At 38.4% G+C, this 64,188-nt stretch overlaps 1 protein-coding gene across 1 annotated transcript; it reads left to right on the top strand.

Moving 5' to 3' along the window:
- The first annotated feature begins 20,229 nt into the window (after positions 1–20,229).
- On the top strand, positions 20,230–48,756 carry LOC132151888 (tumor protein p63-regulated gene 1-like protein). The gene is made up of 6 exons (XM_059560396.1): positions 20,230–20,426; positions 21,144–21,401; positions 22,888–22,979; positions 26,691–26,867; positions 45,504–45,657; positions 47,999–48,756. The coding sequence occupies exons 2-6, from the start codon at positions 21,150–21,152 to the stop codon at positions 48,191–48,193; spliced, it is 870 nt and encodes a 289-aa protein (XP_059416379.1). The 5' UTR covers positions 20,230–20,426; positions 21,144–21,149; the 3' UTR covers positions 48,194–48,756.
- Positions 48,757–64,188: the final 15,432 nt, after the last annotated feature.

The following is a 64,188-nucleotide window of genomic DNA, read 5'->3' as shown; positions in this document are numbered from 1 at the left end:
TTCTTATGAAGAGCTAAGCTTTTAAACACCCAGGACACAGTTATATATTTGTAATTTTAAAATGAGGAAGGGATGAGGGGCTAAAAGATAGCATGCCCGTGTGGCTTGCATGAGCTCTGACAGCTGAGAGCACTAAAACAAGAAGTCTTCTTTGAAAATCTCGGGAATGAGAATTATTTGATCACGCATAATAACTTCAGCCATATATGGTATTAAAGCTTAAAATGCATATCCTTTGGATAGAGAACAAAGCGTGTTGAAACACAGGCGTGATAAATTATTCAGATCAAACCCCATGTTTGAAAGTGCATTGTGCAGAGATGCTTCAAACTTTCATTCTCCTCCCATCTCTTTCTCTCATAAATAAACTGTCCACCCAATTGCACATCATGTAGGGTGATACATATTGTTAACCCTAAATAGAGCATTGTGGTTAATTATGGTAATATGCTGAGGATCACGGTCATTATATTTTTAAGTAAATGGAAAGAGATTTAGCATTTTGCCAGTTTGGTTAATTTTTCTTTTGTCATGCTAAATAATCCTTATAGTTTTTACATTTAAATTTATGCAGAAAGAATCACACTTTCATACAATCACTCCAACATATTTCATAAGATTAATAAAATTAATTGCGATAACATTCAGAGAATCACAATTAATATTTTTTAAGTAAATGGAAAGGGATTGGTTTGTTTTATTTTATCATGCTAAATGATATTTATAGAATTTTTTATTCATAACGAATAACTTTCATACAATCACTCCAACTGTGAGCGTTGATGATTGGTTGAGACCGGCGCTTGCCAGATCCCTGACAACTATATTTTCACTACTGGGTGCAATAACACTATTTCATTTATGTGAGTATAGCAAAATAAGATAAACTGTGACATATTATACCCCAAAATTCTTCATATGTGGACTACCAGTAAAACATTGGGGACCAAAAATTAATCAGACACTTTGACCGGAGCATGTTTTGCTTAAGTGTTTTTTTTTTCTTTAATTGCTAATGCAAGCTTTTAAAACCATAGACTGAACAAAATTAAGCATTGCTTGCCAATTGGTTGAGCTAAATTGGTATTATCTAATTATGAACTTTAAATTTAACAGTTGACAGCTATTCAACCGAATTCATTACATACATTTCAAAGTTTTTGACATTATCAAGATGAATTTGTTCTGACAGTTTAACTCTGAGTTCTTGTCATATTTTATTACAATTTTCTAAACTATATCAAATAATCTGTGATGATGTGAGAAATGTTGAAGGTGTCTTAATAACTATTGGTGTGACTGTATATTGAATTTCTACAGTGAAGACTATGCAGTGCTATTTTACAATTGATTATTCTGTTTCTGTACCTATATATATATATATATATATATATATATATATATATATATATATATATATATACTGTACACACATACACACATATGTAACTTATATGAAAATTTGTACACAACATAAATTGGATCAATAACAGATCCTCCCTGTGTCAGAAGCCTCTAGTTCCCTCCTACACTGAACAGCTAACAATTTTGTCAAGGATTAAGTGGTCCTGCTTAAGGGGATTATGGGATTTGCCAGATTACTATTCTGACATTTGTAAATAAACAGTGGAATTTCAGTTCTTCTGATCCTGACTAGTAATCAGCTGGATGGATTAACTAAAATGCACTAATCAATTAATTAATTAAAACATGCTGACTGGTGGTACTTTCGTTGTCTTTTTTTTTAACGCATCCTGTTTTTAAGGCTTTCGGAATAAAGACTGGGAAAAGTGCTGTGTACAGTATATTGCCTTATCGTTGCATCATGAAAGCACAAGGTGCAGTTTCTGTATGGGTGGTCGTCCCAGATTTTAAGAGTTTTAGGCAAAGGATATATACAATCTTGGGAGATACAATGCCGGCCAGCTTGACACCAAATCCTGGGCTGATTTATAAGATAATACAAGTACATTTGTGCTTCCCTGCACCCAAATGTCTTATTGAACTTTTAGTACGAGCAAAAAAATAAAATAAAACTGTAAATACTTTGTAGATCAAACAGAACTCACGATGGACTGCATTAACCATATTTGGGCAATATCACGTGGGAGCGTTTTCTAATTTGCCTATGCTAAGAGGTTATATGAGATTTTCTAAAAAAAAAAAAAAGAAGAAATATCCTTTTGTGTTTCAGTGTATCAGCTCTTGCAGTGTTTTTCACTTGCTTTTTAGAGAAGATGTGAAACATGGTGGGTGTTCAGAATATGAACATCTGGTTATGCCAACCCACCAGCAATTTGTTAAAAGGTATTTCAGCTGCAATTTTCATCAGAATTTTTTGCACCATGCTATCCCCCAACCTTTTATAAGACTACTGTAATATACATATGCAAGATAGGATTGTAGGATTGTCTGTTTTATGACCCTTTTCTGCTTGTGTGAGGCAGTTGCCTTAGGCTTTGTTACAAAGGAATGTTTTCCAGAGGTTATATAAATCAGCTGTGTTTTACAAAGGCTTCGTTCTTCAAAGTCTAGAGAGCATTGGGTTGTTTTTCCTCCTCCTTTCTATAATATTCAGCTGCATGCATCAAAGTCTGTCTGTTTATGATTGCGCTTGAGTAATTTTGCGATATAATCCATACAAAGGCTTCCTAGCACTAGCACCCCTGTATACAGACAGGTCACTAAATACCAAACCATAGTGGTGATGCTTTTAATATTCTCACATTAATGTTTAACTCTCAAACCTTATGAAATGCTCAAGCTTGGCTCTTGTTTGCTTCAGGAAGTCTCTTCTGAAATCCAAATTTGAACTCCATCCTGTCACTATGCTGGATTTTGTCTGATAAAACCTTCATGCTCCCATCTGTTTTTCAGTCTTCCCAGTAACAGAGGATCTACCCTCTCTAAAATCATTAGCTGTGTTCCAATTCACAGGGGACCCTACTCTTTGTACACTGCTCCCTACACAATCAGCATGGAATATCAGTACCACTTGACAAAATCTTTCTTTCCAGGCAATGCCCTACATCTACAGCAGCCCAGAAAAAAAGTCGGATAGATTTAAGAGGAGGTGGGGTGTAATATTTGTAGTAATAAATATAAATTGAATTTCCTATATATGAAAGTATGGTCACAAACCCCCAGAAGCTATTACTCCAGTCTTTAGTGTCTTCACCTTTTTCTGAGTGTATGCCATTTGCAGAGCCTACACGGCTAAGTGTAAATGCTCCCTGCGGTTTAAATGTTCACTTAAGACAAAGTCCTTTCAGGCAAGTCGTGCCACTCGGCCACCATCTTGGCAACGCCTCCGGGCAGCTATTTCAGAATAACATGACCAGCTCCTATCTAAATGAAGGGGCAGAGAGTCAGAACTGCAGTTTCACTGGTCACCGGGACATAAAAACAGCATTTATAGAAACAGCAGTGAAATATGACAAAAATCGCTGAAAAATCTTGATGACTTTGCCCCAAAATAAGGTTTAAAACGCCTTTCCCCCCACAGGTTATACCTTTACTACGCATGCGCAAGGGTTCCTCAACTGTGTGCATACGTCAGTGGAACCAGACGATAGGCTAAAATGTTTCCCGGCTTGACTGTTAAAAAGCAGATGATTGGCTTTCCAGCGGGAGGGGCGGGACATGTGCACACAACCGCCATCTTTGCCGTTACGGGTTTTCCTTATATAGTTGTATTGAGGATTGAGGAAGTGGCATGTCTCTTATAAACTGTCTCTGCTTAAGATGGCCAACTTGTCTGTGAATGGAGCATATCTGTTGTCTTCCTGGTCCTCCATATTCAGGTTCAAGACACAAGCTGACGGCCAAGGGAAGTTGTGGCAACAAAGCACTACTGGCAGTGTATGATGAAATGCACCTGATGCTTATTCTGCTTCGTCACCACTGCCATAAATCCAGCATTGTGTCTTTTGCAAAGATTTGTTTTCCCATGTAAGTCCCAGGTGTTGTCGAGATCCACATATAGTATGCTGTAGCATCAGGGGCACAAACAATATATATAAATATTTAAAAGCAGTCACAAGAACAGCAGAAAATACAGGTGCATCTCAATAAATTAGAATGTCATGGAAAAGTTAATTTATTTCAGTAAATCAACTCAAATTGTGAAACTCGTGTATTTAATATATTCAATGCACAAAGACTGAAGTAATTTAAGTCTTTGGTTCTTTTAATTGTGATGATATTGGCTCACATTTAACAAAAACAAGCTGAAATGGTGACATGCCAATTAGCAAATCAACTCAAAACACTTACAAAGGTTTCCTGAGCCTTCTGCGCGTTGCAGAAGACGCTGAGACAGTCACAATTCTTGGAACTGCAACAGCGGCGCGCTTGGGCGAGAGCTCGGCCGCAGCGGAACTCGTACACCGGCGCTTTCCTAGCAGTGCTAGGATGACTTCGGGGCTTCCGGCTTCACCACAATCCTCTGCCGGCGCGGGGCGACGGCTGGAAGAGCGAGAACGGGGTCCCGAGCTGCGCTGCTGACGCTGTCGCGATGATGCAGCTGGAGGCGGTGGGCGTGACTGAGAGCTTTGTGGGGCCGGTCTAGCGCGGCTTGCTGCAGAACCGGAGCGCTTTGGCAGGAAGTGCTTAAACGCTTGTGACGCTTTCTGATCCTCGACAAATCTCTCGACAAACTCGTTGACAGACGATCCGAAAGAGGCCAGCAGGAGTCAGCGGCGCGTCGAGGAACGCAGCGCGCTCAGACTCTGCGATGTCCAAAAGCGTTAGCCACAAATGCCTCTCAGCCACCGTAGCGGAAGCCATAACCCGTCCCATGGCCTGTGCAGCGGACTTAGTAGCGCGGAGGGAGAGATCCGAAGCACTCCTCAGATCCGCGAGGCAGATCGCTTCAGGTCCCATCTCATCCAGCTTGCGGAGGAGATCGCCCTGGAAGATTTGCAGCATGGCCATGGTGTGTAGCGCAGACGCAGCCTGCCCAGCAGCAGAGAAGATCCGTGCGAGCAGCGATGACGTCACGCGGCAGGCTTTCGATGGCAACGCCGCTTTCGTCCGCCGTCTAGCAGAGGGCGGGCAAAGGTGCGCTGCTATAGCCTGTTCCACCGGTGTAAGTGACTGGTAGCCTCTGTTTTTAGCATCGTCCAGTGTGGAGAATGCTGGCGAAACAGACAAATGAACTCTCGCCGAGAACGGAGCATTCCAAGCTTTCGCCATTTCTTCGTGAAGCTCAGGAAGAAAGGGGGCGTGCTTCGAGCTGGGAGAAAGATGCTCGTCCGGGAGAAAGCTACCATCCAGCCGGGAACGAGAGGGAGGCGCTGGTTCAGACCACTCGAGGCCGAGGCTCGCCTCTTCCTCCGATGCGGCCCTGAAATCCACTTCCTCGGAAGACGCGGCAGCAGACAGCGGGCGTTGACCATCGGGAAGCGATGCAGGGGAGGCCGGCGAAGCGGGGAGAACCAGCGAGCTCGGTAGAGCTGGATGCGGTTCCGGTAAACGCTGGGAGCGACGCTTTTTACGGAGCTGCGGCGAAGCGGAGGATGCAGGCTTGGAGAAAAATGCCAGGCGAGTCCTCAGAGTCACCATCGGCAGTAGCTCGCAGTGAGGGCAGTCGCCGTCAGCGAGCGCGAGCGCTGCATGATCCTCCCCCAGGCAGGAGACACAGATGACGTGACGCTCTCCTTCGCTGAGCGGGGCTCTGCACGAGCTGCACGAAGGCATCTTTAAAAAGACGCAGCTCTTTTTGTGAGTGTGCGTCGTAGGGCGAACACACACCAGGATATAAAGGATATAAAGGATATAGGCGCCGGAGAGCGCAGCAGGAACGGCAGTGGAAGGCAGTGAAGGCCAGCAGCTTCAGAAGTGGCTCGTCCCGCTGAGATGCCTATCAGACGGCGCTTGCTTCCTTCGTGATCCAGCGATGCGTGAGCTTCGCTGAAGAGATGAAAAATCAGGTGAGTCAGCCTTTTCGAGCTCCTTTTATAGGTTGGGCCACACCCGTTTCGGCGGGAAGTGGCATGAAGGGCGCGAAGCGCCCTTATTGGTCTTATGTTGCATCAGCCTGCGCTCGATAGGCTGTGCAGTTGCCGCAGAACAGCCAATGAGCGAGCGAGCCGTCTCACCTATGGCTGTGTACTGCTGCAAATGCGCTTTACAAAAATACAAAATTAAGGATAATTTTTTGCTTCAGTATTTCGTGAAAAGAGACTTTTCCCTTAGCGTCTTAGCTAAGATGCAGTACGAGAGAGCTCTCGTAAGAGAACCAAAGTTTTGGAGCACTTCATGCTTCCTTCTGCTGACCAGCTTTTTGAAGATGCTGATTTCATTTTCCAGCAGGATTTAGCACCTGCCCAAACTGCCAAAAGCACCAAAAGTTGGTTAAATTACCATGATGTAGGTGTGCTTGACTGGCCAGCAAACTCACCAGACCTGACCATTGTCAAGAGGAAAATGAGAAACAAGAGACCAAAAATGCAGATGAACTGAACTAAGAAACCTGGGCTTCCATACACCTATAAAAAATTAAATCTGGTAAATGGGCTCATAACATTCAGAGACTAATTGCTTGTAAAAAGTGCTATTTTTACCATGAGATCAGTTGGTGAGGACAGACAGATGCAAAGGCCACATTATGCTCATTATTGCACTTCTAATATCATAAATCCTTTTATGGCTGCACTTAATGGTCAGCAACCGTGAAAATAAACTGTGGGAGTTAAAGCAGTCAGGTGTGCTGGGGGAATGTGGATATAAGCGAGAAAACATGTTCCTACAAGAAATCTCATCTGGACATGAATTGCCTTGACCTTTCAGTTGCTAGGGTGCACTGTTAAATCTAATATGTAACTATAACAACCCCCGCCTCTGTGAGCTGCTATGACGCACTGGCCAAATCGATAGCACGTTGTTCGTAAATATGCCCTGGCTTAACCTCTGGGTTCTTCAATTTATTTTCATTAACAGTGCCTCACAAACACACACAGAGCCAGCAAAGTCATCATTTAGCAGTGGCTTGCTTTTCTGCTCATCACAGCCATTATCTCAAGGATGTTTTCTGCAGTAATCAGAGGCTCAGCATGCGATTCGTTCAGTCCTATTATTCGGATTGTTGTAACTCACAGACACAAGTGGCTTCCTTTTACTGTTGAGAAATACTCTTACAGCCAATCTATACACTGTAGAGGGAGATTCATTTGGGAGCATGAAGTCAAGCCACAAATCTCAAATCTCAGTCTCATCTGATGCTTGGAAATAGAAGGCAAACCATTGATAGTGAGTAAAACAGATGCCAGTCCCGGTGTCTACTGGAATCTTGACTGATCCCCTTCAGTGACACAGCTTTAAAAGATCCAAATCGCTTCATGCCTTGTGGGTCACACTGTCAACATTTTAGAAAAGACATGCTTAAATATTCCTGACACTTTTTATCCTTCAGACTAAAATGTACCTCTATGTTCTTGAGGGCTAGCTTCAGATGCGTTACATTGGCTTTGTGGGAACACATCGGATCTTGTCAAGTCTTGTTAATTATTCAGCTGACGAATGAAACAGAATCATCTCAGTCCTCATATCCTTCTGTCCTTCATTGTTCTTTTTCTGTCACGTGAGCAGAGGTTTGTCACTTCTGTCATTTATGTAATTAGATTACACAATTTGTTTCTTGAGTGTAGGTGAATCAGTTGATGGGTTTAATTGGACATGCAGTGCTCAGAATCGACTTGGCAGCCATAAGTCCCCTGAACCCTTTGTCCTGTTAAAGTTTAATGGTGTACCTGGGGGCTATTCTGATTTCTGTGTTGTGCTGGTTATTCATATCCCATGTTGGCCATGCGTGTTTGGCATGCTCCTCATCTTCATGGTAAATCATTCAGAAGCCACATGATCAAATACATCTGAAGATGTAGAGAGCAGTTTAGGGTTGCACAGTAAAGTGTTTCGTTCATCCTTCTCCCACCATGTGGCAGACTCTGTACTTAAAAACAATGGTGTGGATCAATCTCTACATTACATCATTATCTCTACATTAGGTTCTGTACATCTTTTCACTTCTCAGTATTGACATGTAACAGTCATTTTTCCAGATCCAATTAAATTCCCAGAGATAAAGTATAACTTTTTTCCCCCCTGATTGAATATTGTTTCAATATCTCTCCCTCTCTCTTGGAAATGCATAATATGGGTTGCCCAAGACCACAGTTAGTAATTATGTTAGTTCGTTAGTCAGTAATTATTTTTTTCTCATTGGATATTGTGTTTCTTTCTCTTTCGCTTTTCAGTAAATGTACTTAGGAAATAAATAATTTTGAAAGGAACGTATAATGAGTTTCCAAAGACTACAGTTAGTAATGACTTCTCACTGCATTCATAGCCATTACAGAAATAGATGTTTCACAAAAAGACAGACAAAGAAGTATTAATAATTCTCAGCTCATGCACATAGATGTATGGAATAAATCACATTTGTTCTGAAGGCTGCCTTCTGTGTGGTTGCACAAGTTGAAATATTTTACCATATCCAAAGTTCCTGCACTTGCAGATGGTCGGAACTCCATGCTGACACCCTTTTTTTCTCTTTACTGAATATTTTTTACTGAATATTTTCCTCTGAAATCCCTCAAATTATAGAAGTAAAATTGGTCACGTGGCAATTTGCATGTCATCATTTACCCTAATGTAATTTCAAAACTTTTTCAAAAATGTATTCTGTGAAAAATAAAATATAATATATTTTGAGGAAAGTCTTGATTTTATTTTATTCTTCCATTTAATGAGCACCTGTACTGTTACACAGTCATACAGGTTTGGGATGATGTGAATTTAGATTTTTGGATGAATTCAAGGCACCAACTAGACTAGTTTTCTTGTCTAATGTGTTTCTCTGAGAGCATTGATTTGCTGTTTAATCCCTCACAAAACCTAATTTTGATCATGAGCACTTTAATGTTAAACAGCCTTTTCCCTTTACTAGCTTCTCATGGAAGGGTATTGCAGAATGCCTCTCATATGGACTTATAGTGCCTGTTCAATGATTGGTTGTTTTCTGATTGAAGTTACATTTTGTCCAACAGAATGAGAAAAGTGCTTCAGGCTCAAAGCCCAGAGGAGGATTTAAGTAAGGGGTGAATTCCAACACACAAGATCGCACACGTGTATGTGTACGTGCCCTGGCACTGGGCTCATGTCTTCAGTTTTGGCCTTGCTTTTGGAGCTTGCTGCATAAACATCTTCACCTTTGTTGGAGAGTTAAAGAAAGAGAGAAAAAAAACAGTTGCTGTTGTGGACAAGGAATGAGCTGTTGAGTAAAATTCTAAAAGTTAGTAATAAAGAAAGTAATAAAGAAAGAAGAAATACTACTTTCTTAATTACTCATTTGTGTGTGTGTGTGTGTGTGTGTGTGTGTGTGTGTGTGTGTGTGTGTGTGTGTGTGTGTGTGTGTGTGTGTGTGTGTGTCGCCAATGCATTGTTGTTTATATTTATGTATGTTTTGTAGGTTACTATATAGCTGTTATTGTCAGAGTGCTAAATCCACCCAGTTGTCCCTTTTCATGTTCCTGTGCTCAGTTCTGGCCTTGTTCCAGGGTACAACTTGTACTTGGCTTGAAACGATGGCCAAACTGTCATCTATAAAACACACACAAACCATGCAGCCAAAATAAAATGAGAACAGTAAGTTAAAAGAATAGTTCACCCGAAAATGAGATTTCTGTCATAATTTAATCACTCTGATTCATCCCTTCCTCCTTCTCTTCTTTGTAACTGGCCAGCATTGGAATTTGGGGGACAGTTTTTTTTTTTTTTTTTTTTAAGTTATGCATCACATGGTTTGTTATTCAACACTTTAATCGGCAAAACTTCACACTGGAATAAGAATTGCATTCAAGGCTATAACCGGGGCCAGCTAAGTGTCAAAATATGTCTTAAATTTTTTTTTTTTAATTCTTAATAGTTCATCAAGTTTTTACATTGTGAAGCTTTTCATTAATTCTATCAATAGTTATTTTCTTAAACAATCCTTATGATATGTTTTTGTACATGTAAATGTCAAATACAGAAAGCTGTCTTTCCTGTTGAATTCTTGGTCTATTTGCGGCAGACTTAATACAATTATTCCCCTGCCGTGACCTATTTAAGCCAAGACTGCTGCCAGCCATTAGTGTTATGAGAATTCACTAAGTTGCCACGTTGATGGGTTCTGAGAGGTTGTATTTTTCAAGTACACACGTAGGTGGAGGTTCAGAGACCTACTGTTTGTCATCATTTAAACTGTATTTTTTATGTTGCTATGGAAACATGCTTCCTTTTTTACCCCTTTATGAAATGGATTTGCTGCACCTCAAAGCATCCTTGTTGCTGGATGAGAATACAGGTATGAATTAAATCTGTACTTTTTAATTAAATTAAATACTTTTCCTCTGCTTTTATGCAATATTAAATGGTTAATAGACAGTGGGAATGAATATTAATTACCTGTTAAAGGTTGAAATTATAAACTATTGAACTTGATTGGTGTATTATATGATTACCTCCCCTTTAACGTACTAACATACAAGGCCTTGATAAGATATGTTACCTACCTGCTTTTGATACCTCACAAAATCAAACTAAGCTTGAATAATATAGAGCTGGTTATCTATGGAACCCTAGACTACCTAATAAACATTGATTGCTGTTGCTGTAATTAATCAAAAATCAGGGTCTCCATTTGACTTTGTATGTTTACAACCTAGTAAGATTGCTCTAATTTCACAGGGCATCATTCCTGGGACTCTCTGGAATCTTGGATTTAATAATGACTTATGCTTCAGGAAATTCACTGTCCTTTATCTCCACCCAAAGGGCAGAAACTGGACAGCAAATGGTTTTAAATATAGCAACATGGGCAGATCCTTGGTTTATTACGATTATACTTTGATTTAGGCTTTGCCTCGATATCATATAACTCATATTGACTAAAAGTCATGACAAGAAAAGTAGAAAAGGGGGGAGTTGGGACAATTCTAAGAGGCCGCACAATTTGTGGGGCCCCCAGAGATCTGTTTTATTTTCGTTAACAGTACTAGTAGTAATGCAATATGTAGAACCCATTCACTGATGGTTCCGTCCCATCTTACGCAGCCTAAAATCAGTGAGATCAGATGGTAAACTGTCAAATTAGAGTTCAACAAAGATGTAAGTCCGGTCATCAAAAGATGTAAATATTTGTGGATTGGAAACAAATAGAAAATTGACAAGCTTTTGCTGCAATTCTATGGATGTTTTGCCCGACATGCCACACATAATGTTTTCACACATTGAAAAATGCATTGCCGAGCAAAGAGGAAACTGACATGCACCAACAGACAAGACAGAGCAGAGCAGTTTTTAATAAATATCAGTTTGTGGCTTTTTAATGTATTGTGACAGATCACTAGCGCCTTGACACGTGAACCGATCATCTTGTCTTCTTTACTAGTTATAGCACAAAACAAACATGAATGAACATCAAAAGGTATCTTGTTTCCACACATCATTTTTCATAACTGAGCTAGCTTATCATAAACCAGGAAGCAACCATGCATATAGTCAATAAGAATATGGTATAGTCAATTAGTATTCCCTCAATGAACTCCTAGATTGCTGTTTATTGATAGCAAGTTCTAATAAACCAACAATATGCTAGTAACCCCAAGTGGACAAAAACATTCACAGATCAGAACTACTTTGTATTTTATTTATGCAATTTGGTATTTTATGCTTCATGTATGTTAAAACCTCACATTTCATATTCCTGAAACACAAGTAGACAAGCATGTGAAACGTGTCTTTATGTTCATTTTTGTCTTTAAATGGGACAATTTATGTATGATAATATATTTATTATGATAATAATACATTTATAATACATTTCTTAATTTCCACAGAAATGTATTCTATTTGTGTTCCATGAATAAGATAATACTGTTTTGTTTTGTTACCGAGAGTCATCCCAATAGGAATGAACCTTTGGGGCTGTTTGTAAACATGTACAAGTTTGAGTTTCTAAGCCCAGAGGCAATGATCCTCCAACTTTCCTGACCTGCCTGTTGTATTTACTCTTTTCACTATCAAATCATATGAACCAGCGAGGGAATGAAAACTACAACAGGAAGCAGTCCATCTTCTTGGAGATTCCCCAAATAAGAATCTCATTTCATGCTTGAATCATTTCAAATCTGGTGTTACGTTTATTGCTAAATTCTTGGTGTTCTTTCTCATCTCCAAATCCTGGACGTGTCCAAGTCACTCAGGTTGACAGGTTGCATTTATTAACAACTGGACTAAGAAAGATTGAGGAGTACGGAGGAAACTGCAAGAAATGTCATTTTTCATCACCCGTGGTAACCTCATCGGTCAGAACAGAATCCGACAAGCATGTCCGAGCAATCTCCTCAGTGCCTATATCTCCGACTTCCCTTTTACTGCTGCCCTGCTCCGTGTCTCACCGTGCATCAGGTCCCAGAGGGCAAAAAGATGTGGAAACACAACATCAGTCAACAAACACCACCCTAGTTTGCTGAGACCCTCCTTACACCTGTCACAAAACCATCCTGCCTTCTGTGATTCTACGAGCAAAACAAGTTTAAGCTACACAATCTGATTTCCCAAATAAATGCTCTGAACAATTTTGAAGATTTTCTCGCCTTTCTGTTCAATTCAAGCAAACAATGCACCCAAATCCTAAAGGAAAAGTAGGTCACTGGAAGGATATTTTTAGAGCCTAACGCACACTCCTCATAAATGGGCAACCGCAGATGCAAAGTTTCTGTATGAGACATCAGCCAAATGTATCAGGCGAACATACAGAGTCGAGATTTTCAATTTACCAGCCAGTCGAGTTAGCTTTTAATCCAGTTTCAAACTTTAATGCCCTACTGCGGGGATGAGAGGCCATGTCAGAGCACAGCTCGTGTGCATGTGCGTGTGAGGGGAGAGCCGCTTGGATTGTCTTTGATGATCGAGGGACGTGTAAGGATTTGTTAAACCCTCAGTTCTAAGTGGACCCCTGTTTCATCACCCTCTCTGCACTTTTACTGCTGAGGTGTTGTACTTTCACTTTGCTTTAGAAGGAGATGCTCTCAAAATATTTGCTGTCTCGTCCAGGTTTTTAGCTGACTGATTAAGGATGAAGCAGGAGAAAATCTGGCCCAAAATGCAGTTGCACCACACTGTCAGAAACATATAGTCTATCATAGGTGAGAGGATCACTTTGTTATACAGTGAAGCCCATCCAGTCATCCAGCACACTGCAACCCCTCAGTTACATACTCCAGCTCTCCAAACACATTATGAAGCCCAGGCCCAGTGGAGCGGAATGCAAGTGGGCAACCAGGCTGAAAATTTACTGTAATCCATAGGCACTACTTAAAAAATAAACAAGCATCTGCCATTAACTCCAGAATGCCACAGAGTTAGCCTTATTCCAACTATTTGGAGAAATTCTTGGACTGCTGAGCAATTACATTTCCCATTTGGAACTATTCTAAACGTATTGTGTCTGTTACGGATTCCTCATGTTTTGGGGAAATGAATGTTTGACTTTAATAAAAGGAGAACATTGTTCTTTTCACCATTATTTACGCACAGATCACCTCAGATGAAGCGTGCATGGAGAAACCTGGTTATTTGCATGTCGTTCATGTGCACCGCGAAGAGCAGGTGCAGGTATGTTTGTAGTTTGCCATCGCCGCCGGCTGTGTGCACACATCAACAGAGTTTAACAGCAAGACAAGTGCAGAGGTGTATGAGACTATCTGGACCTAGAAAGAGGGTCAGTACTCAGATAACCATACTACATAATAAATAAACATCTCACAGCAGATCACCCTTGAATAAACGAGAAGTGGTTTATAAAAGAAACTTCCCTGTAAACTCGGCCATTAATTACTCTGCACCTCAAAACCCATCGGTTTGCAGCACATGACTAGCAAGAGGGATTTTTTTATTGTTTGTTTGTTTGTTTACATCAGGCCAAAAAAGGTCATGTGCAGAGATAGTATGTGGGTCAGTGCAATAAGGAGGCAGCCGAATTGAAATGAGGCAGACATGCAAAACCTTTAGATTAATTAGAGGAGATCCGATCAAAGTTTTTGGACTTCTTGAAAAGGGTCAAAATGTCACTCCATCACCCAGCGCTGACCTCGAAACAGGCCAGGGTTACAGCAATGATATTGTTCGAACAAATCAGATGCGCCATGCAACACAGCTTTATTTTCTTGTTGACATCCGGGACAGAAGCTGTTTCCTCTAAACCAGGCTTTTATATTATATTAAATCAGTTTTGAGTTCATATCAGATCAGCGTTTGGAGGATGATTTTTTTCTGCCTCACCAATGCTTATTTTCATCATCAGATAATTTTAAGGGCAGAGATTAATCATCATGAGAGATTTTCATTAGGAATGTAAAGACATGTGCTTCATGGATAGACTTTTTTTGACCCATGTCCCCGACAGCAGAGTCCATTCCAAACTTCTATTAGTAATCAGAAAAGATCAGCTCAGCGGAGAACTGATCCATTCAGGTCAATGAGAGTCAACAGTGTATTAGCAGCAGCTCTGTATGTCTCAGAGTCAGCTCGAGCGCTCTCTCTTCAGTGTTCGTGATATGCCATACGAATCAAAATTGTGAGAACACTGCCACCCTGTGCTCAATGCAGGAACGGCGCTCAGATCTGCTTCCTGTTTAATTATTTTAATGCGTTTTAGAATTGAGACCAGTTGCAGTTTTCTTTAAGTATTTGTCTTTGATGAATGCTGGAATAACAGGGGTTTTGACTAGAGGTCAGCTCCACCCTAGAAGATAATAAAAATAATAATAAATAACATGAAGTTTGAGTGCTATTCACCATTCATGTTTTCAGTCTCTATGCAATGATGAGAGAGAAAAGGTATGTAAGGGTTTTCTGTTCTTTAGTGGCATAAATAGTAACAGATGGTTCTTTTTTATGCCTTAAAAGGAGGTTTAGTTCAGATGTGTAATATTTGAATGAATTCCTATTTATCCTAAACAAATGAGTCCACTTAAGTTATAATGCAATGATTCTTTGCAATCATTTTAAATAATTAATTAATCTTGATTAATGTTAATTTATAGCCTACACTGTTAAAAATTATTTGGGCTTTTAGTCAGAGGGACTATTGTTGTTAAGCTGAGACTGAGAGAACTCATTGCCCATTACAACAAAGCAAGAAGAGTTACAACAACTTCAACGTGAAAAACGCGCGGAAACTCATTAAAAAAAATAATAATCCGTTCACTTCACTTCACTTCAGAAACGTAAATTCATTTAATAACAAATACATCGCAATGGATTATGTATATTAATCGGATCATGGTTTCTGCGCTGATGACACCTAATTTATTTACTTCATATCTTCAAGACTTAAATCCTCGTATTCACATTATTGCTGTTACTGTATTTGGGTGCGTTGTTGCAAAACTTAATTGTAAACTTTTCATGATTATGAGGTTTTTAACTGACTAAAGTTATGATTACTGACTTTATATATTTGAATGTTTGATAGACTTGACGTCATTACGTCATCGTCAATGACGTCATTACGTCGAGCGTAAAAGAACCGGTGAACCGGTTTTTTTCAACCGGTTAAATGAATCGAACCGTCCGAAAGAACCGGTTCGCGGAAACGCATAGTGATAGGTGATTGTGTAGTGATATCTGTGCCATTACACTCTGTATCCATGGAGATGGAGAGAAGGCCAGAGTTCAAGTTACCTCTTTGAACTGAAAGTTTCCGTCATTTGAGGGTTGACAGAGTTCTGATATCAACTGAATTCACATATTGTGTTTTTGCAGGCATCAAACCAAAGGAAGAGAGCAGCAGCTTTGCAGGGACTGCCATGGTACATGAAGGAAAATCCTTCTACATTGATGAAGAGATGTGAGGTAAGCAGCAAAATATTGTTTAATGATACAAAAACTAGTTCACAATTGGCATGGTTACACATCATTTTAGACATCCTCTGTGTGTATACACTATATAGCAAAACATGTCTAAAGCACAGGCAACTTTTTGTATTTTGTTTGTTTTTGCATGAAGCCAGCAGATCCTGGGGAGGACTTCATCAAAGGAATGGTGATTGGAATCCTTTGGCCGTTGAAGATGTGAAAGAACCCCTTCCAGTTTCCTACAACGATGTTGCCATTGTCATTGAGGAAAAGATTGCCATGCGTCATCTTGGTGATGTACCCAATGCTTTTGTGAACCTGATGGGCCTGCTGTACATGCTGAACCTTAACTATCCAAAAGAGATGAAATATACTTTTGAGGTGATTCAGCGCCTGTTCATGGGAATCAGGTCTGAGATGTGCACACCCAGGGTCCACTCTCTAAAGAATAAACTGCTCAGTTAGAGGGATGGCTCAGGAGGATGTTTCTGCATTTGGCCATGAGGAAGTATTTTAATTTTCTTGCCATTTGTCCACTATATAGTAAGAGGAAATAAATGTAAAGCCCTTCTGTGGGTCACAACAGTTTATGTTTTTATGTTCTAACAGATGTCTTTTGCTCTCCGTGGAGGAAATGTCTCTTGCAGACACTAATTTGTATTTTATGTTGTAGAGCAAACATGAACAAAGTGGAGATTTCTGTAATGTTTGACCGTGTTCATTTTCTGGCTGACATTTGAGCAAGTTTCTCAGTGACACATTATTTGTTTTGTTTTCACAAATCTTTCTGCAATTTACTGCAGCAAATATGAACATCCACAACAATGGACTTTTTTTTCCCCCAAAGGAAGGCTGCACTTATTTTTATGTATTATCTTATTATTTGTGGAACAGTGTAATTTCAGTACTGTAAAACTGCTCTATAAAAGTTAAGTAATTTTTCAGCTCATGATGTCACTGTTGGTAAAAGTTCAATAACTGTGTCAGTGTTGCAGAGTTAATCAATTATTAAATAAGTTCAATTCAGAAAGTAATATTATTGAGTTCAAGTCAGTTGCTGTAAAGTGCCATTATCCAGCTCAGGTTTTTATTTTATTTTAAAGGTGCTATATAAATAAAACTAAGCACCCTGTCCTGTGGAAGCAGTTGATGCTGAATCATGTTGAAATGTACTTTCAGTTGTAAACCCATGAAGACGTCTGAAACAAAACAGCACCTCCTAAATCCTAAGAACAGGCAGAGCAGGGTTTACAGGTAGAGCTGGATCAGAGAGAAAAAAATGTGACATGTACGGTCAAAGAGGAACTGATTACTGCATTGTGCGTGATGTTACAGATGGATGTCATCCAGCTAAGTGATCAACTGCAAAGATAATGAGGCCTTGTGACTATGTCGTTACACTCCTGCACAACATAACCGGTGGCAATGGTCACTCTGCCTCAGAAACCTGGAACACACGCACACAAGCTTATAATCATCATTTTAATCAATATATACAGTTACACAAATGCAAACACTGTGCATTATCATCATACTCATGCATGGCCATGAATACACAGTGAGCTCAGCTCATTCTTGCTCCGTAAACACAGCTGTGGACACCATGGGGCATTTAAGGTTGTACTACAGGCACACAGTCTTGAACTTCATTTAAGCTTCACTGGCATTTGGCCCAACAAAGATTAATGCAGTTGTATAATTGAATTACAGCCTCACCAGGAAGACAGAAGATTGCTACATGCCCTCACTGTGCAACAAGGCATTTGAGCAAACATTTGAACACATGGCACTTCCTGAGGTTTGTTATTGTCAAAACAGCACTTATGCACAGTGAACACAACATAAAACACACATGGGCACACATATAGGCGACATGTGATCATGCAAATGTATTTTTTGGACAGGTACAAGAGCTGAACGAGCAAGGGCTTGTTTTCTGCTCTGAAAATCCACAACCTCATTTGTCTATGCTGTGAACTGGTCATATTGGCCTGAAGGGGATCTTCTTTTCCCCAAAAGTGCTAGTAAATGTTATTGTAGGAATGCTCTGTCAGTTTTCTTCCTAGAAAGCCGGATTCAGGTTCTACAAGCCTATATTAGAGTTCTGCTGACACAATATTTAGAATGCAATTTAATAAGAGTTTTTGACAAAGCAATTTGGACTTGAGCTGCATGCAAAAGCTGCTCTGTGAGAGTATATAGACTATGCATCTGAAAATAGAATTTTATTGTATCAAGCAGGGGTGCGAAACCACATTACAAAGTGTCTCTCTCACATGCAAGCAGTTAATATTTTTTGAAAGGGAATTGTTACTGTGCAGATTTCTCTTTCTTTAAAAAAAATTACATTCTCATTCAGCAGGCTGAATATATTTCTCTAACAGGCCAGTTAAAGAGTGGCATGTGGCCTCAAAGCATGTCGTGTGAAAAGAGATTAGCAGAAAAGGAAAATTACACCTGGATGGTGAAGCCTTTTGATGCACTGTAGAAGTCTCTAATGCTCGAGAAAGCAAACCCCAAACATCCCAATCAAATAACTGTCTGTCTGAATATTTGAGAGCTTCGATTGTCTGCTTGAATTGGTGTTTTTGGCAGGAAAAAAACAGGAGTAAACTGTTGTATCTGTGGCCAGTATGTATAAAAAGCATGACACACGAGGCATAGATATGTAAATGTAGATGCCTCATTAGCGACTGTTACGGGCCGCTACAGAGAATGGGAATCTACGTCGCCACGTTGGATTCCGCCATGTTTTAGGTCATGCTCAGGAGCACACAGTGTGAACACACACAAGTCACCACAGAAAAAGCTGACCATTTACTATTAATATTTTTTGAAAACCATCTTACATACACTTAGAATAAAATGAACTAATGTGTAAATCTCTTTAAATAAAAAAATTGCTCTGTCTGAGAGGCTGCAAATAGTCATTATTCAGTCTCCTTCACTACACAGTGGTACTGATATAGGCTAACTGCTAAAACACTTTGATTAGAGTAGCAAAACCATGGCTATTTTTAAAGGGGGGAATACATAGCTAGATCTCAAAAAGTGGATCATTTATCTTTGTTATATACAGTATCATCATATTGCCCAGTAAAACTGCTCAGTGTAAAAGAATTAAGCCATAGAAGTAACAGAACTTCCTAGAAGCTGCTTTTAAACTGTGTGTTGTGGATGCTATGCAAATAAATATCTTGACTTGAACCAAGTTGAAGATTTCTTACTATTAGAGATGCGAACAACGATGCAAGCGATCAAAATAAAATTTTGAATAAAATTGTATGTGTACAAACAAGTGGCTGGGTATCAATGAGCTGCCACAAGATAACTTTCCATTTATGATTTTCTTCTATTTGCAGTGTGAGGGCTTACAGTTTAATGCAAACCACTGTATATAATAAATCTACAGAGATCAATTATTAAGACACCAAGTTTCAGTTTAACTTTCATACAAGTTCTGTGGTGAATATAGACATTTTATATGATTTAGTGTTTATATGATTCAACTTAAGATTGCGTTGGAATGATAAATGCTTACTGTATCAACATAGGGTTAATCAAAAGCAGAGGTATTTGCTGCAGACATGGATACTCCTTATCAATGTCAGCAGAAAATACCATTTATTTATTTTATTTATTCAGCTTTCTAACGCTGTGGCAAATGATGTAAAGTGAGCCTTGACCACTCCGACGCGATCTTAAGTAGAATAATATAAACATTAAATAATATCAAACGTCTACATTCATTATATCATCCAGTCTCCTCTGTAGCTCCTGTGACCTAAATTCCCAGAATGCATTGCCGCCATTCTCTAAAACTGTCCGGTCCGCCATATTCGAAGGGTCTACGTGACGTGAGTTAATACCATAGACTGTATAGAAAACAGGTTAATACATTTAAAAACACAAACCAACACATTCTCACCTGTGAAAAGTGATAAAATTTCCTCGGAAATGTAAATACCGAAAGTTTTCACAACCAATGGCTTCGAATCTTCATTGATTCTTATATAGTGATTGACGTCAAAATGACCGTTAAAAATTGCGGACTCTTCTACGTGCTTGATGCAGTCGAATGGGGAATCAACCCAGTGTTACCAAATTGGACACTGTTGTGGCGGGATGTTTTTCATGACCGCTGGTTTAAGCGACCCCAATAACGTTATATCGAGCCCCTAAAATGCTAATTTTACCAGGTGAACCCCTTTAAAAACGTTTATTTTACCTCACCGATTGTGTGATTAAAATAAACAAATAAAATAAAATGTGATTTTTACCTGGGGATTTTACCTAAATGTGATTGAGCTAGTTTTGAGTAGCAATTGAGCGGGTTTTGTTATGAACACCTGGCAACCCAGAATCTACCTATACTTGGTTGCTGTGTGGTCACGTCCCTGTGTTCGAATCACGGAATAACACGGAAGCAGGAAATAGGAAAGTTACTGGTGCACCTGACGCCGAGAAAAAAGCGTCTAGTAAAATCATAGCAGGTTGATTTAACGTAATTCTTGCAGCCAGCGGTAAGATATGCATTTACTGGCCACATTTTGTATTAACTATTATAGCATCTAAATCAGTTTTATATATATATATATATATATATATATATATATATATATATATATATATATATATATATATATATATATATATATATATATGATATTTTATTGTTGCAGGATATGAATAAGAATTGTAACTTAGGCTACTGGTTAGAATTACGTTACTGGGTTTGATTCCAAAACCTTTATGACATCTAATAACGATTCTTTTAGTACTATTGTGGACGAAAAATGTAACTTTTAATGCCATTTATTGTCATCAGCAGCCTGTTTCCAAACGATAAGATCACTGCAACCGACCATAGCTGACAAATCCGAAATAAATGTAAAACAGTTTTGTGTTAACTTGACCTTAACATTTTAACGACTTTCCCCAGCCAGCACGACAGCATCGCACAGTTCTTGGTTAATTTGGGTTCAGATTCAAAGCTCACCAAATAATTTTATGATTCATTATAAAGAATTGGTTCATATGAATCAATTGTTGGTATGTTGGACTACGTTTTTCGCACGTTTATTCATTTAAAATAAGCTGTTTAAAAGATTCACTGCAGTTTCATGTTGCTGATTAGTGCAGACAGGTTTTTTTTTCCTCTATTTATTTATTGTTTATGCATTATGGGTGTTTTCAATGACAGCATAATTTCACTGATAACTTTAAATATAATCTTTTAGGTCACTATGTCAGAGAAAGATGAAGAGACATTCAAGTCTGTGGACTTGGAGCAGCAAACTGAAAAGTCTCCAGAACCAGAAATCAATCCTCAAGAATCTCCTAGTGAAACAAAAACAGAAATAGACAAACCTAGCACACCACCTGCTGAAGCCAAAGTGGAAACCACACCCTCGATCTCTACACATACTTCAGCAGTCAAAGCTAGATGGACATCATCTGTGGAACAGTTTAAATTGAAGAGATTTTTTGTCCTCAGGGTAATGTCTTTCTTTTTCAAGTCTTGTTGTTTTCTGGGTTGACCCCAAATTGGTGTTCCACTGTGTTAGTAATCATTTCTGACACATTATCTACATTTCTTTTGTGTGTTGGTGCAAACAAACCATGGTTGCTCTGTGGTATAATATAGTGCTGCTTACAACACCTTTTGTAAATATTAATATCCTTAATCACCTATTAAGCAAACAATGACAGTCATAATACTCTTTAATTGTCCACTACTGTCTGTTGTCTGCCAATACTAAGTCAAACATATGTCTTCCTGTTTTCCTGTGTTTTGTTTCCTCAGTCTACCTGAGGTCATTTGATTAGCAAATAGTGTTTGTTGGCCAGCTCAAAGGCCAAATTTTGCTTTGTGAAAGTGGTGAAATGGGATCACCCATGCCATAAAACTGTTGTATACATTTGCATTTGCAACCAACACTTGCAACTATTGTTTGCACTTGCAATACAATTGCATTTGTATGACTGAGCAATACAATGCGTTATTACTTGTATTGTAATCAAAAGCATCTCTGGCTTTGTGTTTCTTGTGTTGCACAACACTGTAGCTAATTAATAGTTAGAATTAGGTGTGGCACAAAACTATAGTCAATTAATAGTTAGAATCAGATCAGTTAAACTAACCGATGAAGGAAAAAATTAAATATGCATGACAATCTGTAATACTGTATGTACATTTAAATTGAAAGTACATAGGTTTACTATTATGGTTTTAATCTTTTTCAAAGCTTCTCTCATATGGACCACTACAACCATGTTTACACGAGCAAGAACATTATGACATTCTAATATTTGGTCAGTGTCAAACATACCTTTTTGAAAGGAATTTTTACTATACAGACACTGAAAGAAAGAAGTGTGACATTCTCCACTTCTCCAGTGAGGTACTGAAAAAACTGTGAACAGTTATATGGCTTCAGCATAAAAGATGTTTAACAAATATAATTTTACAAATCATTTTGACTTTAGCTACACTATCATTTTTGTTGTTGTTGTTCATATAGATACTGAGCAAGTAAATCATAAAAACCATCTGTGACCATGTGTGATAATAAAACATGAACATTTTCCCCATAATAAAACATGAATCAACATAGTTTGCGAAGTATAACTTTGCTGTGCATTGCCTAGGTTCACAAAACAATATTTATGTTGGTAATAGTACCAGTCTCTAAACCAGTAACTACTTTGGTCTGTTTGAAGGTGTAGCACAACTCACATAATTATGGAAAAAAAAAAATCTCCACAAGTAACTTGTAGTTTTATGGTTTAACTGGTAAAGGGCCAAATGTTACCAAGAGTAGGTTTATGAAACACAGACCAAGTTTAGTTTGTGGAATATTTTTATTATTAAATAAATATATGATCTAGCATTTTGCTGTACAGCACCCTCTAGAGGGGTCTATCCCCACCAATACCAAATGTACAGATGCTTAATGAAGATTGTTGTGTTTGACATTTTAGCCTGGAACATTGAGCCATGGTATTGACGATGTTAAATCTCTGGTAAATCCCACAGAAGATGGTGCTGTCCAGAGTGTCTGGCTCATGGCCGAGTAAGTGTTTTTTGTTGTTGATGTTGTTGTTGTTGTTTTCTTAGTTAAGAGTACTTTTAAAATAACTGTCTGTAGAATGTTCTGCAAATGTGCAACATTTACATGGAGTAAGCAAATCTCTCTCAGGTCTTTTGTCAAATAAGCACTCACTACAGGACACAATCCATTATCTCATTCATTGTTCTGTAAATAAGTGAAATGTGCAGGAAATAATTAAAATTAAATAAACAGGCAGCAGAATGGAGCTGCTAGAAGACATTTTGCTAAATGTGCTGGCAGATGTCAACTTCTATTTGTCTTCGAGCAGGCTTACAGGAAACAGTTTTAAGGCCTTGCTATATGATAATAAATAATATATATTATAGTTCCCATGTTCCGGACTGGTACTCACGTGTGCACACACACACAGACACACACGTTTTTCCAGCAATGCCTGAGCAGTTCTGTGGCTTGAGATTAGGCTTGAAACAAAAAAGGAAGTTAATGGAATTCGTGCATTTTACTGCTATAAATTTCTTATGGAAGACGTAGGAAATGTTTTTTTGCTGTCAAAACAAAGACACCTGAAAGGCATGATATATAGGTTAGTTACTTATTCTCATATGCCACATTTGTTCATTATCAAACATTCATATAACATTAAATGCATTGTGTTGCCCTGTGTGTGTCCTCACATTATGTGCATAATTTAAAATCAATGTAGAATTTTCTTAGAAAAATCTTACTGCTAGTATGTTACTGCTTAAAAAAACAGATCTCTGGGGGGCCCAAAAGTTTGTGGGTTCTCAGAATAGTCTTAACCACCAATCGCAGAAGAACTCACAAAAACTCAACATAGAATTCACAGCCAATGCAGGTAGCTATTGATTGATTGGTTGGTTTGCAATAGAATAGTCTTTGAAATGTATAAAATGCACTATGCATAGAATGGGGTTGGTGAAAATATTGAGAGAAAATATAAATTTGTGTATATTTTTGTAAAAATAAAGAAAGAAATAGGTTTATCTCTTCTTACTTTGCCTATAAATTAAACAGTGATTGCTTTTGTTGTATCCATGAGTTTTTAAAGACAATTTTCTAATTGGATTAATATTTACACATAATATTAAAGGCAGGGTAGGTAAAAAAAATGTATAAAAAACTTTTTTTCCAAATTTGTTTAAACTTTATTTATATATCAATACATAATTAAAATGTAAGTACTCTGAAAAAGAAAGTATAAAAATCGAGTGACTGTAGACCTCTCACGACTGTTTTAAAGACAGCTCATTATTTCCATTCACTCCACCCCCTCCCTTCTGGGCTCCTTCCAAAGCCTCTACTACGGCTCGCTAAGTAATGTTATGTTAGCTATATTACGCAGCTACGTGTGCTAATGACACATGCTTCATGAAAAAAATATGTATGATCAAAATACAAAAAGAAAGATTTACCTGTCCAGCAGAAATAAAGCCATCAAGGAGTCACTTTTCAGCCCCTTGAGTTCCCTCAGTTCTCGCCATCGCTGGAAAGCCACGCCGATATTAACTCGCGTTTTATTTCTTTGTTTATCCAAAGACTTTTTGTTCATTGCCTTTTCTTGTACTGTTACTGTCTTCCTTTTTTGCCTGGTTTGCCTTCACTAACTGCATAGGCTGGTACTGTGAATTTTGCTTGCTGTTTCTCTGCCATTGTTTTGGTATTCCTAGGATCCGTGCCTGTTGAATTCCTCAAATCAAACGTGCACGCGCAAGTGGGCAGGTCATGTGTGGCAAAAGGGTGGTTGCCATGGTTGCGAGAGAGTGACAGTCGCCTAAGCCAATCCTATGTTTCGTCCCGAAATGGAAATAATGAGCTGTGTTTAATACAGATTAAACGGTCTAGAGTCACTCGATTTTTATACTCTTTTTATCAGAGTACTTACATTTTAATTATGCATTGATATATATAGAAAGTTTAAACAAATTTGGAAGAAAGTTGTTTATACATTTATTACCTACCCTGCCTTTAAATAGTCCATCATTAAATTATTTTAATAAAAAAATTACTTTTGTACTAAAGATAAACTGATACACTATTTAGTACAAAGTAAATATTTTCCACATAACATTTAAATAATTGCTTTCAATGTGACAATTTAACTACAAATCATTAATTTAAGCATTTTAGACAGGGGGTCCCTTGCAAGAGAATCAACATGCTTTGCAAGAAAAGGCCTGAAATCAGCCTGCTCTAAGTTGCCATTTAGAATAAATGGAATAGAAACAATACTGAGGCAAGATTCATTTGTCTGCATGTTCCAAACTAATCCGTCAAACTGTGAATTAACGTATGTCCAACAACTTGTTTTAGAATCCTACTGTGCTTGATCATAGTTGTGGAAGAACTGTGAGTGATAGATTTGTGGGAATATAGGCCAGTGTAGTTACATTGATGTATTGTATGCATCACAGCAGAGGTCTGCAGTCAGGCCCAGTAGGCTAACATGTTCCGAATAATTAAACTGTATTTTAATGAAAGATGCTGTAAACAATATTAGCCACTCTGGAACTCCTGCCAGACCACAAACATACCATTGTACTATTGAGACATAATTTATTGTGCAGGAGAGCAGCAGCACGTCATCTGAGTGATGTCAAAGTAGTCAAAAGCAGCAGTAAAATAATTTTTGTATGACAAATTGACAACTGCTTATGAAGTTTAATATGGTTCTTAATTGATCCGCTTCAACTACCAGGTGATATTTCAGAACATATGGTTCAGACAGAAATCATGAGTCATTCCATAAAAAATTTGATACAGCACCGTTAAATAATTACTTTACAAAATTAAGTCATGGCCTAATGGTTAGAGAGTCGGACTCCCAATCGAAAGGTTGTGAGTTCGAGTCCCGGGCTGGCAGGAATTGTGGGTGGGGGGAGTGCATGTACAGTTCTCTCTCCACCTTCAATACCACGACTTAGGTGCCCTTGAGCAAGGCATCGAACCCCCAACTGCTCCCCGGGCGCCGCAGCATAAATGGCTGCCCACTGCTCCGGGTGTGTGCTCACAGTGTGTGTGTGTGTGTGTTCACTGCTCTGTGTGTGTGCATTTCGGATGGGTTAAATGCAGAGCACAAATTCTGAGTATGGGTCACCATACTTGGCTGAATGTCACGTCACTTCACTTTCACTTAAGATAGCATTCATAAATAATCCAACACCAGAGTAATTAACGATGCACAATATCTTTATTATACTGTATCAGTTGAGATTTTTGTTTTGTTTTGTTTATAGTTGTCGTCAATATGGGATATATAAATGTAGATTACATTTAGATTACCTTTACTGTTATGTGATTATGTTAATCTTTAAAAATATGAATAATTTAATAACATTTTTAATCCTCAAATCTTAAAATTATTTTTTTATGCTGTACATTATAATGTTACATTTGCGATTCACTTGTAGCATATAAGACAACTGAATATCAGTTTAATTTATTTTATTTTTTTTAATCAATTTATGTTTTATAAATAGTCTAATGTTGGTTGTTTATCTGTTATTTGCTTTTATAAGATTTAACTAGAGACAGGAAACAATGAAGGAGGGGAATAAAATCAGGAAAGGACTGCAAGCCAGGACTCAAACTATGGCAACAGACTATGACTCTGCCATTGGGCAGAATTTTAGTATTGTGCATCTTTACAATATCCATATTTTTACTACTCTCTCCATTTTCCTGTTTGTGTAGGATTGATCATTGGAACAATGAGAAGGAGCGTTTGGTGCTCATCACAGAGAACACCCTCCTCATCTGCAAATATGATTTTGTCATGCTTAACTGTGAGCAGATTCAAAAGATATCACTCAACTTCATTGACCGCATCTTCCATGGTACCTTCTGCTTTCCGCCACATACCCTCCTGAAGTAAGTAGCACCCTTGCTCTCATCAGCATCACTTCATTCATTGTTGAAAAGGCCACATCTCACTAATGCAACAAAAAAAGTCTTAATTTGCCAGTATTTCCTCATCTTTTACACACGCCTCTGATATTCACATTGTATGCTCAACTCTGAACAACAGAACCAAAAACACAAACACAAAGAATTGTCTACACTTCACTGATTGTTTTTGCCATGTGTAACAGCCACATAAATTCAAGGACTCTCAGAACATATTTTTCTGAGAAACATCTTTCAGACTGGCATAATGCCAGTTTTGGAAATCAGTTACAAAAACCTCCCCACTTTTTGCATGTCATGCTTAATTGCATGATAAGAGGAAGGTCTGGAGAGAGATACAGGTCATAAAGATGTGCTCTTACAGATGACAGCTTGGCAGGGCTTGTTGAGTTTGAGAGATAGACTTGTGTTCTGCTTCAGTAATGACATTGTGTTTGTATTCACAATATGTAAACAAAGGAAAAAGCCAGTGTTACCTTAAATTCTTGGCGGTCTTAAAAATTTAGGCCTGGGCTAATGGTCAGAGTCTGACTTGTAACCCAAAGGTTGCAGGTCTTGGTACCGGCAGATATTGTAGCTCGGTGGAGTGAATGACCAGCGCTCTCTTCCACTCTCAATACCATGACTGAGGTGAGACTCTTGAGCAAGGCACCGAACCTGCTCTCCGGACGCCACAGCAAAAATGGATACCCAGTGCTCCGGGTGTGTGTTCACGGTGTGTGTTTTTGTTCATTACTCACTGCTATGTGTGTGCACTTGGGTGGGTTAAAAGCAGAGTACAAATTCAGAGTATGGGACATACACTTTCACTTCCACTAATAGCATATGAACACTTTATGCAGAAAACCAAGGCAAGTGAGCGTTTTTTAGGTTTCTGACATCCGAAGACAATTATGATCTATGCTTTATGTGTCTTTGTGAGGAGTTGAGGAACTGAGCTGCACCACAGACTTAACAGACTGCTGATTCCATTGGGTGTGCGCTGGCAGCAGTGATGGCTATGGAGAGGCATTTGTGTTTAAATCTTGCGGACATCAGGAGGAAGGAGAAAGCCTTTCTTCTTGATGCTTCGCTTTCACCTTCTGGGATTTTTGGCATTTCCGTTGAGGCGGTGGTTGAGAAGTTCAGGGAAGTTCAGTCGTAGTCGGCCGCTTTCAACAAATTTATTCCCTGCCGTCCCGTCTTCATCTAAAATCTCTAAAGGGGGCTGGTCCATCTCGATCTTAGGATCATTGGCAGGATCAGAAGAGTAGTGTGTCTACTCGGGGCCCTCCTTCCTTTAGGAGTCGGGAGCAGAGGCGGGCAAGTGCTAAGAGGACGAGAGCAGATCTCAGGATGGTGCTGAATGAGAAGTGTCACCATTTTAATCTGCACTCTGATTGTAACACTTCTTGATAATATTTATTTGATCCCCTGCTGATTTTGTAAGTTTACCCACTAACAAAGAAATTAAGGTTCTGTAATTTTTATAGTATGTTTATTTTAACAGAGAGAGACAGAATATCAACCAAAAAATCCAGAAAAAACACATTATATAAAGGTTAGAAATGAAATAAGCATTTGATACCCTACCAACCAGCAAGAATTCTGGCTCCCACAGGCTGGTTATGTACCCATGTGCAACACAGATTAGTCCTGCCACTAAGAAGTTACTCCTTGCATCAGCTCATTAGGTGTATAAGACACCTGTCCACGCAATCTGTGTATTCCATTCCAACCTCTCCCACCACCATGGGCAAGACCAAAGAGCTCTCAAAGGATATCAGAGACAAGATTGTAGATCTGCACAAGACTTGAATGGGCTACAAGACTATCAGTAAGAAGCTTGGTGAGAAGGAGACAACTGTTGGTGCGATTATTCGGAAATGGAAGAAATACAAAATAACCATCAATCTGCCTTGGTCTGGAGCTCCGTGCAAGATCTTGCCTCATGGGGTAAGGATGATCATGAGAAAGGTGAGAAATAAGCCCCAAACTACATGGGATGAGATTGTTAATGATCCTAAAGTTGTTTGGACCACTGTCACCAAGCAAAACATCAGTAACACACTACGCCGCAATGGATTGAAATGAGGTCCCCCTGCTCAAGAAAGCACATAAACTGGCCCATTTAAGGTTTGCCAAAAAACATCTAAATGGTTCAGAGAAGGCTTGGGAGAAAGTGCTGTGATCAGATGAGACAAAAATTTAGCTTTTTGGCATTAACTCGACTCATCGTGATTGGAGGGAGAGAAATGCTAACTATGACTCCAAGAACACCATCCCTACAATCAAGCAGGGGATCAAATAAGTATTTTCGCCACTGTACTAGCTCTCTTACTGCATGACACAAAGGCAGCAATACGATCACTGGCATTTATTTTTTCTGATAACAGTGGAAACAACTTAAAGGGTACATAACATACACAGTATCACCTAATCTCATGTTAATTTTGCGTACCTATAGAGTAGTACTGCATCCTTCATATATCCAAAAAGTCTTTAATTTTACCATATTTATAAAAGAAATATATAGCTTTCCGATTCTCTCCAGAAAAAGCAGAGCTCCTGGAGGCTTGCCATGGGCGGAGCTATAATACTGATGTTTCGTGTTGTTTCCATTAACATTCACTTATGTGCTGATTTCCAACAAAAGATGCAATTGTACTTACATGAATGGGGTATTTTATCCCAGGGACCGCTCCATGTTTTAATAGCAAACGATGTGCAAATCCAATGTCGACTTGGGCCTTGTTTATAAAACATCCGTCACTGAAATGACCAGAACACACAAAGGCACTTGATACACTCCGTTGCTGTCCCGGAAAAACAAACTGCATCCACTGTTCGTGTAACGCTGGGTTCTTTGGGAAGCTGAACACGGTAAACTTTCCTTCACATACAAAAATCCAGTTATTTGGAGACATTCTCGAACAAATCCTATACAGCCCTGCTGACGATTTCCCAATGAAGCGCATTAATGTGCGCGGTCTCGCTCTCCTCTGGTCAACGTGTTCTCGGGCGTGCTTTTCCAAGAGAAATGTTCATATAAGGAGTTCACTATCGTCTACGTCAGTGGTGTTCAACCTGTGGTGGTATTGCAGGTGGGCCGCCAATTACTATTAAAAGAAACAATAATATTGTTCATATATGTCAAAATGTCTTAGTCATAACATAATAACACAATTTCATATATATAATTAAATAAAAAAATAAACATTAAACTGATACTATGCTTCCACTATTCGAGCTCGCTGATTGGTTTAAGAATAAACCACCAATTTATCTTAGATATTTTTGGTGCATATGCTACAGAACAACAAATTCAAACATGCATAAACGGCTGTCAACATGTTTCCTCCTGACTGCTTGCTCTGCTGACTGTCTACCCGCTGCTGAGCTCTGGCTGGATCTGGTTTTCCCGTTTTGCTGAGCGGTGCCAGACCAAGTTATTCTCTGTTCATCTCCAGGTCATTCTAGGGCTGTGTGATTAATCGAAATTGTCATAAAATCACGATTTGTGCGTGCGCGCTTTGTAAATCGCTTTATAGCACCATTTTCCGCGGCCCTGACCTCCCACAGTATGCTATCCGATCCAATCAGAATGCAGCGCTCCTAGCGTGTATCTGAGCATGCGCGTCTGGTTTTGTAAAAAAAAAAAAAAAAAGGAAATCTGTGTGTGAGCTGAGAGGTTCGCGCTCGCAAATTATTTTAATGTGCTGTCGCGTTACATTAATGCGCTCTCGCTGCTGCTTCTGCACCGCTCGCACATAGTGTATACGCACTGCAGACGGAGTATACGTGTGAACCTGTATAATGTATAACAAATCTATTTCAACACATGAGGCACCGCTACAATTAATGAGCTATATGAACAATGCATGGCAAAAAAAGAAAAAAAGTCCCTGGACACGGGATTTATTTATTTATATATATTTTTATATATTTTATTTATCTGTGTGTGTCAAAATTGTGATTAAAATTGAAATCACAAAATTTATCAAAGAGATCGCGATAGGTTTTTTTTTTGTCCATATCGCACAACCCTAGTTCATTCAATGAATACAGTTAACAATCTAGTTTCTGAGTACTAAGTTATTAACCCAACAATAGCGGGGTCAGTTAATTTTTTTGCAGTGGGTCGCGCAAACAAATGTGTTTGGTTGTGTGGGCCGCAAGTTGAAAAAGGTTGGGAACCACTGGTCAGATGAAACTTGTACCAACCTGGAAGTAAGATTTTCGGCACAGAAATTCTCAGTCATTCTTCTAAATTATTTTTTATAACTTTGGCCATGTTAAGCTTGAGAATCCATCTCTTTAACACTGTGAACAACTCTGAATACATGAAACACCATTGTAAACCCCCTTTAAAATACTCAATTATTTTTGCCTCTACAGATAAGAGTAATGCATCTGAAAATGTCCAGGGTATACTGTTTGTATACACTCACAATATCAACAAAATGTTGTGTTTTTGTAAAATAAAGAAAACATACAAGATGTGCTTTCTGCTGTCTCAATCTCGGAAGTCGTGGCTTAGTGGTTAGAGAGTTTGACTCCTAACCCTAAGGCTGTGAGTTCGAGTCTCGGGCCAGCAATACCACGACTGAGGTGCCCTTGAGCAAGGCACCGAACCCCCCAACTGTTCCCTGGGCGCCGCAGCATAAATGGCTGCCCACTGCTCCGTGTGTGTGTTCACAGTGTGTGTGTGTTCACTACTGTGTGTGTGCACTTTGGATGGGTTAAATGCAGAGCACGAATTCTGAGTATGGGTCACCATACTTGGCTGTATGTCACTTCCCTTCACTTTCACTTGGATTGGCCACAAAAATTAACCGAAATTAAGCCTATAGGCTATTTGCTCACAGACATGAAAAATATATCTATAGAAAGCTTGAAATGTATACTTTGAAATGAACCAATTCAAATTGAAAACAAGAACTCTCTGACTATATAATTTGTATGAAAGGTGCATTTCTCTCTGAAGGCGTGTCCTGTTCTGCGAAGTTGGTGAGTCAGCATCGTCAGCTTCATCTTTGTAGCTGATGCAGACTCATAAAAAATCTTGGTTACGTGTGGTAACCCTCGTACCATACAGAACCGAGACATTCCCTTTCAGTCAGTCACTCTCTACGTTACGTAACCGACAAATTGGGATTCCCTACCAAAGCGGCATAGATGCTGCCGAGCACTAGATTCCAGCAGCGGCAACGGAGCTCAACCCCCCTTTTTTTGAGTAAACGAAGCCTGGATCGCAGCTCCGAGATGGTCATCTTCCAGCAATGGGAACATGACTTATACACGAATGCCACCTCAGCGTGTTTAATGCCCAGACACGTGAGGCAGCGATTGTGACCATCACCCTGTCGCCAGGTAACGACCGGATACAGAAACGCACTGGTGAACACCTGCTGCCTCTTTATGCTCACAATGTGATCAGCTGCAGTTGGATACAATAAGTACAGGCCAATGTGCATTGGCTTGTTTAGTTTACACTCGAAGTGCGATCCCAATTCGTTAGTCACCGACATGACGTCGAGAGTGACCGATTGAAAGGGAACACTAGTTTATTTATAAATAATTGACATTTCTCCATGTTATTTTTCCCAACAAATACAGTAGTCATTACTTTTGCCAGTGCTTTGCGCCAAGCCTTATGCATGCACTTAAGTGTGGAATAGGCTATATATTAAAGGCTTTATATTGTTAGTTTCCCACCCACCAGTATATATTTAATTAATTTAATGGTCCCACTTTATATTAAGTGGCCTGTGTACTTTAAAAAAATAATTACAATGTACTTATCATGTTCATATTGTATTGCAGAACACTTTTGCTGCTACTGAGGTGGGAAACGGATAAGGTTAGGGACAGGTTTGGTGGTATGGATAGGTTTAAGAGTGGGTTAAAGTGTAATTATAAATATAATTACATAAATTAATTACAGATGTATTTACATGCAGTGCCTTCTACAAACGCAGTTAAAGTCAAGGTGATGAGTAGACTGAAGTTGGGGTCAGGTGGTTGTGCTGCGGAATGTGTTTCCCATACGTTTATTTATTTTTGGAGACTCGCCACAATTTTAAAACTGATCGATTTTCAAAAAGGCTTCGTTGAATAAACATGAGTAACGTTACGTACTGCACGTTTAATAATAATAATTCCTTACATTTATATGTTTAAATATCAAAACGAGGCACAGGTGTTTTTATATCACTGTATTTCTGAAGGAAGACTTGCATGTTATATATCTGATAAAGCAGCGTGTGAGCGTACCAGCTCTACTTTGTTTACAGCTGTTACTGGGCAAACCTCTATTTCTCGCGCTTTATGTCTATGCTTTAAAACATCTCCTGCTGGCAAAGAATGAATTTGCATTTTCCACGCGGCAAACATATTTTGTATGTTATCAAAAAATATCTACTCTAGAGGGACTTGGCTGTTGTTATTGATTCTATTTGGAAGTCTACCGGAAGTAGGTTCACAGTTAGGTCCACAAAAGCGCGCATGCGCAGTAACGTTTGTTTATGTTGTTGCCGTTGAAACCGTCTATACACACACACACACACACATAATTGCATAAGAAATGAAAAGAAAAAAAAATACAAAAAGATTAGAAAGGTAGTTAGATATTTTTTATTTAAAGAATAGAATTAGAATAGTGAGTGCTAAAGTTAGAGAGTCAAATAAAGATGGAAGAGATGGGTTTTAATTTCTTGAAGATGGCTAAGGACTGAGTTGGGGAGGTCATTCCACCAGGAGGGAACATTTAATTTAAAATTCTGTAAAAGTGACTTTGTGCTTCTTTGGGATGGCACAATCAAGCGACGTTCACTTGCAGAATGCAAGCTTCTAGAGGGCACATAAGTCTGAAGTAATAAATTCAGGTAAATGGGTTCAGAGCCAGTGGTAGGTTTGTAGGCAAACATCAATGCCTTGAATTTTATGCGAGCAGCTATTGGTAGCCAGTGCAAATTGATAAACAGAGATGTGACGTGTATTCTTTTTTGCTCATTAAAAATTAATCTAGCTGCCGCATTCTGTTTAATTGTAAAGGTTTGATAGAACTGGCTGGAAGACCTGCCAAGAGAGCATTGCAATAGTCCAGCCTGGACAGAACAAGAGCTTGAACAAGGAGTTGTGCAGCATGCTCCGAAAGAAAGGGTCTGATCTTCTTGATGTTGAATAAAGCAAATCTGCAGGATCGGACAGTTTTAGCAATGTGGTCTGAGAAAATAAGCTGATCATCAATCATAACTCCAAGGCTTCTGGCTGTTTTTGAAGGAGTTATGGTTGATGTGCCTAACTTAATGGTGAAATTGTGATGAAACGATGGGTTTGCTGGAACCACAAGCAGTTCTGTCTTGGCAAGGTTGAGTTGAAGGTGATGGTCCATCATCCAGCAAGAAATGTCTGTTAGACAGGCTGAGATGGGAGTAGCTACCGTCGGATCATCAGGATGGAATGAGAGGTAGAGTTGAGTGTCATCAGCATAGCAATGGTATAAAAAGCCATGTTTCTGAATGACAGAACCTTATGATGCCATGTAGACAGAGAAGAGAAGTGGTCCAAGAACTGAGCCCTGAGGCATCCTAGTAGTTAGATGTTGTGACTTGGATACCTAACCTCTCCAAGATACTTTGAAGGACCTATCTAGGTCTTTTTTTTGTTTGCTATAGGTAAGACTCAAACCACTGAAGTGTGGTTCCTGAGATGCCCTTTGCCAGTAGGGTTGATAGGAGGATCTGGTGGTTAACCGTGTCAAAAGCAGCGGACAGATCAAGCAGGATAAGTACTGAAGATTTGGATTCCGCTCTTGCCAGTCTTAGGGCTTCAACAACTGAGACCAAGGCAGTCTCGGTTGAATGTCCACTTCTGAAGCCAGATTGGTTGCTGTCAAGGAGGTTGTTATGTGTGAGAAATCCAGAGACTTGGTTGAACACAGCTCGTTCAAGTGTTTTAGCAATGAAAGGAAGAAGGGAAACTGGTCTGTAGTTCTCTAAAAGAGATGGGTTGAGGTTGGGTTTCTTAAGTAGTGGAGTTATACGAGCCTGTCTAAATGATGAGGGAAAAACACTAGTGTGGAGGGATGTGTTAATGATATGAGTGAGTGCAGGTACAACTGCAAGAGAAATGGCTTGAAGGAGATGAGATGGAATAGGATCAAGCGGGCAAGTAGTAGGATGATTAGAAAGGATGAGTTTGGAGACTTCTGCCTCAGAGAGTGAAGAGAATGATGTAAATGAGTGTATGTTTGTTGGTGATATGAGCTTGCCTGATTGTGGTGTGGAAAATTGTGAACTGATGTTTTTAATTTTATTAATGAAAAACGTGGCAAAGTCGTCAGCTATTAGAGATGAAGCAGGAGGGTGAGGAGGAGGACAAAGAAGTGAGGAAAATGTTTTAAAAAGCATGCGAGAGTTAGATGAATTGTTAATTTTGTTATGGTAGTATGTCATTTTAGCCGTGGAGACGTTAGCAGAGAAGGAAGATAGGAGTGACTGATACACATTAAGGTCAGTAGTATTTTTGGATTTGCGCCACACCCTTTCAGCAGCTCTGGGCTTAGAACGGTGTTCACGTAGAACATCAGATAACCAAGGGGCAGAAGGGGTGGTATGGGCTGGCCTGGAAGACAAGGGGCAAACAGTGTCTAAACAATATGTAAGAGTGGAGCAGAAAGTATCAGTAGCACTGTTTGCATCAAAAGATGCTAACAGTTTAGAGGAAGGAAGTGAAGATGAAACCATTGCAGATAACTGGGAGGGTGAGAGTGTGTGTAGGTTATGTCGAAAGATGACATGTGGAGGGGTAAGTGATGTGTCAGGGACCATGTTGAGGTTAAGAGTGAGGAGGAAGTGATCCGACGTGTGCAGTGGAGTAACCAGTACATGATCAGTAGAGCAGTAAGGCCACTTAATATAAAGTGAGACCAATTTAATTAATATAAAGTCAACTAATAACACACCTAGTCGACGACTAGTCTACTAGAAAAATCTTTAGTCAGGGGCAGCCCTAATGACTTTAATTAATTATTGGATTTATGTAAGTAATTTTGTCTTTAGATTGTAACCTTAACTGGCCCTGAAGTGCTGTTCCAACTTGGATCAGTAACCTATAATATTCTCACAATAAAGTATTTTGTATGTTTGGGAATATTTTAGCCAATGGCTTTGAACTCTCATTCATTCCTGTACTTTTCTCCATCCTCAATGTGCTGCTTAAAGCCTTAAACAGACGAATGAGGAAAATCTGAGACCATGAGTAATTTTTCCTAACCGCGTTAGCGGTTTTTACAGGGTGATAAAACCTACAATGCAGCAGGATTTAACAAATGGTATCAGAGGGGAAGGAGGCCAGAGTCTCTTTTCTTCTTTTAATTTTTGTGTGGAGGGATTATTTGAATGGAAATGGGATGTAAGGAGGACTTTATGACACAGGGAGGGAGGGGAGAACTGTCAGTACAGCTCTTGTGAAACCGATTAGAGGTAGAAATTAATGTAGTGCTTTCATCTAAACCCTTTAAAGCTGGCTCAGGGGACACCAACCCAAATAAAACTAATTTGATGAATAAAATGTAAAGCGGCGTGAAGTACTTAGGAGAGGCAGGCTGTATTGAGCTGATTTTATCTCCCCACATTACATTCAATTATAAATAAAATGCCATCGAAAACCACCCTAGAGCGTTGAAGGAAAAAAGCAAGCTTTAAAGCCACTCTCTTTCTTTTTTCTTTCTCCTTCCACATTTTGCTTAATAATTTCTTTCCATCTCCCACATAATTTTTTATTGTCTCTCTCTCAATCTCATGCTCAAGCTGTCTGCACTTCTCTCTTTTAAATTAATGTGCACGCAGTTCCCTTCATATGTTGTCCTTTTTAACTTACAACACCTCTTAAATATTATTCTTATTAACTCACAACACCTCTTAAATATTATTCTTATTGATCTCCAGGCTGTCATTTCTTTTGTCTCATTGACTGTAATCACTGCAGATGATGAGCCCTTCATTCTTTTATGGTTAGTCACCTCAGATGACACCTGAGATGTTTTTTGTTCAGAACCTCACTTACAGTACAGTAGTGGGACAGTAGAATACAGGATAGTAGAATACTACAGTAGAATTGCCTCAAAAAGGCAAATCTCAGCTATTACTTTACACCATCATTCATTTTCAGTCCGATGAATTATTGAGCAAATGGAATGTCTTATGGTTCTGTGCTACGGTCAGTATTATCTTCATGTCAGCATGTATAAATTGCAATGCTCCAGTGTTATAATTGCAGGCATTTGTGCATTCTATGGAAATTCAGTGTGCAGATTTTAGTCTCTGTTTGTGTTGTTTCCTTGAGCTATCAGTAGTTGACACTGGATCAATGCAATGTATCAGCCGAATATTATTAAAATTGGCACCATATCAATACTAATGTTATAGTTTTTTTTTTTCATTCATCAGTTTTGGATAGGATTAGATATACTACCATTCAAAAGTTTTGAGTCTGATTTATTTTATGGTTTTTAAAGATGATTCTTATGCTCAACAAGTAATACTGTGAAATATTATTGCAATTTAAAACAATTGTTTTCTGTTTTAATATATTTTAAAATGTTTTTGTTTTTATTCTTTTAATGGCAAAGCAAAAATTCAATATTATATATTACTCAGAAACCACTCTAATATGCTGGTTTGGTGCTTATGAAACATTTCTTAATATCAATGTTAAAAACAGTTCATATTTTTGTGTTTTTATTTTTCAGCATCTTTGTTGAATAGAATATTCAAAAGAACAGCATTAATGACAGAATGTTGTGTAAAAAGTCTTTACTGTCACTACTGATCAATTTCATGCATCCTTAGATTGCATTTACATCTAGTCTAGTAGCACTGTCATGTACTGCATAATTTTTAACATATCTATTTTTAGAATATCTATTATAATGTTGTGATTCCTAAATTAAATTGAAGCATTTAAAACTAGTGTATTATATTTTACTTTTGTTTTCAAAATGTAACGAATAATATTAAAATAATTAATGGCATATAAACATCAGCAAGAATTTTTATATTGTGCATTCAGACAGCATTTGACAACTCTGTCAAAAACATCATATTTAAAACCTTTCCTCAGATTTCCACAAAATTGTCAGGGTAGGACACGTGAAAAAAAAAAAGTGTGCCGATTACGTGTGGACTTTTGCCATGAGTCATTACAGTGATTAATGACTAGACTACTGGCTTTACTAAGGACAAGACAGACCTGTAACTCTTTCTTCCTGTTCTGTTTTTAATTCCAAGACTGTACACTTCTTAGCAAAAAGAGCATTGGATGTGTATTCAGTCAGTCAGGAAAAAGTTTTCACTTGATAATGAAATGTATTTACTGTACAGCCAAACAATGCAGTGATTACACCATGTCTAAGTTTTCTTAGCCCTGATGTGGTGCAAAGAGAGTTCATTCACTGCGGCTGGATGAAGGAGTGTTTTCAAAATGTGCTTTTCAACCCAGACTGTCTAGACATTACCCATCTATCCTGCACATCACTCATGTGTTCACCGTAGCTTGTGCTGACAAGAACTTTTTTGAACATTTTTTACAGAATGTTTTTATAAAAGAATTTTAAAAAGCAAGTCAAATGTAAAAAGGATGTTTATGAAACAGTGTTTTCAGTGTTTTCAGCTATCTGTCAAAGGAAAGCATATAGAGAATGAAATTTGCAATTAAGCACGGAAGATTGCCATTAAAAAAACTTGGATAGGCGAAGCAATGACCATATATCACCACAGAGAAGATAGAGAATAACTGTTCTGTTAATATTTTTTAAAATGTAATTTATTACTATGAAATGAAACCAAAGCTGAATTTTCAGCAGCCATTACTAAGTCTTCAGCGTCACATTCTAATATGCAGATATTTTGCTCAAGAAACATTTCTTAACATATTTTTACGGAAACCATTATAATTTTTTCTTATGTCGTCTGCCACTTTTGATCAATTTAATGAGTCATTGCTTTTTTTTTTTGTAATTAACTGTTTTTTCATTTTAATAGAACACATAAAAATACATCGCAACACAGACCTCCCAGAACCTCCCCCCATCCCACACATATCCCATCGTACCCCAGAAACCAGATAAATACTAAAGTAAAACAATACAAGATCAAATAAATATATATATTTAAATAAATAAAAACAGAACTAATAGTAATATAAACAACAGAATAACATCTTTAGACTAAATAACAAAATCTTCAAGACTATGGAAATCCAGTTCTTCCACATAGATAGAGTAGCAGGCTTTGCGGGGTTAGTCTGTGCGACAGTTCCAGGTATAGTATTTCCAATAAAGAATGAATCCAACGCTTAGCAGAAAGGTCATGAGAGGATTTCCAGCATTGAACTAGTATTTTCTTTGCCGCAGTTAAAGCTGCTAGCCAAAATTTCTATTTTTTCTCACTTACAGATAATTGAGAATTATCATTCAACAATAAAATTACAGGATCTTTTGGAAAATGAATCTTGATAACCTTGTATAAAAACATCAAGCACAATGTCCCAAAACACCTGGACAGTCCCATAGCATATTATGTATCAAAGTGTCAAGGCAACCTGGTCCGCAAAATATTCAATATGGGGTGAAATACCCATAGAATAACGCATTAATGAGCCATTGCTAAATTAAAGTATACATTTCTTTAAAAAAAAAAACATTGTACATGTACATTGTAGCTGCATAATATGGTTACAACTTCAAAATTAAATGAAATGCTGAATTTTTTTATTATTATTATTATTTTATTTAAAAAAAAAATCTTTTTGAAAATGTTTTGTTATATCTTTAGATAGATGTAAACTAATCAACCACATAACATTACTGAACACTTGATTATGAATCATACAGGTTTGCGGTTTGGTCAGCAGAGGGAGCAGTTTCACACATTTAGAGCAGCATCCACATACAGTAATATTCTCCCCAAACAGCACTGTATCCAAAACCACCTAGCACATATTACCTGATTAAGAACCAGGCAAGCAAAATAACTTCTGAATCACTTTTTAGTTTTGCAGATTTCCTTGACCTTGCGATCTATCTTCGCTTGTTCCATTAAGTGCTCTGGGCGGGGTGTAAACTGCACAAACAAAAGGACTGTATTGCAGCATTCATAGTGATTGACTTCCTGGAATGGATTAGCTAAAGTTTACATAGGGATTTGTTAACCATTTCTTAACTATGTGTCAACATGCTAGTGCTTGTCAGGTCATTCACTGTATTGACTGTGTCCACTGCAGTCATATAGATTAATGTTTCAGCATCGTTTGGACATGAGTGACTCCGGGATGATTTGTCAATGTCAAGAAGCATAACGCTAAATCTCTAAATCGTGTGTGTTTTATATGGTGAGCGCTGATTTATTCCTGACTGCAGTAAAATATTGTCTACAGTGCTATGAAAAAATATGTGAAACCTTTGGAATTGGTTGGCTACATGTATTAATTGGTCATAAAATATCATCTGATCTTTATCAATGTCACACGTATAGACAGACACAATGTGTTTAAGCTAACATAACAAACCAATAATAATCTTTCATGTCTTTATTGAACACATCTCATTAAACATTCACGCTGCTGTGAAAAATGTAAGGGAAGTGACTTTTTGTGATGAGTTTCACAATGTAATCCTAATCCCTTGTGTGTTCTGAGCAGCTAACCATATAAGCATCTTCTACATTGCAGTACTAAATAAAAACTATGGTATTTAAACAAAATAAGGAACAATACACTTCATTGTGCTGTTATAAAAAAAACATTGAAAGCTCAAAAAGTAAATTTGATTAAAAAGTCCATGACAATTTAATGCAGAAAACCAACCAAATCAAATAGATGAACATACTTTTTTTTTTTTTTTTTTCTTTTTTTTTTTTTTTTTCTTTTTTTTTTTTGCAACTGTATGTTACACAGAAGCATTATGATGTATGATTTCCTGGCATTTACTTCCCTGAATCTTCACCCCATGAAGGAAATTAGTCACTGGATAGAATAAGGCCCCACCTAGTATGTCTTTCTCTCATCTTCCCTTTTCTCTTATTCTCTGTCTGTGTCTTTCGTTCATGCAATTCTCCTGTCGAGTAAAACAGTGGCTTATAGACGTCTATGCAGTGAGTGTTGTAAAATCTGGTCATGCTGCTCATTTGTAGGATCTATTGAGCAATCTGAGGTTTTGTTTGTTGGCTCTGGCACTCCGCGAGCCACTTGCCATGACAGCTGTGGCAGACCTCTGATATTCATCTAGTGTGTTACCAGTCCTCAGTCACCGCTACAGGAATTTCAAGACGCTGCACCAAAGCTTTACTAAGAATACATTGGAGTGTGTGTTTCTTGTTGTTCATTTTTAAAAAATGAAACTCATCAATCCTACATTAAACCTCCCATGCTACTGTATATGAATTGTTTTATCTTCTTTTTCATGTCATCTAAGGTAACACTAAATGACTGCAGAAAAAACAATTTCCCATGTGTTTGTCACTGACATGCCATTTAATCTAAGGAATGTGAAGTGTTTTACAATAAAGTTCATTTTGGTGTTTCTGTATTTAAGTACACTACATTGTAGCATTAAATGACAGAATGGCATTAAGAAAATTTCTCAGTGATCCTGGCAAACCAATCACATAATGGCTCTGATGTCACTGAATCCCTTTCAGATATTAATGTCAACCAGTCATGATTTGCAGATAGCGTAGAAATCATAGAATAGTGGTGTAAAATGAATCACAACTGTTGCAGAAGTGTTTAAGATCACTTAATAAACAACTTTTTTTGATAACAGACTGTAAAACACTTTAAAGCAAACATGCCAGCAAACATATATTTATATCAATTTATAACATGACAATCCTTTATTATTATTATTATTACACAAAAGCAGTTTATTAAGGCATTCCCTTTGTGGAGGGACTCTGACACTTCTGACACTTTTGAAAATGATTTAAATTATTTAATAAAAAAATATTTAATAGTTAAAAGTTTTTGCATATGTCATTTTTTTTATTTCTTTGAACAAGAATATTGTCTGCATTATGAAGCAATTACAATTTAAAAAGTGAAAGTGACGTTACATTCAGCCAAGTATGGTGACCCAAACTCAGAATTCGTGATCTGCATTTAACCCATCCGAAGTGCACACACACACTGTGAACACACACACACACACTGTGAGCACACACCCGGAGCAGTGGGCAGCCATTTATGCTGCGGCGCCCGGGGAGCAGTTGGGGGTTCGGTGCCTTGCTCAAGGGGCACCTAAGTCGTGGTATTGAAGGTGGAGAGAGAACTGTACATGCACTCCCCCCACCTACAATTCCTGCCAGCCCGGGACTCGAACTCACAACCTTTCACTTGCAAGTCCGGCTCTCTAACCATTAGGCCAAGACTTCCCCTCTTTTCATTAATCATTTAATGATTAATGTGACTTTGAAAATGATAAAATGTATTTATAATATATATATATATATGTGTGTGTGTGTGTGTGTGTGTACACTATCCCACTATTGTTTTGTGTAATTGTAAAACTGAGTAACATCTTGTGCCAAAGCATCTTTATATTTGAAAAATGTTGCTTCAAATACTGAACATAAACAGACACAAAACATTATTCAAATTATGGCCAGCAGGAAACATTAAATGAAGTGTGACTTTTTTTCTAGGAATACACTTCTGCGTGTAACGCATCCCAGGGAAGCTTGTGCGTCATGCATGACAGATCTTAGCATTCATTTTTCACCTCCTCTTTTTTCCTTTTCTTTTCATCCCTCCCTTTCCCTCCCTTTCTCAATCATGAAGAGTGATGGAATGAAATAGTCTGTGTGTATGAGAGAGAGAGAGAGAGAGAGAGAGAGAGAGAGAGAGAGAGACTCGTGGCAATGATCAGTGAAAGCTCAAGCCTGTACCATAAACAGTGAATGTCCTAGCCCTCTGGCTGCTGCGGCCCAGCCCTCTGCCTGTCTCAACTGGCCCTCATGTACTGATAGCTTTCCTCTGGAATCGACTCACACACACACACACAGAATAAAACACACATCTGCTTTCCCACAAACAATGTATGCACATTTTATGCTTTTAAGCAAACATACAAAACGTAATATAATCAAGACACAGTAAAATTTTCAGCCTTTTATTTCTGAGTCAGATTTTGTGCCGCCCCATGATAACCTTTCCTCTCTTTTTCTCTCAACACAGCAGTTTATTCAGCAGGGTGTAGTCAGCGAGACCTCAGCAGCCATTGTCAAGTTCTGAAAGTGTTAGTGTAAACAGGCAGCACCGGGAGAGCTGGAGACACAGCCTTGCCCTGTAGTTACGTTTTTCTTTTTTTTTTCTGTCTAAAGAGTCCCTCTTTCTCTGTAGCTTTAAGGTATGTGTGTTTGGCGAGGATCTGGTCCTGTTTAAGAGTCTGTTGGTTTTGTCAAAGTACGACACACCTGGAAATGCAACAGGAACGTTTTTAAGCATCTGTGCACATAATCAAATCAATCGTCTTGAATTGAAGATGGGGATATGTATTGATAAAAGGATTTATGTGTAAAGATTCCAAGCACTGACATCTGTGCACACTGAAAACAGAATGTTATATGTGCTACATAAAATACCCTAAATGAAAAAAACTGATATTAAACATACTTAAAGAAATAATTTATCTCACCCCCCCCCCCCCCCCAAAATCATTTATTTAATATTTCTCAATGTGTTAGTCATTGTTTATCCACTCTTATTTCATTCTATGCCCGTGTTTCTGCAGCAGGATATTGATGATAGTTCTTATGATCGTGTTGTTGTCCGTACTTAATATATATGCGACATATTTGTATACACTTCTTTATTTAGGTTGATTGAAAGATATTAAATGACTGTTTTTTCAGTTTATGTAAGCACTGCGTCATAACTTTGAGATATATAATTTGTGACAAATTCGTAGAACTAGTGAATAAGTGGAGAGTGTTGGGGAAAAGAATGAAGAGAAAAGGAATCAGTTGTTTCAACCCTCAGGCTGAATGTATCTATCTATCAGCTCAGAAAAACAAAAAAGGACAGTTAAAAGCTCCTGCGGCTAAACACTGAATGCTTTGTAGTGATAACAGTAGATGCTTGACTTTACCTGGAGCCCAGTCTTTCTGTATGAGCGTGAACTGGTTACGTTTTAATTGCCTGGGTGTTGTGCTGAAGGGCACATCAGTCTCAGTCAGACACATGAGAAGTGTTTTTCTCATGAAATTTCAGTAGAGAAATATAACTTCTTTCACTTCCAATAAAAACCCTACACTTTAAAAAAAAATAAAGGTTCTTTACTGGGGAACCGAAAATGGTTGTTTTATGGCATCGCTGCAAAAAAAACCCTTTTGAAACCTTTTATTTTTTAAGAGTGCATCTAAGATGAAAAGTTCCGGAAGTTGAATTTACACCAAGTTCATTCCATTAAAAGCTCTCTTGAATTAAGGAAATGCCAATTACATTTCTCAGATTTCCCAGACCTCTCTGGTAACTAATCATTCTGAAAACTGATTTTTTTTTTAAAAATTTGTATAATTCCTCATTCTGTATATTGTAAACAGGCACCATGCAATAGGATTCTGGTGAAAATGCAAAAGCGGAATGTGATGCAGCCAATCAGAATCTATTCACTTTTTAATTTACATTCATAAGGAACGTGATTTTAAACCAATGGCATTTTACTGTGGGCGGGGCTGCCTGGAGCAACAACACAGAAATAGAAACCAAGCGGGGAATAAGCAGGTCCAAAACTCATGTAAACGTTGAAGATGTTTTACTGCTTTTCAGTTTATTTTGTTGCACTAATACATGATGCAATACTTACAAATTGGTATTAAATGAAGAATGCTGATAAGTCTCTTGGTACAACTGTATGGACCATTTGTAAAAATCACAGCCTTCCATGCCATGACTGATGGAGAAATGGTATATAGTCAATTGTGAAAGATGTTTGCAAAATATGGAATGGTGCCAACACATTTCAAAGAGCGAATGTTTGGAGGTTTTAAAGCCCTGTGTTTGCTGCCAGGCGCTCTCTAGTCTTCTGAGGTTTCATCAGCCTGGAAAATAAAGACATCCCCTCTAGGCTTTTCATTAAAATCTATTTACTTAAAATGGCATAAGAGAAAGGCAGGGTGAATGAAAGAAAATCTGATGAGCGGAGGGAATTGCCTCTAAGCTTAGCAAACATTATGTTGGCTTGTGCATAAAGGAAGCAACCTGAAGAAAAATGGTGGCAGTTTTGGCAGGGAGTGAAGCTGGTGGGGGTCTGGGTTCAAGCAGACCTAATTGAATGCATGAAATTGTGAATCACTGAGCAGATAATGCACTTGTTAGTAAGTATTTGCAGCTGAGGAAAAAAAAAGTGTGTTCCTGTTTTTGTACAGTTGAATGATTTTTGTGCATGCTTTAGCAAAGTTCTTGATGCTAGGGACCTCCAAATATGCTGATCCCCTTTGTGAGATACCCACTTCCTAAAAAAAATATATATATTTATATATATATAGCCATTTATCAAAACTGTTGAGATGTGATTTTGAGTTTTGATTGCATACATGCATTACGTTATGTGTTTTTCAGGAGAGAAGGTGAGGGTGTGCGGGTGTTTTGGGATAAACTCAGAGAACCGTCTTTCACTTCCCGTTGGAATCCGTTTTCTGTTGACTATCCTTTCACTACATTCACCTATCACCCTGTCAAGAGTGCCAATGAGGAGCTGGGTCGCCTGTGTGATGTGAGTATTATAATGCAACACTTTTAACACAGTCAGGTCTCATGCCGTACATTTGACATTTCTATAAGATGTCTTGTTTTAGTCATACTATTAGACGTAAAAATGGCAAAACCCAACCTTTATATGAGCTCAATTCTCAAATGCCGTTTATTGACAAGTATTACGGAGGCGCTGCTACAGACGGCTTACAGAGGTGGAGTAAGAATCCACAGTTTCTTGGAATTAGAGTTTGGAAGAAATGACGCATTCATGGATGGTGTAATATTTATTTCACCACATGTTAAAGACTTCAAAGAATGACTGCCTGAGGCTGAGGAAAGGTTACTTAAGGCAGCGTTTCTCCAACTTCTAAAGCCACAGGGCCAGGAGAAATTTCCTGAATAAATCTTACCAAAAACCCAAAAAACTATTGACTTAAGTTATTGACTATAAGTATTAATGTATGAAAGGCTTACTTGTTTTACAAAGGGGCTTAGTGATTTCGCATTCATTATACAGGTTTTAAGAAGCCAGGCACTGAAAGTTGTTCATTTAGATATCAATATGGTAATGATGATAGTTTACTGTATATCTCATTGCAAAAGTAGGTGTATTATCAAAAACATGTTGTTGTTGTTTTAACAATAAGCTTACCAAACACTGCTTCTTTTATGTGTGCATGTAAGCGCATCTTTGTATTCATATAAAAGCAACCTTCTATTTTATTTATGTCTGTAAATAATATTCATTAAAAGATTATGTGCGTACTGAATGTAATGACATTTGTGAATTGCAATTAAATGAAAATGTTTAATCATTTCAATTTATGTTAAATGCAATTAGTTAAACATTGGAGTGATTTTTTTGCCCACTTCAGAGGTTTATCTTAATATATGTGACCCTGGACCACAAAACCAGTCTTAAGTCAATGGAGTATATTTTTAGCAATAGCCAAAAAAACATTGTATGGGTCAAAATTATACATTTTTCTTTTATGCCAAAAATCATTAGGATGTTGAGTAAAGATCATGTTCCATGAAGGTATTTTCTAAATTTCCTACTGTAAATACATCAAAACTTAATTTTTGATTAGTAATATGCATTGCTAAGAACTTCATTTGGACAACTATTTTCTCAGTATTTAGATTTTTTTGCACCCTTAGATTCCAGATTCATTTTCAGATAGTTGTATCTCGGCCAAATAATGCAATTTCTATCGTTATGTATTTGGATATAAAATTGTATTTATACATATTTGTAATGATCAGGTTGCAATTTTGTACATTTAAAATGATTACATTTAAATGTAATGATGAATAACGCACTACAATTACAAAATCAAGTACTTTATATGTGTAGAATATCTGTCAACATATCAGAAAAAAGTATATATACTAAACATAATTAAAACATTAATAAAACAATAATTAAAAATGTACTTTAAAATTTTGAAATTATTACAAAGTGTTCATTTTAAAACTACTTAATCATGTAAAGAAGAAAAAAGCTATTTTATATAGTGTAACAATATATAAAACTTCATAGTCACGGGAAAAAGGAGGCGGGAACCGGCAGACATTCAAATGAAAACTTTAATAACAAAATAAACACAAAACCGTGCGACAGCCCCTCATGGACGACTGCCGCACACAAACAAAACCAAACCACAAAATTAAATCCAGCCCTGGTCCTCTCTCGTCCTTCTCTGTCGTAACCCCTCCTCTTTATACTTCCGGAGCTCCTCCGTGGGACTCGAGACCGGTGAGTGGCGCAGGTTTCGCTCATTTCCAATCACTCCACCGGCCTCACTCTGTTCCCACGGCTCTCGGCCCCACCCCACTTAATTGTATTGAAAGCTGTATGATTTTTAGGTGTCATTGCTAACTATCTGAAGTAGCCTTCTTCTTATGTCATGATGATCTTTTTGAGTCGGGGGCCCGTGGACAGTTTAGGGCTATGAAAATTTTTAGACAATTAACCAGAAATTAAGTCCAAGTAATAGTTTAACCATATGCATAGATAGATCACTTTCAAAAACATGAGCTGCAAAATTGTGAAATTATATTTGTTTGGGTCCCTGGCTCACTCATCATGGCCATGGGGTCCAGGACAATCTGCTGTCCTTTTAAGTATTTACAGTATGTAGTTCAAGGTGTGAGCGAAGGGTGTTATGCAGGTGACCACACAGATCGCATAACCAGTCATTTGCACTTCGGGGTGTCTGCTCCCACAGCCACATTCCCATTCCTCACATTCCACCGCTGCTGTGTACTCAACCTGACAAACATGAGATGAGTTAAGTTCTCAAAAGATGTTTTAGTACTGAATAAATTACTTTTCCATATTTTCCTTCATTGTTTAGATTGAAAACTTCAGGGAGCAGCTGACTTTGGCAGCGCAGAAAGCCCACAGCAAGAATCCTGTACCCGGGAAAGCCAACGGAGTTCTTGTGCTGAATCAACCTATCCTAATCGAAACATACGTGGGTCTGATGTCTGTCATTGGCAACCAAAACAAGCTGGGCTATTGCTTAGCACGAGGCAACATTGGTTTCTGAGTGCACTTTGTTAGTCTTCCAGTGATGGTTTACACTAAGTAATTCTCTTATACCAGCTTAGCATGTGTAATTAATACTTATATAAGATACATGTATCATTTGTATTCCTAAAATACATTCAATGTCCATCAAACCTTTTAGTCTCGTCTAGTTATACTGCCCCAAAATCTTTTTAAATAACAATGTCAGTTGGGTCATTTCCTTTGGGTTGTGTCATGACATAGAAAATATGTTGTCCCTCCTCCTACGACTTCCTGTGTAGAAATATCTTGGTTTTAGTTTTGTTATTTCTCTGCAGGATCTGATTCATCGGCTATGTGATTTGTAAAGTGCCTTTACTTTCTTTCTGTATTTATGCTGATATTCTACCTCATCACAGGGCTTCTTACAGAGCAACTGGTGCATGAAGGTACTCTTCACTATTATTACAGTCGAACAGAGAGCTGGATTTTCCCTCATTTTGTAATGACTACATTTGCTTAGTCTTCTTGATTTGTTTCTACAGCAGAATGTCAAACATATTGTGAAATCTTTTTAAAAATAAATGCTTATACAGAAACGTGGTTCATTAGTGCTGAATACATTTTCATTAACTACAATTAGGAATAATTCAAACAAAATTGTGCTTGATGTGTGCTTCATTTATCTGAATAGTCTTCACTATTTTGATTTATAGGGCATTTCCCCATGCATGAATTATTAAGGTTGGGCCAGTGTAACCATATCTGGTTAAAAATATTATTAAATATATTTCATACTTTTACATTTTGCACTATATTTGTGTAAATTATACATTTAAGGAAATGTAATTGTCCTCTTAAAGACTGGCCTCAGTTAACATAATGTAGAACAGTCACTGATTGTAGATACTTTTCATTTGTTATTAAAAAAAATAAAAAATACTTATTGTGCAGCATCTAACCTTGGTAGTTTAGTCATTTCATATTTTTTTTTTATTATTTTGTATTATCATAATTAATGGAGAATTCACACTCATTATTTAAAACTATCAAAGACAGATTTTTAGTTTATAAGTAGCTTTATAAAAAGACAAAACAAATATTTGTATTCAGTTACTATTATGTATTATTTTTGTTTTTTATAATCTGCATTGCTTTAAATGAATATATAAACCATACTTAGATGATAAAATATAAGGTAAGATAAGTGCTTTATTGACAGCCTCGGGGAAATTGGACATGAAATTACAGGTCCTTTAAGAATGCAGAAAAAAAGCAGAATTAAATAATAAATGCATACAAAAATAAAAATCAGTGTTTGAAATGCTGTACAATGTGTAATTAGTTGCACAAAAAATGCATAGTGAACACTGGATTGTGCAAGAGAACATGCAAAACAGCTTTCGAATAAATGGAACAATTAGTACATACAGTAAATTAATAGATATGAAAATACACGTGAATTTTTTTATACCTTATGCTTTTTATATTTTAAAAATGTTTTGTTTACTACCTTTCTGCGGCCTCCTTTCTAAAGCGGGATATATACCCATCACCAGTGTGGAGTCTGCAGACTTAAAGCATGTACATTATAACTCTGACCTGGCGAACGTTATGTGTTAATCTCTTGTTTATCTGATGACATTTCTATAGGCTGCACAATGGCTCGGTGTGTGCTACCAGATCTCAATCCAGAAGCTCTTTGAATATATGTGCATTCTTTCCATTCATCAACCTCCCACAATATCAATTTACAGCTTGTGGCTTGTTTACTCAACCTGTTAGCTACCCTGTTCGTTTTGTACATGTTACCAATCATGAAGGTTTGTATTTTTGTCTTTAAGGACGTTAAAAGGGTTAATACTTTTCCTGAGAAAGCGAGGATGTGTCTCGCAATCCAGGATCAGGCACTGCTGTCCCCCCGGGCCATGGCTTCTCCACCTCTGCTCGTAAAAGGTCTACAAAGAAAACCTTGGAACATTTGCCAAAAAATGTCACATATCACTTCTATATCACACTCTAGTGTGGTGGAATCTTAATTCCACTTGGGAATGGTGCGATAAAGCAGAAATACCAGTATTGTATGTTTTCAAAAGTGTTATTTTCATATACTGACCTCAGTGAATTAAGCACTTTATGGACTATTTTCAGTTTTTTCTCATGTGCTTTGTAAGCACATTGATGTCATCCCTGTAATTGCGTGTTGTGTGTTGCAGAGCGGTGTTTCCATGGAGGCTTGACAATAATTGCTTTGGCTTTCAGTTATCTTTTGTAAAAATTCACCCAATATACAAAAGCAGCACATGCCACCCACGAGATTCTAAATATATAAATTATTTCAAGATATTTCATTTATAACCTGTTGCATAATTTAGGCTAATTTTTTCAAAAATTAAAAGTAGTGTATTATTCTACAGTCGTGGCCAAAAGTTTTGAGAATTACATAAATATTAGTTTTCAAAAAGTTTGCTGCTAAACTGCTTTTAGATCTTTGTTTCAGTTGTTTCTGTGATGTACTGGAATATAATTACAAGCACTTCATACGTTTCAAAGGCTTTTATCGACAATTACATGACATTTATGCAAAGAGTCAGTATTTGCAGTGTTGGCCCTTCTTTTTCAGGACCTCTGCAATTCGACTGGGCATGCTCTCAATCATGCTCTTCTTGACACCAGGCCATCTTCCAAAAGTCTTGGCCTCACTGTGTGTGCAGATGCGCTCACACCTGCCTGCTGCCATTCCTGAGCAAGCTCTGCACTGGTGGCACTCCGATCCCGCAGCTGAATCCTCTTTAGGAGACGATCCTGGCGCTTGCTGGACTTTCTTGGACGCCCTGAAGCCTTCTTTACAAGAATTGAACCTCTTTCCTTGAAGTTCTTGATGATCCTATAAATTGTTGATTTAGGTGCAATCTTAGTAGCCACAATATCCTTGCCTGTGAAGCCATTTTTATGCAACGCAATGATGGCTGCATGCATTTCTTTGCAGGTCACCATGGTTAACAATGGAAACAATGATTTCAAGCATCACCCTCCTTTTAACATGTCAAGTCTGCCATTCTAACCCAATCAGCCTGACATAATGATCTCCAGCCTTGTGCTCGTCAACATTCTCACCTGAGTTAACAAGACGATTACTGAAATGATCTCAGCAGGTCCTTTAATGACAACAATGAAATGCAGTGGAAAGGTTTTTTTGGGATTAAGTTAATTTTCATGGCAAAGAAGGACTATGCAATTCTTCTGATCACTCTTCATAACATTCTGGAGTATATGCAAATTGCTATTATAAAAACTTAAGCAGCAACTTTTCCAATTTCCAATATTTATGTGATTCTCAAAACTTTTGGCCACGACTGTATATGCATGAAATAGAGTGATTTGTTTCTTTTTCTTTATAATATTTATATTAAATCTGTATGCATTTATGTGTATTTTTAAAGTCAGTGTACCAGCAGAATGATTTTGAAACTGATATTTTATGGTAATTAAAAAAAAAAATTATGTCTCTTAAAGACATTTGACAAATAAATGACTATACATATTCTTACCTAAAGCCATCAGTGCAGCCCTTGACCTAACATAACAGCTGCCTTACCATGGAAAGATATATGTATTTGAATAAATATAGAATGATACTTTTGGAAGTCAATATGTTGTAATGCATATCAATTTATTTATTTTTTTAATGAGGCACAGCCTCTGACTAACTGATATCCTTTTGTATTTTCCATGTTTAGTAAATGAGTGAAAGCTGACATGGACTATTTGTAACTGACTTATTCTTTTCCTTGAGTCCCAATTACCATTCTAAACCATTCTGTTTCCCCATGCTCAAATCCAATGTAATTTTTGTGTCACGGCATAACCATCAGTAGCGGTATCTGATTATTTGGTATTTTGATCAAATAAATGCAGAGCATGAGACTTCAAAAAAGTATTACAAATCTTACAGACTTCAAAATAAGTTGAGAGAGAGTGAGAGTTTAGTCATGAAACTCTAGGTGGCTCAGGCTATTTTTTTTTCCCTCAGGCTGATAGGTCCTTAATGCCATATGCTTAATGCAATCTGCTAGCTCACATCATCACTACATGGCACAAGGTGATTGGTCTCTGTTGTATCTGCAGCAAATGAGCTTGCTGCTTAACTTTTAAATCGTTTGGTTCTGTTTGCTGTGAGCGAGTCTTGCTGCGTGCTAGGTTCTCTGAAATACACCAATCAGCATCTTAAGATAAGTCAATGGTCTTTCATTTTTCTGAATCACAGACTGGCCTGCATTCAGTTCCTAAATGAAGTATCCATACACGAAGTTGATATTTTAAAGCAGCTGTATGTAGTTTTGAGAATTTTTGCTCTTTCCTCCTGTGTGATGCATTTTATGGAGGACTGTTTCCTGAGCTTGCAGAGTAGCCTACAATGGGTCTGTGCTCAAAGGCTATTCTGTAAAGTGGGGCAGTTCCAACTTTTCAAGGACAGTCTGGTGCTTTTGACTCACAGCCTGTAAGTAAGTTTTTTTATATTTAAAGATTTTTCCACTGATTATTCAAACGCAAGCCGTGTAGAGTAGCGCTTGTTGTTTGTCATTTCTCCAATTTGCCCAGGGCGATACACAACGGCAAACGTAAAAACATAGTATAAGTCATTATAATCAGTGTAGCAAGTTCGTTGGAGGAAAGGAAGAGGACAAAGGGGTCGGCTGAACTTACTGACGTATGTTTACTCTTTCCGGTTTCGGTTTCCGGTTCGGGTCAGCAGTCCGTCTCTCTCTCGCTTGCTTCCATCTCTCCTGGCGTTTTATACTCTCTCCATGCCAATTACTGGAACAAGAAACAGGTGATGATCATTTTTTGCCCAAACCACTCACTTACCGCTCGTCTCCTGATTTTCTCTCCCGCTGCAGACTTCGCTAAACCACGCCCCCCCTGCCACATACCCCCACCGCCCGACTCAGGCCGGGGAGCCATCCGGCCTGCAAGCCCCCCCCCCCCCATTTCTGGAGAGGAAGTCGGCCACCGCCATCTGAACACCCGGCCTGTGGACCACCTTGAACTTAAAAGGCTGAAGAGCTAGATACCAACGAGTGATCCGCGCGTTGGTATCCTTCATGCGGTGGAGCCACTGCAGCGGAGCATGGTCCGAACAGAGGGTGAACTCCCGTCCCAGGAGATAATAGCGGAGGGTGAGGACACCCCTTCTGATGGCAAGGCACTCTTTCTCTATGGTGCTGTACTTAGCCTCTCTCTTCGAGAGCTTCCGGCTAATGTACAGCACCGGCCGTTCCTCCCCCTCTATCTCCTGGGACAGGACTGCCCCGAGCCCCCTGTCCGACGCGTCTGTCTGCAACAGAAAAGGGAGAGAAAAATCAGGAGAGTGTAACAACGGCCCGCCACACAGAGCAGCCTTGACCTGGGTAAAGGCCTGCTGACACGGCTCCGTCCACTGGACCATATCTGGCACCTCATTTTTAGTAAGGCCAGTCAAAGGGCTGGTGAGGTCCGAATAATTAGGAATAAACCGTCTATAATATCCCGCCAGCCCCAAGAACTGCCTTACCTCCTTTTTGGTCTTGGGACGTGGGCAGGTCGCAATAGCCGCTGTCTTATCAATTTGGGGACGCACCTGTCCATGCCCCAAGTGGAAGCCCAGATACCTTACTTCCACACGCCCAATCGCACACTTCTTTGGGTTGGCCGTGAGCCCCGCTCCCCTCAGCGACCTCAGAACAGCCCTCAGATGCTGCATATGCCGCTGCCAATCATTACTAAATATAATGATATCATCCAGGTAGGCAGCCGCATATGCTGCATGGGGCCGCAGAATCTTATCCATGAGGCGCTGAAAGGTAGCAGGTGCCCCGAACAAGCCAAACGGAAGGGTAACAAATTGGTGTAATCCAAACGGCGTTGTGAAAGCCATCTTTTCTCTGGATAATGGAGACAACGGGATCTGCCAATAGCCCTTTGTTAAGTCAAATGTCGAATAAAAACGAGCCGTGCCTAGCCGATCAAGCAACTCGTCAACCCGCGGCATTGGATACGCGTCGAATTTCGACACAGCATTCACCTTGCGATAATCCACACAGAACCGGACTGAACCGTCCGTTTTCGGAACTAAAACTATCAGGCTCGCCCAGTTACTGTTGGATTCTTTTATTACCCCCATGTCAAGCATAGCGCCTAATTCAGCCTGAACTACTTTTTTTTCTTGTGCTCAGGTTAGCGATACGGCTGGCTGCAAACTACCACGCCCGGCTCGGTCTCGATATGGTGCTGAATCAGGTTAATACGGCCCGGTAGGGGCGAGAAGACGTCGGCAAACTCTCCCTGTAATTTCGTTAAATCAGTGAGTTGGGACGGCGAGAGGTGATCTCCACCTGGAGCCAGGGCGAGAGAGAGAGGGGGAAGAGAGAGAAGGAGAGAGAGAGTTAGAGGGCAGGGGTTCGCTGACCCCTGGGCACGCCACCATGTGGTCCTCCGCCAGATGGATGGCGATGTGGGGCGGTGGCACTGGACCCACTCGGCCGTCTTCTTGGGCAGCCGACCGACGAACAGCTCGGGGACGAGGGAAGCGATGATGTCCGCAAGCGGCGTGGAGGACGGGCTTTGCATGGCGGCGGCGACGGTCCTGCTTCCTTCCCGGGTTTCGGCACCAGTGTAGCAAGTTCGTTGGAGGAAAGGAAGAGGACAAAGGGGTCGGCTGGACTGCTGACGTATTTATTTAACAAAATATAAATTAAACTTCACAAACACCAAATGGTGACTTCTATTCTGACACGTTGGCACAACACTTTCGGTTTACTCTTTCCGGTTTCGGTTTCCGGTTCGGGTCAGCAGTCCGTCTCTCTCTCGCTTGCTTCCGTCTCTCCTGGCGTTTTATACTCTCTCCACACCAATTACTGGAACAAGAAACAGGTGATGATAATTTTTGCCCAAACCACTCACTTACCACTCGTCTCCTGATTCTCTCTCCCTCTGCAGACTTCGCTAAACCACGCCCCCCCTGCCACAATCAGTAATTATGACCCCATTGTATGCAAAAAAATGCCTCGTATGTAATGAGTTTCATTGATTTTGTCTCCTCATGCAGGGAGACGGCATCACAGTATGTTAAGGGCCGTAACATTTCCATCACACACTTGAGGTATTAAGCCAATCACAACACACTGGATAACTGGCCAATCAGAGCACACCTCACATTTCAGAAAGTTGAGCTTTGTAAAATCAACGCGTTTCAGAAAGGCCAGGCACCGAGGAGCAACAATAATGTACATTATCTGGAAAATATTGTGTTTTTTTTTTTTTTACCTTAAACAGCACAAACATATTGCTCTACACCAAATACACAACATAATGTTCTTTTTAGCAACGTCATATGACCCCTTTAAAACAAGAAAAATAATCTTAATGCAAATGGAAATTGGATACAACCTTACCCCATTGGCAGGCAATTTGCAAAGAATAAAAGAATACTTTATGTAATTTTTCTTAAGTAGAAAATGCATCTTGACTTAAGAATCTGTAGATATATTTTGACTGGAAACAACAAGACAAAAATACTAAGAAAGAAATTAAGAAAAGCATTTTTTTTTGCAGTGCAGGTACATTCATTCATTGCATATTTTCATCATGCAGACACTTAAAGTTACAAAAGAAAGGCTTTGTTATTAAGAAATTAAGAACTTATTAAGAAATCCAACAGTTTGGATTAGAGACCATTTAATTATGTGAAAAGAGCAATAAAATATGTGGGAAAAGCTAATACACAGTGAAATATACACTTAATGTTGTTTAATATGTCAAATGCTTGTAAAGTCATATAGTCTATACTCATGAATTAAAGTTACGTATAGACTCGGAAGTATGCAGCCATCTTTTTTGCCGTGGCACTGTTGCCATGGTCAATAATAATTTCGGAGGTCCATTGATCATGGCTTTACATAGTTGTGGTGCACTTGCTAAACTCAGAGTTGATTGAACCAACTCAGTTCAGCTGTTATGAACCTAAAAACTCAGAGTTTCCCATCTCAGGGTAAGTCAAATCAGAGTTCAAGTTTCAACCTTCTCAAGTTTTGAACCTCCTTAAGGAAACAAGCCCCAAATATGATTTGTATCCATTTAAGCAGGGTCATGCAAGACCATGTAAAGAACGAGAATATACGTTTGACCTAGTAATTATGGCCAAATTGCTGCACTCATGCCTAGGACTGAATTTTAGATCCAGATGTTTGCTATGCTGTGACGTTCAAGTAAGAAGTGTCATGCATAGACAGTCGAGTGAGCATGTGTCATGCATTAAAACAATATAATTTATTTTATTTTACACAATGCTTCTGTGGGTTCTTAAAAAGTCTCAACCAAATTTAAGGCCTTCTTAAATGGTATAAGAAAGTCTTATGATTTCAAGAGGTCTTAAATTTGAGAAGATGAAAAAGACAAAAATTCTGTCTTCATTTACTCACCCTCAGTTGTATGAGTTTCTTTTTTCTGTTGAACACAAAATATATTTTGACAAATATGGGTAACCATGGGTAGTTGATGGTCCCCATTGACTTCCATAGTTTGGAAAAAAAATACTATGGAAGTCAATGAAGACCATCAACCTTTTTCTTTTTCTTTTTTTTTTATATGTAAAATTTTTGTGTTCAACAGAAGAAATGTACGTATATAGGGTTGAAACAACTTGGGTGAGTAAATGATGACAAGTTTCACACAAACTCTAGCGTATGCGTACAGTCGAATGTGAGCCTTTCAAAATATACTATATTTGATGTTCTGCGCAAATGCTGGCAGTCGACAAATGCACTATTGTGTTACATCAATGTCTAGTTTCTGCTCTATTTGTCCTCATAAGTTATGGCCAGTAACAAATATTTTGATCTCTTTTAAACCAAAGCTGAGCTATTTCATACCCTCTCGCTCACAAACACTTGTCAATGCGTCCATCTTTTGTTGTTGCAGTCTCCGCTATTTTGTTGTTGTTGTTCCATCTCTTTAGTTTGTTTTTTAATGTGAAACAACAGCACGGGAGAGTGTTGCAACCTTGTGGACCATCTGATTACTGCAAAAAATCATTAAATGCGCATGTGCGACCTGCACATACAAAGTATGCGAAATTGGTCTTTAATGAAAGTCAGGTGGTGTGCTGCTTTGTGTACTGCCATTACCAGGGAAACCGCTATATTTTTGCTGTTCTGAAAGCTCCACCTGCTGGCAGAAATCAATTTGCATTTGTAACAAACACAGTTGTAAATGTGAACCGGTCGATGGACAAGAATGTAATATTAATACATTATGAAAATCTAAAAAATGAAGACACTAAAAATATTTAATTAATATAATAATTTATTTATAGTAATTGTGTAAATTAATGTAGTTATTGATAGTTTTGCCTCTTTTCTTTTCTTAAATTTTTCTTAAGGCTGAAATGTGATTTATAATTTATATAAAAATTTTGTGAAAGGTGAAAACCTTTGTGAAAACCTGTTTCTAAACTTTAAATCATGCTTTTAAGTCATTTTACAGTTTAATATGTTACCATAGACATTGCCCTACACTGCTCATATGGTATTAATTTTATTTGTGCAGGTCTTAAAGTCTTAAACTTGTTTATAAAAATCCTGTAGATAGCCTGTTTATAAATGGGGCTCATTAAGCTCACCTTAGCTGGTTAAGCTCACTTAGCTGGTGACTGCTGGGGGTTTTTAGTTATCAGATTGCAACATTATATTTAATTTTTTAAAGGTGCAGTAGGACATCTTAAAAAATGCTATATTATACAGTACTATAATACCAAGGAAGGAAGGTCAGGTTGTTGTTGTTTGCCTGCCATTCTCGTTCTGCTGCACAGAGTACGTGAACGTGCTGATGACGTATCTTGTCTTCGCGAACAGGGTACGCAAATACATGTGCAAATACATATGTTGACAGGCAGGTAGGAAAGCCTATCGTAATGTTTGGACTGAACATTTTGATAGGACGAACATTTCTTGGTCCTACACCTTCCAAAGAATATATAAATACATATAAATATATTTAGACCACTTAACTTAATGACTGCTATCAGGATGTGAAGAGACTTTTAACCAGCATAACAAAAAATGTTTCTGAAGACATTCACCTATTGCACCTTTAATTACAGTGCACATTTCTAACTTGGTAAGTTTGAGCCACATCGGCTTAGACACACATAGATTGTTTAGGTCATTAGTTCAATAGCCTAAAGTTATGACATCATAAAAGGTATACATTGCTAACCCATTAGTTAAATAAAATCTGTCTTCGCCAGATATGTATAATTCAAGCCACTAGTTTTAAAGCTATCTGGTCAAGAGACTAGCAGTTGTCCTCTATTGTAAGCCAAAAACAAAGCAGGCCCAGGCAGACGTAGATAGTGAACTTGTGCTTCTCATGATTCTTCAGAGCAGCAGCAGTACACGTCTTGGTGGTAGATCTGATTTTAATATTTCTTAATGTAATTTATTTCTGTGACAGCAAAGCTAAATTTTCAGAAAGTGATTATTCCAGTCTAGTCCCATGATCCTTCAGAAATCATTTTAATTTGCTGATGTGGTGCTCAAATATTTCGTATCACAGTTAAAATTTGTGCTGCCTAACATATTTGTGAAAACTGTGATACTTTTTTCAGGATTTTTAATAAATAGAAAATTCTAAATAACAGCATTTCATTGTGTGTTTTAAGATAATTTATAAGTCTTTACATCCACATTTGATCAATTAAATGCATCCTTTCCAAAAAATAATTTTGAATTGTGTATTATTTATGGTTTATATATTATTTAAGATGAGAGACGGTATGTGTGTGAGTGGCGTATGTATTGCCTTGGAGGGTTTTGTCTTCTCATAGGTCAAGCTTCAGCGGAAAGGCAAATCATGTCCTCTAGACAGCTGCTTTAAATTTCTGTTGTCATATGAAAAGAGACTCCCTATTGCCCTTGAGTGGAATTTGATTGGCAAAGTGGCTGAGGGTGGAGAAAAGTTGAGAAACCTTCAAGGTACCCATGACCCCACATGACCCATCTAACACCACCGCAATATAGCATGCCTGGAGCGAGTAATACTATACAAACAGTTAATTGCCAGTCTGACGTGACACATAGCCTGTAGACTCCCAGTATCCAACAAACACTTACTTGAGACATCTTAGTTTTAGGTTTAGAGGTTGAATGGAGTAACAATTATGGATGTAAGGCAGCACCATAGTTTCCCTAGTTGATTAATCACAGTACATTAAGACAATTGTTTGCAGTTGAAGTTTTATGAAATACATGTAATGGTTAAATATGCAAAATGGTGTATTATGTACTAAATGCATAAATCTCCAATTCTGAAATCTCATTTTGGCATAACATTTGGCATAACAGGCATAACATTTGAAATGAATTAGGTGACTTATTTTAGCAATAAAATGGGCAAGTTTGGTGTATGTAAAGCCCGGGGCACACCAAGCCAACGGTTTGCTGTCGGGCAATGTCAGGTGGTTTTTGAGCTTCAGTCGGCTTTAGTTTTTTTCAGTGTGTTCTGCACCGTTGGCTCTAGTCGGACACCGTTAGCTGTTTTTTTGGCCGATTCTGCATGTTGACCATCGGCTATTATCTGTCCGGTGTTTCTAGTGCCATTCTTTTTGCCCTGACGCAGATGATGCGAGGCGACACCACAGTCAGCTTTCCTCAGCGCTAGTTCTTTAGCATCGATAGTGCTAAGTGTATAGAGGCCCTTAGGTCAGACTAGTGCCACTCCGTCTCAATGTCTCTAAACATTGCTTGTTTGTTCAGTAAACACGAGGCACCTGTTTGCGGAATTCGGGTTGCCAACTACACGAGTCCAGTGGCATTTATTATGCCTAATGACCCCAGGCACCTTTTCCTTTTCACTTTCTACTCTTTCCATCTGTCAGCCATACAGCTGTGTGTTAGCATGTACCGGGCAGGCGACACAGATAGGAATACTTTGTTTTTATTTATCTCGTCCTCATCCACCGACGCTTCTGCCTCAGCTGTCAGTGTTGTGTCTGGAGTGTGGTGTCAAACGTAGCGGGGAATGGGACACTTGGAAAAGACTCAACTTCGCTAGCCCTCTCAGCTATGCAGAATGTAGCGGGTAGAGAGGAGCACGCCCTGGATTCAGATCATTGAAAACAATAGCTATGACAAAAATGTCAAAACGCCATTGCTGAGTTGCAGGTTTGGCGTCATCACTGCAAAAGACCAGCCCCTGTAATTTTCTTTACAACCATGAATTATTTTCATTCATCTCTAAATGTTAAAAGATGATTTATGATTACATTCTATTGCTGTCTTATAATCTCTTGACAAAGATCGCAGATGGTCCCATGTTAGTTAGCAATCTATATGGATCTACACATGAAAGAAAAAAAAGGTGAAAATTAGAAATGTATTAACTACTCACCCTTATCGTTTCAAACTTGTATAACTATCTGTCTTCTGTGGACCACAAAGGTGACATTTTATTAATTTGTTTAATGAAAGTATGGAACTGGAACTGTGAAAGTCCAAAATACCAACTCTGTGGATAAAGCTTTTTCTGTGAATAAAGACTAAATGGGGTGAATATGAGGAAGTGACCATTTTAATTAGGCAGAGAACTAATCCTTTAACAGACCTTAAAAAATTTAAAAAGAGAAATTAAGACAAAAAAAAAAATTTATCTTGAAAATGCTTCGACCAGTTGGCCTCATTGCAAATCATTGAAATAACAGTAACACACACATTACCCTGCCAGCTAAGGGAAATAGATAGCCAAATTGCACATCAGTAACATGGTAAAGTGTCTTCTTATAAAGTGGCAACACTTTTGGTCATTTGTTTATTCACAACTCAACTGAAAAAAAATTACAAAAAAAAAGTATGTGACACTGAATTAAACATTCAGTTATGAGGTAGACTAAAATAGTATTTGCTCGTAAAACATACTTCAATACTGTGTTTTATTTACAACTTCACGGAAATAATGTAATCATAAACCATGAGGGGAAGACACATTCCATGAATAATGGCCACTTGCGCAACTTGTTATCTTAGCATGAAGAGGAAAAGAGGAAAGAAAAACAACACACCATGATATGATAAAGATCTTTGATCCAGAGAGGTATGTCACTGCATTTAGAAGGTGACAAATGAGCCTTTTCTTCTGTGACTTTTTTTCTTATGAAGATGCCCACATTTTGTTGTCCCCTTAAGTTCCCAAAAGCAATTTTTTCTTTGTTTAAAGCTTGATATTAAAAGAGAGAGTGTGTTTCTTTCAGCCCTAAAAGAAAAAGACAAAACCCCAATATGCTTAACTCATATTTTTTAAGGAATAAATCATAGATTTGTCTTTTTATGCATTGCTTATTGCACTTAAATTTCAAGCACCTTCCAAACTTACAAAGTGCAAAACTTAGTGATATTTGTTCTGTATCAAAACTGTTGGTAAGCCACGCAGCTACTGAGACTGCAGGGGCCAGCGTGAGTCCTACTGACAGGCGTTTAAGGGAGCACAGCTGTAAGAGAAAGAGCAGACGTTGTTCTGGGGCCCACTCTAAGCCCTGAAGGTGCATTTTAGTGCACACTCCGGTTCACATCTCGCTTGTGACTCCCAGCTATCTCAAACTTTATGCTCTCCGGTGTAACCGAAGCCCCAAAAATGCACCCCCAAAAAACCCCTACGTGCCTCGCTGGTTTGAGCGTTTAGGATACCACAGCTAACGAGCGTCTGCAATGCAAATGCATTCCGCTGCAAACATTTTTTGCTGAATTTCTGTGTGGTAAATATAGTGTAAGAATTGTAGAATTGAAAAAAAAAGAAAGATTTAATTACCTCTTGTTTTGTCATGCAATGCACTTGCATGCTTGGTTGCGTTTTTTTATTTTATTTGTTTTGTTTGTTTGTTTTTATCCTACCTGAAGTCAGCATGCAGCATATTTAAATTTCATGTGTGTTTTTGTTTGCCAACAGGGGGCAATGCATGCCTTTATCCAATGCAATGTAATGTAATGCAATCCAGTGCAATGTATTGTGGCAAGTTTGTAGTCACTGAAAAACAAGCAGACAGTTGGGTAAATTACACTTAAAAATAACAATTAAAAATAGTAGGTTTTTAATTTCTTTGTTAAATTCAGTTAGATTTTTTGGGGAGGGCATAAAGTAAAATAAATGCCATGGTGAATGGGCTGTTCTAATATCATAATATGCAAAAACTAATTTAAAGAATTATATTGTACACAAAAGGAAAATCTCAGAAAATGGTCAGTTTTTGAACCAATAATTTAACACATCGATATAAGGAGGTACATTTCTAATAAATACATTAAGTTTGTAGTTCTTTAGGTAGTTCCACCCTTATTCTGCCTTATGACACCTGCTTACACCTTTCTAAGCTGTCTTAAGAAGCACATTATTCTGTCATGTTGTGTGTTTACTTTGGAACCGTGCTAACCATGCACTTCAGTAGAAATGTTTTCCTCCACCAGCCTTTCGTGTTTCATAGTCTGAGTATGCTCAATTAAAAAAATAGAAATAAATCCTCATAAACTCATAAATATTGCACATAAAACATGAGCCAGCCAAAGCTCAGGTATTTACATTCAGGCTGCGTATTGGTGACCTGAGCTAGAGCAATGGCCATCCTCTCACCCCTCAGCCCCTGTGGCCCTTAAGCCTCAAACCCCTCTTGACAAGTGGGAGAGTTTATGAGCCGGGTTAAGATGTCAGTGGGTGCATGAGTTCAAGGAACGCTAACGCCCAAAGTGCACGCAACCATATCCCACACCCCAGCTCCATCTTCCCTCCACCCCACCGTACCCTGGAGCTTTTCTCTTATTGACCTCTTAAAGCAGAGCATTGTGATTTGGATCTCTGTTATCGAGAATCACATCACATTTTATGTTATCTCCTTTCTTCCCTTTCTGTTTTGAGTGCTTGCTCACTCTCTTGTACTGCTACTGTTTCTTTACTGCTGTGTCCCCAACAACCTCTTGTAACTCTTGCAAATATGTCCTCCTTGAAATGGTTAGCATGCCACTCGCAGATGTCCGTGTGGTGGGAGATGAATTCGAGTGAGTAGATGAGAGCGACAGCTGGGGGGTTACAATTTCACCAGATGTCCACTAGGTGTTAACCCTTGGTCAGACATGAGCCACTCTGGACCCTCCTCCTCTTTGCGCTCTGGATGTATTTGGGATAAACGGTAAATATTTTTTCTGCGCAGAATGACATGGGGAGGAATGGATACGGGGAGAAGGGAGACGAATTCTCTCGGGCGAGACTTGCATGGCTTTACACATTGCAGACTGTAATGATGGACAGTAGTCTCATAATAACCCGTGTGGTGCTGTGACACTGTGGGTGCCTCTGCGAATTTCCACATTACTGACGCAATGATATATCAATCAAAAAACTATAGCGGTGCATGATTCTTAAGACTTTATGCACTTTTAGAACTTTTTATTTCACAACTGCAATTTTATTTCTCATAATTGCAACTTTTTAACTTCCAATACAACTTTAGCATATTTAGCAATCACTACTTTATCATAAGTGTCTTTACACTTCACAATATAACTATCTCAGTTTCTTCTTTTTAAACCCCTAATTTGGCTTTGTATCCCTTATTAATTAGATTTTAAACATTTGAATTTAAAACAAAGGGTTATTTATGTGTGATTTCATTCATTGTATTCACTTTTTGCAGGTTGTTTATTTTTTTATATACAACCCGAATTCCGGAAAAGTTGGGACGTTTTTTAAATTTTAATAAAATGAAAACTAAAAGACTTTCAAATCACATGAGCCAATATTTTATTCACAATAGAACATAGATAACATAGCAAATGTTTAAACTGAGAAAGTTTACACTTTTATCCACTTAATTAGCTCATTTAAAATTTAATGCCTGCTACAGGTCTCAAAAAAGTTGGCACGGGGGCAACAAATGGCTAAAAAAGCAAGCAGTTTTGAAAAGATTCAGCTGGGAGAACATCTAGTGATTAATTAAGTTAATTAATATCAGGTCTGTAA

This window comes from Carassius carassius, chromosome 10 (assembly GCF_963082965.1).
Source record: "Carassius carassius chromosome 10, fCarCar2.1, whole genome shotgun sequence".
Taxonomy (NCBI): domain Eukaryota; kingdom Metazoa; phylum Chordata; class Actinopteri; order Cypriniformes; family Cyprinidae; genus Carassius; species Carassius carassius.
Note: the sequence above shows the minus strand (reverse complement) of the source record. Positions and strands in the feature narration are given on the sequence as shown.

Excerpts from the sequence above, each read along its gene's own strand:
- LOC132151888 (XM_059560396.1), top strand. The coding sequence starts at position 21,150 with ATGTCAGAGAAAGATGAAGAGACATTCAAGTCTGTGGACTTGGAGCAG. Across the intron at positions 21,402-22,887 it reads AGAGATTTTTTGTCCTCAGG|CCTGGAACATTGAGCCATGG; the intron begins GTAATGTCTTTC and ends TTGACATTTTAG. Across the intron at positions 22,980-26,690 it reads AGTGTCTGGCTCATGGCCGA|GATTGATCATTGGAACAATG; the intron begins GTAAGTGTTTTT and ends CTGTTTGTGTAG.